The following is a 72,089-nucleotide window of genomic DNA, read 5'->3' as shown; positions in this document are numbered from 1 at the left end:
CACAATATTTCAATATTGATGCAATTCGGTATAATGTTGAATTATATTCACTGAGAATCTTAAAATCTAAAAATCTTAGATTCTTCCACTCATGGCTAGCTTGTGGAAGAAGCACCCTTTTGTGGTGATCAAACCTTTCAACAAGAGAGTCCCACAATGTTTTGGGATCTTTTATGAATAAATATTTAGATTTAAGGCTATCATGATATGATGCCTCAAGAGGACTAAGGCTTTGGCCTTTTTTTGATTTATAGCTACCTTTATTTTGGTAGCTTGAGTTCCATCTATTTGATCCTTTTCTTTTACTTCCAATACAGTATGTTCAAGTCCTTGAGCTTCTAAGTTCATGATGGCATCTTCTTTCCATTCTAAGAATTTTTGTCCAGTTAAGTCTAATATGTTGAATAGCCTTTTGGTAATTTCTGTCATACTTGCTACATAATATATAATTGTTTTGTAAGTATATGACAATGCAATAATTCTTATATTTTCATAATAATAAACCATTAGAAAAATTATGATGTTTTAATTTCATAATCTTCTCCCCCTTGGTTTATTGTTATGAATTTGTTGTAGATAATAAATTTAGGAATAAATCAAGAACAAGAGGAATGATAATAATAATAATAACAAGGAGAAGAACGAAAAAAAAATTAAAGACAATAAATTCTAAAGAGGGCAAAAAAATAGCATTTACATAATATATTAGTATAATTTATCATACAAAATGCACTAACAAACAAAAGAAAATATGACAAAGAAAATCATGTGCATTTTGTTTCTTCTTCTTCAAAATAAATTATTTCTTCATAATTACTATAATTCCTAATGCTACCAGAAGGACCACCAAACCCATAATTAAGGAGATGTATAATTTGAGTTTGGCAAAATTTTCTTCAAATCTAAAAGTATGGGAAGAGAAAGAAGATGGATTATTTTTGTAATGGTGGTACATTGTCGGTGGAAGTAAGAAGGAGAAGGAGCGTTTTTGATGTAAAGAGTAAAGTTGAAAGGATAAGGGGTATGTGGTAAAAAATTGGGGTAATCCTATTTTATAGAGGGTTATCCCAAATTGTACAATATACCGTATTGTTATGTATACTTAAAAGAAATACTTAAAGTAAAAGATAAAACATGCACATGGATATAAATGCAAATACTGCAAATAAAAAAATGCACATATAAATGTACGAGAATAAAAAAATAATACTAACCGTCCATTTAGGCGGTAAAAGAAAAACAATTAACCAGCCATATAGGCGGTAAAAGAAAAACAACTAACCAGCCATATAGGCGGTTTAATCCATTTAGGCGGTAAAAAAGTTAACCAGCCATATAGGCGGTATAAAATAAAACAATAACAAAAGCAATAAAGTGTCCTTGTCATCCGTATTGTCAAATAAATTATTTTATGGGTCATTTAAATTTATCTTGCAACGTTTAGTACTTGTTTCTCCCTCATCATCTTTGGTTCTTTTATTACTTGGTGGGGGTTTGATTTCAGTAGTTATTGTTGGGGCATTATTAGTTGGTTGTTTTGATGAATTATTTGTTGGTCGTACCGGTGAAATATTAATCGGTGGAACTGGTGGATTATTAGTTGGTCGTACATGTGAATTACGAGTTTGCGGTACTGGTGGACCATTAGTATTATTGGGATTATTATGTCGGAGCTGATTTAAATCAGTCCTTGCTGGGTTTGTAGTGAAGGGTATGGAATTATACTCAATTATAAAATATAAAAATGTGTTAGAAACACCTTGGATGATGATGTTGACGCCATTTGATTGTTGGTCCATTTGTGGGTACCGATGAAGAAAAAATGCTTAATTAGGTTTTAAAAACATTACCTTTTTGATGATTAAGGGTAGAGCTAGTGCTGATAACGTGTTAAAACTTAGAGAGATAAGGAGGAAGTAGAATGAGTAAAAGTTAGAAGATAGAGATGTTTTTACTCATTGATGTAGTATTTACAATGGTGAACTTCTATATTTATAAGCAAGTTCATCCACAATTACATTGAATGTATTCACATTAAGGTAAATTCATTAATTACCTTTCACACTATATTCATTAATTACCTTTCACACTATATCTCAACATAGCCTTTATTTTGCCTTAAAAGAGGTAAGTTATTCATCAGACTTTTCATATACTAAAAAAAAAACCACACGTGCATTAATAGAAGAGACATCAGTGTTTTTTATGAAAAGTATTAACTAAATATAAAATGTAGGCTGGGTTCTTGAGAGCCGTTTTTACAAAAGACGGTCTCTCAAGAGAGACCATATATATATATATATATATATATATAAAGTTCAAAAGGCAGTTAATTTTCAAATTTTTTTATTAAATTTAGTCAATTTAATTGATAACTTAATAGAAGTATAAGAGTAGGCTATTCACCAACTTTTATGCCAACTTGTTTTCATCGGACACAACTTCAAACCTATATGACCAGCAGAAACCAAGTGAGTTTCAAAAGGTCATTTACTCTTTTTAGTTAATGAGTACATAAAGACACAAAATCAACACATGTAGCACACAAAAGCAGACAGTAAATCTGCTTTTCATATAGGTTCGTTGTACCCCTGACCCTCAGATTAAACTTAAAAAACATACCTTCTCTACATCCAACATATCTACACAGACAACACAGGATCATATTCAAATGATCATTAATTTATACGCACTTCTTTCTGCTGCCGATGAAACTTATCAAATTCTCCTCAACCCCGCCTTCGGTTATTAGCTTTATACAGGCTCACGCTGCAGCAAACGGAAGTGCCATCTTCTTACTACTAACCTTCTTCTTCCTCTTTAAAAGCTTTTTAAAGAGTCCACCTGATGTAGTTTGTGCTGACTTGCTTGGTACGATGGCCATAGAATACAAAGCAATTTCGTTGTTAGTTGTTGTAGCATTGTTACCTGTACGTTGTGAACCGGAATCTTTGGCGTAGATCATTTCTTTGGTCTTTGGTGATTCGAGGTCATCGGTTTCCTCATGATCCTCTGCTTGCATTTGGTCCATAAGAGATGACCTTTGGCATGTTAGCTTCTTTTCAGTTTCCATGGTTTCGGTAATGGCAGCAGGGGCAATTGTCTTACTAGGTGTGGACATAAATTTGTCGGACAACACAGCATCTCGTGATGATGTTAATGCCTGCAGTTGCTTTCCCAAATTTAAGATCGATTCTTGGCACTCTGCCAACTTCTCTGAAGCTGCCGATATCTCCCATTCCTACAAACTTAGTTTTAGTTCGTGATTAATTAATTAATTAACTAATATTTTGTGCTGGCGTCGAACAGTTTTTTGGATCAGCTTTGATCTTGGTCCTATTCGGGCTATGAACCATTTAGGTCAAGTCATTTTTAAATGTCATCAACTTTTTGAGATAATGATTAAATATTTAATATATCTTGAAACTCCAACTAAAAGACTAAGCTGATGGTTGAAAACCTAAAATATGTTATACTAATATACCTTGTGATCCGTGTTAATAGACCAACTAAACCAAGCACTAATGCTGTATTAAATATTCTATTTCAGATTATTAAGAAAATTTGGGTTGGATCAACATTACTTCGGCTCATTTATTTTTGGTTACAATTCAAGTTTGTAGTCAATATTCTGGGATGAAAATGATAGTTATTAACTTACAGTTCGGAGATGCTTTTCGTCCTCACTTGGATGTTCAACGATATTCACCTTTCGCGACCTGATATCATCAGATTTACTCATTTAGACAGCAGCATTATACAACATATCTATTATCACAATTTCATTAAGGTATAGAAAAGATCATGATACTTGCTATTGTATGAAGTACGAACTTCCGCCTTACGTAAAAGTTCAACATAGATAGAAAGTGTACCTCTCAAGTTCAGCCTGCAAATTAAGGCAGTTCGTCTCCAACGCATCACAATCTTTCACCTTACAATCCACCTCTGCTTGCAACGATGCCATCTTTTTGTGAGCCTCATCCATACTAGAATTAACTACTAAAAGCTGTGTATTTAGATCTTCGTTCATCATCATAAGAACTTCGAACAGTTCCTCCACGTTTTCCTTCGAGTGCTTCAAGGCCTCCATTTCTACTTGCAAACTTGCCATTGCATTTTCTAATTCCTGAAGTCTATTTTTCAAGAATTCACACTCTGAAATTTCACTATCACATCCATCTGTTAGTAATGATTGTCTCTTTATCATATTTTTCATGCTCGAGACATCTTGTAAAGGAAAACAGCGGTTCAATAGCCATTCCAAAACACATGTCAATTCTCGAGTAAATGTGTCAATGTCGGACTTTTCATTCAGCAAATCATCACAAATATGAAGGAAATTCTGTAGAATAGAAGTTAGTTCAGAAGTTTTCCATTGGAAAACACGAGTAGCATCATGATCCTCAGATGGAATATTAATCCCACGAACAATCTCGATCAACTTTGAAATTGAGTTGCTCCATTTCGATGCCATGTTCACATCAGCCTGTGAAGCTATTGGAACCAACTCTTTTCCAATATTTTCATTATTTGTGATAGAAGAATTTTCAACGGGTTTATCGATGCAAACAAGAGCCAACTTTTCCATCTCCGCAAAATCATCCATGAGATGATTCATGTCCGACATGCCAACACATTTAGATGCCCTTGAACTCGTACAGCTAACTTTATCATCACTCCCAACATCTGATATTGAAGCCAATGACAGATCATGTGACACCAAGCTACTTTTTGCATTACATGTATTCAGTTCGGTTTTATGTGATTCTTCGAGTTGTGCCTCTAACTGCGACAATTTTGCTGCCGTCTGGATATACATGTTGCTCAGAATTTGAAGCTCACTCGTCTTCTTCTCGAGATTTTCTTGCATATAACTTTTTTCTTCCTCTAATGTATAAATTTTCTCAGTCAAGATATTTAGCTTCTTGTCGGGGGAATCAGGATAGCCATCTACTCCATAGTCCAACCGCATGCTACTGACGGTGCTTAAGTTGGACTTTTTCCTACGAATGTCCAAAGAATCTCTTCCTAACATGTCTACTTCACTTTTCATCTTTGCCAGAGCTGCAGGACCCGGCAATCTCTTTCTTACCAGGACACGAAGTCTTTGACACTCGGACTCTAGCTTTGCGATTTTCTTGACATTTTCCAAATGCTGTTTATGATTGGCATCGGATGTTCGACGATTAAACTCTTTCTCCTCGTTTCGAATATCGACTTCCTTCTCAAGAACTCTGACTTCATACCTCAATGAATTATTTTCTTTCTCCGACTGTTCCAGTCTAGCCAAAAGAGCACTTACATCAGCTTCTACCTTGGCTTTTTCTTGATTTAGTTCCTCGATTAGCTGATCTTTGAGCAGAATCGCCTTGCAAAGCTGAGAATTTTCTGCCGTCATCTTGGCTATCATTTTGTCCGATTGTTCTAGCTTCTCTTCCAAGAACATCTTAGTCTCCTCAAGTTCCTCCGATGCCTTACGCAGAACATCATTGATCCTCTGCTCTTTTTCTTCTCGAACAAAACGTAGCTGCTGCATACACTCCTTTAGTGCTGAATCCAAATGTCTTGTCCGTTCTTCGCTGATGTCTCTCTCTTTCACAGCTTCATCGAGTTCTTCCTTTAGTGAAACTGCTTTCGCTTCTGCTTTCTCCCATCCTATAAATAAATGGAAATAAAATCACATTAAATAAAACTCAAAAATTGCACCACATGTGAGGAAGTGGATGAAGCATCAAAATAATGTCAAACAAACTTAACTGTCATATGATTCCAACCTTCTATTATCAAATCAAAAATGACAAAATTTTACAAAGATACACTTTACCTTGGTCGCAGTCAAATTGCTACATTCCCCTTTCCCAAGCGAGAGGATTTTAGTAGAAACGTAGCAATCTGAACAGGATACCGCGAAATAAAGGAACATCACAAAATGAATAGTACTTTAAGGAAGGCAACACACATTTTCCACATATCCCAAGAGTATGCGACACATACAGAGAGTACATAAATAATGGAGAAAGATAACAGAAGCAAAGAACCTGCAAGGTTGTCTTTTGCTGTTTTAGAGTGTTTCTGCACAAGATTGTCTTTCGCACGACACTCAGCAAGGGCAGAAGAAAGTTTTCCCTCCAAGTCTTTAAAACCTCTCTCCAGTTCCGCTTTTTCAGCTAGAAGTACATGTATCTATGCAAGAGATTGTCAGAAATCCATAGATATAACTTTTAATGGAAAAATTCTACCAGAAGTCTAAATTTACAACTCTTACGTTCCATCACAAGGCTTATGATGATAAAACTTGAGCATGATTAAGCTTAATGGGGAAAACATAGTATATTGCAATGTGGGCTGAAATGCCCTTTCTTAACTCAAAAACATGCAGGTCTTGTACCCAAAAAAAACATTGTGTTATGTATTATCTCTATCCTTATGGGTCTGCTACTGATAGTGACATTCTCAACTATTGTTATGAAACCCACAGATGTAACCACGGGGGGTCTAGGTCTGGGTCATTGGATCATAGGCACGGGTCATATGATTAAAATTCTATTAATATAAAAATGGTAGTGAAGTTGGTTTAGGACACATGCAAAAGTGAGTGTTCCGCCCACCCTACAATTGTCCTGGATAATGTAACAGTCCGAATACTGGAAATCTAGGGAGTAGAGACATTCTAGAACAAAATTATTAAAATACCTCATTCTCTCTTGAAGCAAGTTCCAATTTCTCAGCCTCACTGATGGTTTTCTCAGAGGATTTTTTCCTCCATAGCCATGATTTGTGATCTGTCATCTGGCTAGCTCTTCTGCTCTCTAATGATCACTTACTGTTCAAAACTGCTTCACTGGAGGGATACAAAAGGAAAAGATACCAACTGAGTTAAATTGTTTTAAGAAAACATATTTACACTAAATATGCACATTAAAAATAAAAAATGAAAAAGCTACTCACGATCATGGAATACATGTTGGATGATTATGGTCTAGTAATAATTTTAGTTACAATTATAATTATAATTATTATTAATTGTTATTATTGTTGTTATTGTTATTCTTATTATGATTATTATTAGTAGTAGTATTAGTATTATTATTAATTTACTATATATTCCATATATAAACAAAGTTCATAAAAAAATCCACATCGCAACGTAAAAACCCTAATCAAATCAAATGTGGTTAAAAATATTCGGAGAAAACCAAAAAATACTCAAATCATATACCCCTTCGTCCCATTAATTTTGTTATATTTTCTTATTTCTTTGTTTAACCCTATTAGGTGCGTGTCCTCTTTTGGAAACAATTCAAACCCCCTCATCAAGTCGCATTCAAATAGTTAATCTCTTTATTCATCACATTCATACATTTTAAATATTTCGTCAAATCCTCTCCAAAATCAACACACAATATATAAAGCACAATTTTAAACTTGTATGAGTGTTCAACGGGAAGGAGTAACATCACAAAGATAAGACAGTCTAGTAGTTTACTTCTAAGAATATTAGATAGAGACATTATTGAAGAAATGTTGAAGTTGGTAGAGTAAAGCATACAAAGGAGCAAAGTTTATTGTCAATGAAACTCATTGAATATATTAATGGGCATGACTAATTGCTAGAGCATGATGTTGACACTCAACACCCACACCCACTTGCTTTTTTATTTTGTTTCTTTCCCTACGTTTATTGACAAGCATTGGATACCTACTGTTCCACTTATCTTCATCTATATATTGGTATTCCCTTTTTCTAGTCAAGGACTTTTACTTTTCTTCAATCTTTTCTAATTTTGGTGGGGTGAAGCATGAAGGGTATTTAAGTAAATAAAACTCTCCCTTTGGGAGTAAAATAGAAATGATTTAGCTTAAACCCTAATACATCTATAGAATCCGGGGCTGGCTCCACTAATCCATTGCCTAATACTAAAGGGTAAATTAATATGAACTTAGTCTTTTATATTTTTATTGTGTACTTTTCCTCTATCTTTCATTCTCAAATCCATACTCTATTTCACTCGGTCATATTCCTTTAACTTGTCTTTATTCCTTAACTTAAATTTAATGCACACTATATTTTTAGACTAAGTTGATACAAGTCCTACTCATATTGAACAAACCACTAAACAAAAAATTATAGCAAGTTCATTTACTTAGGAAGATAAAAAAAATTTATATTTTAAAATTTTCACCTTTAAGTGTTTGGCTTCTAACCACCTTTAATTTATCCTATAAAAATTTGACATCAGCATTATTTTTCTTCCTAAAAATCATACAAAAGTATGAGTCACAATGTTTTCTATTATAAAAATAATAATAAAAAGTCAAAAAATTAGCATAAATAAAAGATGAAATTTACTCCTTTAAAAATAAATTTGCCAAGAAAATATATATTTCTTGTCCCTTTTTAAATAATAGCATCATTTGACTAAAAAATAAATATAAGAAATATTACATTGTAACCCTTTTGCCCTCACTATCTCCAATGCACATAAATTTAACTCCAAAATCAAAATTGCCCGGCTGATCTTCAAGATCAATCTATCATTCGTTACTATACATAGAATAATCGAAGCCGAACAATATAGGAAATTAGATACTCCGCTCCTACTTAAGAACAAGTAACAAAAACAGACAAAATATCCCTAAAAATAGGCTGATCCATCGGCCCAACCTCCCATCATTGTTGACATTACCATTGATTCTTGCAAAGAAAAACAAAGGTATTCCATCATTGTTCTTTTAACCAAATCCTCTAAACGTGTCAACTTTTTCAATTATACTTTATCAATTTTTTCTTAGTGGACCAAAATTATAACTTCCTATTCTATTAGTTTTACTACATAAATAAAATTTACTTTTATTAAATCAAATAGACAACTTATATTAACTATTATTGTCTTCACTATTATTGTCTTTCACTATTATTGTCTTATTTGATTTTGACACAATTATTAATGCACTACTTTAATTATAAAATATCTCTAATTATATTAGTAAAAGTTACAAAAATTAGTATTAATAAAACTCCATCTTATGAATTAAGAATGAACCACATATTGAGATTGAATACAAAATAGTGTTCAGGGAGGCCTTAATATTAAATTACAAATTACATGTTAAATATTTAAAGATACAAACTTATTAGAAAAATATTATAAATTTTAAAATTACATAGGGCCTTTCAATTTTTGCTCCTTTGATAATGCTTTAACAACCAAATGATATCGAAAGAAGATATTAAAAAGTATTGTTAAATCAAAGAAAATATAGGGTAATGCTCTATTCTAATTAAAATGCTAAAACTTTTCTTTCTTATGGGAGCTTTATAAAAAAAATGTAGACTCATAAAATAAAGGGAAATTCCATGGTAGCATAAAACGTTAGTGCCAACACTTTAAGATTTTCGATATGTAACATCCAATTTATGCCTTATCTAACCGTCGTAGTATTTTCCGTTATATTATTATCAATTTCCGTTTAATTCACCATTTTGACATTTCTGCCCTTATAAAGTGGTTATTTTCTTTGTAATTTGCCTTAAATATTTAAGAGCATTGATGCATTAAACAGCCAATCAAACGTCAAAATGATGAATAATTAAACATTTGAGAGCTTAAAATGGTTTTATGGCAAATTATAAAGACCTAACCACCAACAACACTTAATAAGGGCAGAAACGTAAAAATGGTGAATTAAATAAAAATTGACAAAAAAATTAACGGAAAATACTAAGGCATAAACTGAACGTCACCATGTGGAAAAATCTACAAAAGTGTCGCTACTGGCATTTTATAAAAGTTCGATTGTACCACCTGGAATTTCCCGAAAATAAAAAATATAAAAAATTTGCTCGTCGTTTCATTCATCGATTCTAATTCCTCCACTTTACCGAGGCTCTTAGTAATTCACAAAAAAAAGTACTTTAACTGAATCTTTTTAGCCTTAAAGAAACACTCAGATTTCCTAAAATTCATGCAAATCATAGCTCAAAATGCGAATTATGAGAAAAACATTTCATAGCTCATAACTCCTACTAGATCTTCTTACCCTTAAAGAAATGCATAAAGTGTCTAGTCAACGACATTTCACCACTTAAATATTGTAATGTGCAAAAAAAACAGAAATTCACATAATGTGTGATCAAAATCCAAGCAAAAGACATAAAATTAAAATTAATCAAACAAAAAGAGAGAAGAATATATAAAAAAAAAAAAGAATTATAAGATTTTTATAAAATCAAACACATAATTTCGACTTTCAAGCATGCATAATACTTCAAGAAATCTAAAACTTAATCAAAATCAACATTTCTGCAATTGCATGCCTAAAAAAAATTTTTTAAAAAGTGTTTTTCATACCTCGTAGATTTCAGGTTTCTGACAATCGGTGATCGCGAAGAAAAACACGCAACAGAGAGAAAACAGAGAAAGAAAAAAGCTGAGAATTGTGAATAGAAATTAATGGAAAATGAAGAGCATAAAGAGAGAGAGCATTTAGGGGTTTATGTAAAAGAGAGTAGCGCCGACACAATTAAAAAAGGGAAAAACAGGCATGGGAAGAGCAGTAAAAAAAGGTAAGAAAATTCTTCTATTACTCAAAATGTATTAATGGAAATTATGAGAGGAAATGGAAAAAAGGTGGGTAATGTTTTTTTCTTATTAAGCAATTACTCCGAAATCCAATTGACCTGTGCAAAATGTTGGAAAGGTTTGCCGGTTGTAGAGTAGAGAGTGCAAAATGGAAAGCACATAGTCTTACTTGAGAAAAGCTTTGGGTAAAGAAAAAGGAGACAAGGATTGGTAGGTGTAAGCCAGCTACTACTAGGGATTAGAGATTAATGTTATTATATATTTTTCTACACAATATGTCACATTCAGTAACAACTATTATAGAATGGAGAAAGTATGTATACTTATTTTCTTTATCTTCTACATATTCCGATAGTCAAATAGTATCTTATTTGAATCGTCTAATCACATATTTTTACAATATTAACTTTTTATAATGTTTATTTTTGTATAGCTCAATATATAAATAATCAAAATAACATATTGGATTGCGTAAATGGTCAAACGTAGTAAGTATAATGAACGTAGGAAATACTAAATTTCCATCAAAGAGAATGGGGTAATTTTTAAGAAAGTTATATATTAAATGAAAGAGAGAATAAATTGTGTGGATGAAATTAAAAGAAAATTAAAATATACTATGAATCAGATTAAAAGAAAGTGGCGATTCATTGTTTAAAAATAAAAATGATGCAAATTAAGTGGGACGAACCAAAATGAAAGATGTTGCACATTCAATAGGATGGAGGGAGTATTTTTTTTTTTTTTTTACTTTAGAGTAGTGTTGCAGTCTCAACAATTCAATAGAATAGGAGAAATTTAGTAGAAAATAAATTGGGTTGGAAAATAAGACTAAAAATAAGTAGATGATAGAAATGAGGAGTTAAGATGAAGAGAGATAATAAGTTTTTTAATGAGATTAAAAGAAAAAGAGTAAAACCATTATCAAAAAGTGATAGGGTAAAAAATAAGTAAGACTAGGGATGGTCATGGGTCCAGGACCCTGTAGGACCCGCCCCGGTTATAAGGGTCTGGGTCTTAATTTTTGAGACCCGTCGGATCCGGGTCCGGGTCTGGATCCAAAAAAAATTTGACGGGTCCGGGTCCGGGTCCTAAGGTGAAGACCCGGACCCTGACCCTAAACTTTTAAAATTTAAATTTTATATTTGTCACTGGATGGGCGTGGAACTGGGAGTGCGGCCTTCTCATTCTCAAATATCACAAAATCCTTGAAAACCCTAATTTTTTTCTCTTCTCCAATCTCGACTTCTCCAATCTCGGCTGTGCTTCTCCTCTAAATCCCTAATCCTCCGCCTTCTCGACTTCTCCTCTAAATCCCTAATCCTCCGCCTTCTCGACTTCTCGACATCTTTCTAGTTTCTCTGGCTCTAGTCCTCCGCGGCTCCACCTCTGCGACATCACCATCGCCATCGCCATAGCCATCGCCTCGAAAACTCCAGGTATTCCATTTTTTTGATTTTGTTTAATTTTTCTTTAATTTTTCTTTGTATTGTGTATTAATTTTCTCCATTTTTGGTTCTAAAATCATCTGACTTGTAATATATATGTTGTGGGATCTCAAGAAACTGACTTGTAAATTGTAATATCTGAAAATTTGGGTCTTTTGAAACTGACTTCTCTTTCATTATTAGGGATTTCGTTATACTGTAAGTTTTTGAATACTTATGATTGTTAATTTTTTTGATTTATATGTAAGTTTTTTAGCTTTCTGTTTTGGAATGTATGCCCTCAGCCCCTCACTGTATCATCTGTATGCTGTGTGTCTATATGCCCTCAGCCCCTCTTAAATCTATTGTTATGATTTGAAAACGAATTTAGATTTATTGTTATGGTTTTGATATGAAATATATTGATTGAATAGGTGTTTAAATTTAGATTTATAGTCGTATTCGTATAGATAATGGATGAAAATTTAGATTTATAGTCGTATTCGTATAGATAATGGTTCAATTTTGACAAATCAAAGATGCTTTGTATAAGACCCATTAAGGACCCATTAAGGACCCTAGACCCTGTCAGACCCGTAGGGTCCGGGTCCGGATCTGAAAATTTTGGACCCTTAGGGTCCGGATCCGGGTCTGGATCCCAAAAAAAATAGGGTCCGGATCCGGGTCTGGCCAGACCCGCTCCAAACCCGCCCCATGACCATCCCTAAGTAAGACAAATTAAGATAGAAAGTGATATAAATTGAGAGGGATAGAGGGAGTATATTCTAATCATTATCATATTTGCTAATTTTAAGTTTTCTCGTACAATAGTAATTTATGTAGTTAAATATTATCAGTTATAATTGTACAATTATACTTATTCACAACTAGCTAGCTATACTACTTCCTTTGTTATTGAATATTTGTCACATCACTGTTATTGGTATTGTTGATCATTTAAACTTATTTTATATACTGTTGCAATGCCTAAAAATATATAGTTACGTAAGATTTTGTTTGAATCGTCTAATCACTTAATTTATAATATTAACTTTTTATGTAATTTGTAAATATGTAAAGTTTAAATATAAATAATCAAAATGCTGAACATTTTAATGTTTGAATTAGTCCACAACTTATTAAAGAAGAAAAATTCAATTTCATTTTTAAACAAGGTTCTTGTGCAAACCAATTATTAGGATTAAAAAAACTTTGTTCATCTTGCAAAATTTTCAAACTTAAAAGGGTTATTACAGAAAATTTCCCTTAGAATTTTGTTCATCATGATTTAGCATTTATTAATACGATATATGAAAATTCGAACCGAAGACCTCAAGTGTTATTTCTTCTACTTATAATCTTTGACTTTTACTTGATTTCGTACTATTTACTACCCTTTTATTATACCCCCTCCAATTCTAGGGGAAATTTATTTTTGACATTATTCATATATTACTCTTAATTTGTATTTTATTCTAAATTTATAAATTAAAACATAGTCAAATGAGATCTTATTTGAATCGTTTCAATACAAATATGATTAATATCCACTTTTTATAATATTTCGTTGTGTATAATAAAAAATATTAAGCATTGAATATGTGTATTGGATAGTTTAAAAAATAAATGTACCATTTTCATCATGTAATGTTACGTAATACTTGTATACCTTATATTTACAAACATCGTTACCATAGTGTGCACATACTCGAACATGTACACGTATAGTGGAGAAACATTATTGTTATTGTAGATTAGTGATAATGTAATGCTTTAATAACTAAAAGGTCTAGTCTTTAACTTTTGTATTCTTCAATCTCTTATATAAATATAACATTTAAATTTTATCTTATAGTTTTTTTCATTTTTTACAATAGCGCATACCTAATAATAAAAATTTGAAATAGATATGATTTTTTATCAAAAAAAAGCACATGATAAAGACACGGATGAACTTATTTCCATTTATAAGCGCCTCCACCCCCAGAGCTCAGGTTCGGTTCAGTTCACAGTTAGTAACCGCAAATTAAGAGAGACTAGTCAAAAAAATCAAAAGCTTTGTTCCCACTTACTAACTGCGAATAGAAGAGACCTGGTCAAACAGGGTCAACCATTTGTTCGCAGTTAGTAACTGTGAACAGAGGGTTTACCCTGTTTGACCAGATCTTCTCTATCCCCAGTTAGTAAGGGGGAACAAGACTTTTAATTAAAAAAGTCAACAGTCTGTTCGCACTTAATAACTGCGAAGAACCCCTTTGGTTTTTTGAATCACTAACACTTGTTCGTAGTTATAAGTGCGAACAACTCCCTACCCTTAGGTTTGAGAATTAGGCGCTTATAAATAAAAATAAATTCATATGTGTCTTATTATATATTTTTTTAATTTGTAATCTTATCTATTTCAAATTTTCACATAATATACAGGATTGTATCTTGCACGAGAGTGTAGCCATATTTACTCTTGCCCACAAACACACCAACAAAAATTAACAGCTATGACTACTCCTCGCTTTGGACCACAGTACTATTTGTTTCAGAATGGTGTATTTATTTGCCCATTTGAAACTTTGGATTAATCGAGGACATGAATTGCATTTTTTTTCTATATTATAAATTTGCTATTGATAGTACTCCAAGGTACATTGCGATAAAAAAAATAGTCTCAATTCTATAATTAAAAATATGCAATTGATAGTATAATTAAAAATTTAATCAACTAGATTTGACTGGTTATCAGTATCTAAAAAATTTAAAACGCCAAAAAATCATAAAAATCTAACCAAAATCTTCACATTTTACGTTTCTCTCCCTCACAGCAGTCACTGTCGATTTTCTTGGCTTTTCTCTCAATTTTACCCTAATTTGTACTTCCTCTAATTCACATCAATTGTCATATTTGATTTTTTGACACTATTCATCAATTTCTATTAATTTGCAGTTTATTCTTAATCTATATGTCAACATATAGTCAAGCTAGATGCTATTTTCATTCGTCTCAATGTAAATTTTATTAATATTGATTTTTATAATTTTTAATTATGCACAATTAGAGATATTTAGGATTAAACTAGTGCATTAGATAGAGTGTATACAAATCAAATGGAATGATTGGTGTGAATTGAAGGGAGTATAAGTTTTCCAATTCTATATCTTAATTTTTGCATTTAATCCTTAGAAATCTTGTTTCAGCAACTCTCCTGAGAGACCGTCTTTATAAGAGATGACTCTCCAGGTCCAGCCCAACAATTAAAAAAAGAGAAAAACCTAAAAACTGATGCACGCGTTTGAACGTATTTAAAGTTGCTGTTATAACCTATTGAACTTGGTGTAATAACCTATTGAATTTGGTGTTATAACCTATTGAAGTTGGCATTTGGAGTTGATTAAAAAACGAGAAAAACCTAAAAACTGACACACACATTTGGACATATTTAAAGTAGTGTTATAACCTATTGAAGTTGATGTTATAACCTATTGAAATTGGTGTTATAACCTATTGAAGTTGGTATTTGTAGCTGGCGTTTTAACTTATTAAATTGTTGTTTTAACCTTAAGTTGTTAACCTATTGAAATTAGTGTTATAACCTATTGAAGTTGGTGTCGTAACCTATTGAAGTTCGTATTTGGAGTTGGCGTTTTAACCTATTAAATTCTTGTTTTAACCTTACATTGTTAACTTATTGAAGTTGGTATTATAACCTTTTACATTTGGTATTTTAACCTATTGAAGTTGGTGTTTTAACCAGCTGTAGTTAGTTAATACAACAACTTTAAAAATCAACTTCAACAGGTTAAAACACCAACTTTATTAAGTTAAAATGCTAACTTTAATAAACTATAATATCAACTTCAATAGTTTATAATTACTTAAGGTTAAAGCAACAATTTAATTGATTAAAATGCGAACTCCAAATACCAACTTTAATAGGTTATAATACCAACTCTAATGGGCTATAATACCAGCTTCAATAAGCTATAACAACAACTCTAAATAGGTTATAATACAACTCCAAATACCAAGTTTAATAGGTTATAACACCAATTCCAAATGAAGATTGATAGAAGATCAAATACTCTCTAAGGGAGGGGAGGATGAATAGAGAGTGTACCCGTTTAAAATTTTTCTCTAGAATATAAGCTCAAGAAGCTTGGAAGACCTTTCAAAACAGTTTTCTGGAACTGGTTTAGGTCGAATAATAGATTTATGAAATATGTGCGAAAATAAACTTAAATAAGAACAAGGGATTTGTTAAAGAGGTTCAGCTATCAATAGTCTACTCCCCGCCTATGGGTTCTCTTCCAACTCGTAGGATTTTCAACGCCTTTTATTAATAAACTTAAGATGACTTAAAAGATCTCTTTTTCTTCTCTCATCATGTTCTTCCCCTTGAAGAACGTCTTACAAATTTCCTTAATAAAAGCACTAATCCCAATCTCACAAAAGAGAAAACAAATTGAATACTTTAAAAAGTATTACAGGCTTTAGGCGTAGATGAAAACAAGAATTCTAACTCTTTTAAACTCTGAATCCTATTACAAATTTAAGAGTTAGATGAACTAAATTTACAACACTTTTTGAATACTAGATCTCAAAGTAAATAAAAAGTTAATTTGTGAGTAGTGTTGCAATCCTTAATCCTTGAATGAAGCTTCTTATATATATACCACACCTCAACATAATCTTGCAAACCAAGGAAACTTCATTCTATTATCTTGACAATCTGATAAATCTAGACCAATCTTCAAAACCTTGAGCCGCAAATAAAACTGAAGCGCCACTTAAGACTTGTTCAAACACGTTTTTTGATACTATTTTTAGCTATTTTAATTCTTCGATGTGCTGCCACGTTAATACTCATATAAAGCATTTAAAATTCGATTGTTCAAATAATATTAACGGGAAAAGATAAGCCATATTAAGTTCCTAAATTTTAGCTTAATTTGAATTTTTTTTTTCCTATTTTTAGGTAAGGTTAAAAATAACTCCACACTTATAGGAAAACCTATAATTAGTAGAACTTGCTTGCGAAGCAAATTATTTATTCAAGTAATAAAACGTGTAATTATATGTAATTAGTTATTAAAATACACGTTTAAATTTAATCTAAAATTAACCTTATCTTATAAAGACAATTAACTTAAGTCTTTTTAATTCAAACTTAATTCAACATATATTGGACTTAAAATATTTATCAATTAACCACTTTATAATTAGAATTTGTTTGATACAATATGTGTTTTGAATTATATCACTTAAATGAGTTGAGTCTTCACCAAATACCAACTAATGGGTTATAATACCAAATCTAATAGGTTATAATATCAACATCAATAGGTTATAACACCTCAATGTAGTTGTAATCTAAGGTTAAGGAATCAAACCATAATTCAAACTATTATTTTTTAAGAAAAATTACATAGAATAATCTTACCTTTTTATGATTTTCCTACAATAATCCCACCTATTGATTAACCATGAATAATCCCATCATTGGAAGGTTTTTTCTTAGAGTGAACTTGGTAACTAGATGACTTGTTATAGCAATTTTTTTTTAAAAAAAAAGATAAATTAAAAAAATTGTCGAAAATATGTTAAAAAATATTTTTAAAAAATTTAATTTTTTTTAATTATTCATAACTTTATATGTAAATTTTCAAATTTTTTTTCTAATGTTATATTAGTTTTTAGTTTACTTTTTTTGTGAATTACCCACTATAGTAGGTCATCAGGTTACCCTAGCTTACTCTAGGATAATATCCCCTATAGTTGGAATTATTCATAATTGATCAATAGGTGAGATTAATGTAGGAAAATCATAAAAATGATGGATTATTCTAGGTAGTTTTTTCCAATTTTTTAAAGACTAATAAATTTATATTATAATGTCATTATTCTTTATCTTTCGTAATTTCACATTCATCCTTTTATCCTTTTTAGTGTATGTTTATATTTTTCCTATCTTGATTTTAGTTGCGTTTTTTTAGACTTACTACTTATATGAAGTCAAAAACACTTAATTTTTGTTAAAAGGGATAATTATAGGAATATTTCAACTCAATTTGCTAAATATAATTTTTTATGTTTGATTTAAGTTAATTTTCGTCTACATAATATAATTTTCATAGTTTTTCATAGTTTGATTAGTTTTTATATAGTAAATAAACTATTACTATATGACAATATGGCTCCCCTAATTCAAAATTCAAAATTCGTTTCAAATATACTTAGAATATAAATTATTTAAATTTATCAGTTTTTATTTGAATTTATTAATTTTTATATATTTAAGTACAAGACTTTATCTAATTCTTACTATAAGAAAGATATCATGACTCATGACTCATGACTCATGAGTAATCACTAAACCTCCTCTTGGCAAGTTATTTTCACTGTCAATTGTTATTTTTCTCAATTATTAAGGAAATTTTATTTTCAAGGGTAAGCTCAACAAAAAAAGCTACTGTTTTAGTGGATCAAGCTTCGATACAATACGATATAGCACCATTACCGACAGACGCGTGTCGTGACAAAGGTTTGGATTTGGCTTGACATGGTACAGGACGACACATAACTTGCCAGACCCGTTCAAATATGTCCCGCAACGATACGACCCATGTCGGCCCATTTTTACAATAAAAAAATTTACAATTAGCAAATCTCGTATACTTGCGATCATTCACAGATTCAATTTATGATTTTAAAGTTGTTATTTTAATGTTTGAATTGAACATTTTAGACTTTAAAATAGGCATTTTAAGTCTTGAATTTAACAAACTTTTAAACAATTGGAATAAACATTTTAAGTCTTAAAATAGATATTTTACCGTTGGAGTAGGTAAGTAAATATATAAAATTAAGGGTTAAATAGACGTTTTAAGAATTAGATTTGACATTTTAAGTGGTACAATGGGTCTCTTAAGGGTTGACGCAGACAACTAAAAAATTAAATTAAGCCTCTAAAAAAAGATTGGGGCTTGAAGTAGGATTTTAAGTGTTACATTTGGCTTTTTAAGTCTTAAAATGGGTGTTTTAAGGCTTAGATTGGGCAAATATAAATTTTTTTTGTCGCATGCGTGAGAGGGCCGCATATAAATTTTTGTGATTTACAATTATGTCGAAAATTTATAATTCACAAATAGTTGTTTAATTTACTTGCACCCAAATCAACTTTTTTTTGTCATTCTATAATATTTTATGAAGTACTTTTATATTGCTTCTATTAGGAGTATATGAAAAAAACAATAATTAATTATGTATGATCTTATTTTATTCTTCCCATCGTGTATTATCTTAATGTTAAATTTTTTTGACTTTTTGTTATTGTATATACATACTAGTATAAAACCCCGTGCAATGCACGAATTTCTTAGTATAAAGATGTATAATATAAATATAATTTTCAAAGATACGTAATAATAAACACATTATATATCAAATATGAAATAATAATTGCTAACATATATATATATATATATATATATATATATATATATATATATATATATATATATATATATATATATATATATATATATATATATATATATATATATATATATATATATATATATATATATGACATTGTTAATATCATTTGATGCAACAAAATTTTTTAACTGATTAGTTTTATAAAAATATTTACATAATTTATTTTTAAAAATGGTAAATTTAAAGTATCTGATAAAATTCAATCAATAATTTATTTTTATAGCTCTATATCAGGAAGAATAATTCAACATCAACCAATAAAATTTTTCCATCTAATGGGGCTTTTATAAGGATGATATGTGTAATTTTTCAATCTGTTTATTAAATTGTATGACTTTAATTAATGCAAGTGCTTATTAATTATGAATCAATTTGTGCAAATTCGTCTCAACAAGTAAATATCAGTTCAGGGAAAATTTGTCTCAACCAGTAAAAAAGAAAATACAAATGGCAATAATATTTTAAAAGTGAAAATTGATTTATTACGAAAATCATAAACAACCTTCCTTCTATGCGAAATTATATTAGGCAATAAATTACAAATAATGAAAAATCTTTACGAATAAACATTTAGTCAATAGAAAATTACACATGACAACATTATGTTAAACTGCTATTTGTTAATTTACATCAAAATTATTAAATTGTATGATTAGTATATAACTCTAAATACAAATAATCCTACGAATATATTCAATTGCAAAAAAAATATTTAAGGCAAATAAAAAAGAACAAATACTATAATTTTTAGCTTAGAAGGCAAAAATAATACTAAGATATAAATTTTTCATGACCAATTGGATGATTTTTGAATTTATCAATGACAAAATTATTAGTTTTGACAATGGAATGACTTGGACAAAAGTGTTGAGTACAAGGAGTAATATGAACAAATTATAGAGTTGTAGAATTAGTAGCTAGAAATAGTACAAAAACAGTGAAACTGGCATTCATGCCCTTTCAACTATAATTTGACTTGGGTCCTAATTTTAGCACTTGACAGAAAATTGTCAAACAAAGAAGCATTTACAATGACTTTTGAAAGCTATTGAAAATTGCATCTCCAGCTAGCTTGTTAGGTTTTGTATTTTTAATTAAGTAAAGAAAATATAAATAAATAAATTAATTAGCAAGCAAATGAGGAAGACAGGTTGAAAAAGAATCTCAATGGAGTATTAAATTGTAACTTAACATAAATAGGTTGCTTTACCCTACATATTATGTTCAAGTGCACAAATCACCCCACACAATTCGTCTTTTTTGAGATTGTGAAACATTGTTTATTTATTACAAAAGCGACTATCCAACTTATGCTTTTTCTTAATTTAATTTATCCATTTTCTTTAATTATTTTAATTACCTTCTATACGATAAAAACCCTAAAAAATAAAGATTTTAATAATTGAATATTTTTCAAGAAAAATCAAATGTTTATCTTATTATTTTTATGAAAAATTGTTCTACACCTCACTAAAACTTTGAATTAAAATATTGCGTGTAGATTAATTTTTGTATATTAAAGATTAAAGATTAGAGAAAAAAAATTGTCTCATATAATAATTCATTATTCTCACATTTACTTTAGTTGACTTGTTATACTATAATTGTTGTATTATTCATAATTGTGTAGAGTCACTTTGTTTAAAATAATTACGTTAAGTAAATTTTATAGAATTTTAAACAACAGTAAATATTTTTTTTGAATTTTCTATAAATATGACACAAAAGTAGTAAAAATGGCTAGCGAGCTAAGAGTACTATTTTATTTTATTTATGTATTATCATCAAAAAGACTAAACAATTGATTTATTGAAGCATCCTCATAATACCAATTATTGGAAAAAGTCTTGCAAGTATATAATTTCTCCACTTCTATTTGGTGGAATGTTCCATAATGAACAATGATTAGCGATATATTCCATTAGATTAAATAATTAATCACCAACACAATAATTTTGTTAGTTGAGGTTATCTTTTAACCATCCATTTAGTTATCGGTATTAAATGGTGATAAATAAAAAATTTGTAGATAAATTTTCATGATATGTATCATATTATTTCATGATAATAAACTTATTTTTGAAATGTCCCATGGTAATAACCTTGATCATAATAAAGTTTTTTTGTTTACAATTTTTCATTATTTCAGATAGTAAGGAGTATATTAAATGAATTTTATGAAAAAATGATATTATTGAAGGGAAGCAAGTATAACCATTAAACTTGTTAAGAGATATACCAACCAAAACTACAATAACTTACTATTATTATTTCCTCCATTTAATATCGCCAACCAAACGAATCGTAAGTTCTTATTAGAGGTCTTACTTTCTACTTTAATTAATTAGTAAATAATTTATTTGAGTATTAAATTTAGTGTTTTCAAAATTCTTTCTTAAGATCTACTCCTTGTTTATCTTTAAGAACATATCAAAGATATTATTATGCTTAATAACGATATAAGTAATCTTATGAATTATTATGATCAAGATATTTAAAGGACACATCGCTAGCGACAAAATTGGTTACGTTACCTTCCTCTAAAGTTGCTCAATATTATGCATTCGTCTTGCATAAAATAGCGACAAGAACTGTCATCATTTTAGTTGGCGTTTCTTTTCAAATTGATATTCTTCTCACAATCAACTTTATTAGATTTCGTTAGTTCATACTCTCAGCTATACAACTAGGAGTTCCATTTACTTTTTTCGTAATTACCGAAACAATATTTATCCAAAGACTATAAATTTTTGTTACTATTTTTTCACTTTTTTCTAATAATTATTTATGTGATACTATCTTTTCGGTATAAACATCCCAATATAATTATGCAAAAATTATATTTTATAGCACTTTTACTTAGCAAGTGCATTAAAATTGTTATTTAGTATCCATGCGTTTATTATGAATTTGAAGGAAGCCTTAATAAATAAGAAATGTAATTACAAGTTTACCTTACAGTTTTAGTGATAAATATGAGATATAAGTTAAGTCAGTTAAAATTTGAATGTAATAGCTATTTACCAAAAAAAAATTTTTTATATCCAACTCAAAAATGATATGACTTAAAAATAAACTAAACCCAAAACTTTTACTAGATTGATTGATCGACAAATATATATAGGAGTAATATTTTATAGCTAACATATATAAATAATACTTAGATATATAGTAATAATATTTGCTAACACCATTCATGATAAGGTTAAGTAATAATGGTTAGTGATATGACTGATATCTGATAAGAGCAATTAATAAGATCAAATCTGTTCTAATTTTATCTAATTTGAGCTGAATTGGTTTGATCTGATTTGGATAGATATAGTATGATCTGATTTGAATCTTTTTACTGATTTAATCTAATCTAATTTTCTTTGGTCTAATTTGATCTAATTACAATAAGAATAAGTTATAAGAAAAATTAATACGTTGAAGGGAACAAACTCCATATTTGTATCATCTTAGAATTTGTGTCATGTTTGATTGTTAGTTTAGACTAGTGTAGAAATCAATGCAATACACGTTTTTTTTACTCTACAAAAAAAGCACTAACACCGACTACCCAAAACAGTCAGACTTTAGTCAGTATAGCTCTATAACAATTAAATTCCGACTGTTTTAATCAGTCCGAAGAAATGGTAGGTAAATTAGTTCAATAAGATATTTAGTCGAAATTCCGACTAGCTTTTGGTTGGTAGGAATTCATTCGGAATTCCGACTGCATCGTCTAGTAGAAATTTAGTCGGAATATCCGACTACTTTCCGACTAAAATCAAATTTCCGATTAACTTTAAGTAGGAAATGAGTCGGAGCTGCAAAAACACAAATTCAACTATTTTTTTAAAAACCAACCATTTAAATATTAATATATTATTTTGACTAATTTTGATCTAGAAAACAGTAGGAAATCAGTCGAAAAAGTCAAATATTAAATTTGACCTATTTTCATCAAATAGGCGGTTAAAATTTTCCGACTGAATACCTACCACTTTTCAGTCGGTATTTAATCAGAAAAATTTAATATTAAATTTTGACCACATTTGACCAGATTTACCATTTTATAAAAAATACTTATATAATACAAAATATGAATAAAATAACCTATCGATCAAACAAAACAATAAAAATAAATATCAAATATAAACCAAATTAAACTATTATACAAATTCAATAATTCCGACTCGGTCTTTTTGGGGTGCCTATTGCAGCTGATGAGTGTACTGCTAAGCAGAGTAAGGTGAGTTATACTCGACTGTTGATTGAGATTGATGTCTCGAAGCCTTTACTTGATTCCATTTTTGTTGAGGATGAGGAAGGAAAGGTGCACACCTAAGCCTACTATGCTGAGTGGATACCTCTTTTTTGCCAAAAATGTCAGATTGTTGGACATGTATGTGATGATACAAAGTCTAGGAGGGCTAACACTGTTTTGAACAAAGTGAGTCAGGATGCTGTGAAGGCCCCTCTTCGGGCTTCTGTCGAGTCTAATGGTGCCATTATTCAGTCTTATTAGAATATTAGAATATCTTAGAATAATATCGCTTTGATTTCTTGCATATTTTTGTATATCTTTGTGATTATGTAGAATATTAGGAAAATATTTAGTTTCCTAAAGTATAGCGGCAATCTTGTATATATTGACATTAATCTTAATGAGAAACGTAACTCGAGTCATTCTTACATGGTATCAGAAGCTTCGGTTTTTGATCCCGACTCTCTCTTTCCCTCTCCTTGCATCCGGCCAGCCTTCTACCCAAAGCTGCCGCCACTCTCCTTCTTTTCTTTCTTAGTCTTTCTTCTCCATGGCCTCTCCCACCAAAATTCATCCAGCTACTTTGATTACTAACATTAAAACAAGTATTCCATTCAACTTAATGAAGATGGTTCCAATTTCCATACTTGGGTCACTTTATTCAAGCTTCATTGTCGTGCTCACCTTGTGGACTCTCATATTCTTCCCGATGACTCCTCTAAATCTTTAGTTCCTAAAGATTCCGATTGGCAACGTCTTGGTGACATTGTTCGCACATGGATTTATGGCTCTATTAGTCCTTCTCTCCTTCAATCTATAGTTCATCCCGATGATTGTGCTTTTGATGCTTGGACTCGTCTTGAGAACAATTTCCAAAATAATAAGACATCTCGAATCCTTCATCTCACTAGTGGAAAAAAACGTATTTGCTGCTTATTTGAGCTCAACTACCCTCCCTCACTCTTCTTCCCCCTCCCCTACTGGGCTGCCTCCCGTAGCCTAGTAACACTCCAATCCCCTCTTCTCTCTTCCTCCTCTACTGGGCCTACTCCTCTCAGTCCAGCCCCAACCCGTCCAGCTTTCCCAACCAGCCCAGTCCCAGCCCTGTCCTCTCCCTCTTCCCCACCCTCAACTGGGCCTACCTCACGCAGCCCAGTCCACACACCCCTTCCTTCCTCCCCCTTCCCTATTGGGCCTGCCTCACGCAGCCCAATCAACCCACCTCCTTCCTCACCAAACGGTATAACTACGCGGAGTAAACATGGTATTTTCAAACCCAATCCCAAATACTACTCTCAAGCTTTATCTGTTTCTTTTTCACCTTTACCTAAATCTCCCCTTCATGCCCTTCGTGACCCAAACTGGAAGTTAGCCATGAAAGAAGAATTTGATGCCTTAATTGAGAATCATACTTGGGATTTTGTGCCGTGTCCTCCTAATGCTAATATCATTCGGTCTTTGTGGATGTTTCATGTCAAGACCAGGTCCAATGGCTCTTTTGAGTGCTATAAAACGCGTCTTGTTGGTGATGGTAAATCTCAAAGGGAAGGTATTGATTATGATGAGACTTTTAGTCCGGTTGTGAAACCTGCTTCTAATCACATTGTTTTAAGTATTGTTCTTTCCAGGTCTTTGTCTATTCATCAGTTTGATGTTAAGAATGCTTTTTTACATGGTCATCTGACTGAGACTGTTTACATGCATCAGCCTATGGGTTTTCGTGATTCTACTCGTCCTGATCATGTTTGTCTTCTTCGTAAGTCTCTTTATGGTCTCAAACAGGCTCCTCGTGCTTGGTACCACCGGTTTGCCACTTTTGCGACTACTATTGGAGTTTCTAACAGCATTTCTGATAATTCCCTATTTGTTTATTGTCATGGCTCTGATATTGCCTATCTGCTATTATATGCGGACGATATTATTCTTACAGCTTCTTCTGATTCACTCCGTGAATCCCTTATGTCCAAACTTAGCTCTGAGTTTTCCATCAAGGATTTGGGTCCTTTTAATTATTTCTTGGGTATTGCTATTAATCGTACTTCTACGGGCCTCTTTCTCTCTCAACTACGGTATGCCTCTGAAATTCTTGAAAAAGCTGGCATGTCTCAATGTAATCCTGTTGCTACTCCTGTTGCTACCTCCGGCAAACTTTGTGCTAATGCTGGTTCTTTTTGTGAAGATCCTACCTTGTATCGTAGCCTAGCTGGAGCTTTGCAGTATCTTACTTTCACCCACCCCAATATTTCATATGCCGTTCAGCAAGTTTGCCTTTATATGCATGATCCTCGCATTGAACATATGGCTGCTATTCACCGCATTCTTTGCTATGTCAAGGGCACTCTTCACTATGGTCTGCAGTTATATTGTTCTAATATTTCGACTCTTTTGTCCTATACCGATGCTGATTGGGGTGGCTGTCCTGACACTCGCCGCTCCACTTCTGGTTACTGTATTTTTCTGGGTGATAATTTAATTTCGTGGTCACCTAAACGCCAACCTACTGTTTCCAAGTCTAGTGCTAAAGCTGAATATCATGGTGTTGCTAATGTTGTTTCTGAAACTTGCTGGATTCGCAATTTACTTCTTGAGCTGCACTTGTCCTATTACCACAGCTACTCTTGTCTATTGCGACTAAGCATATTGAGATCGACATTGACTTTGTTCGTGAAAAAGTCAAACGTGGTGATGTTCGGGTACTTCATGTTCCATCTCGTTATCAGATTGCTGACATTTTCACCAAAGGCCTTCCTCAAGTATTATTTGATGATTTTTGTTCCAGTCTCAGCGTCTCTAAACCTCCCGATTCGACTGCAGGGGTGTATTAGAATATTAGAATATCTTAGAATAATATCTCTTTGATTTCTTGCATATTTTTGTATATCTTTGTGATTATGTAGAATATTAGGAAAATATTTAGTTTCCTAAAGTATAGTGGCAATCTTGTATACATTGACATTAATTCTTAATGAGAAATGTAACCCGAGTCATTCTTACAAGTCTAAGTCAGTTGTTCAACCTTGTGATGTTGAGGAGGGAGAGTGGGTCCAGGTTACTGGAAAGAAAAATAAAGGGAAGGAAGTTTTGGTTCCTGCTGAGGATAATGGTGGTGTGGTTACTGCTGAGGGTGCTGGGATACCCTTAAGTCCCATATCTCATCCATGAGTTGCTGTACATGGAATGTAAGAGGGGTCAGTGTGCCCTCTAAGGCCAAGATTATTGGCCAGTGGATTCGTGATCATAAACTTTGCTTGGTTGGTTTGTTAGAAACTAGGGTGAAGAGTGCCAATATTGGGAAGATTGCTTCTGTTATTGATGCTTCGTGGACATGGGTGCATAATGGGCATTTGCATAATAAAGTGAGAATCCTTCCAGGTTGGGCCTCCGCTTATCTTGAAGTCCTGGTTATTCAATCTCATTTACAATTCCTTCATTGTAAAGTTACTGTCAAGCATAGTGGGGATTAGAAATGTTCAACGGGGCGGGTCAAACTCCGTTTAAATCCGACCCACTTTGACCCGTTATATAAAAGTTAATCAAATAAATTTTTTCGCAATTAATTCTTATAATTATCCGACCCGGCCCTTTACACCAAGACCTGTTAATGACCCGCCCCGTTATTGACCTAACACGCTAATGACCCGTTTAAATATGACCCGACCGTTGACCCGTTGGTTCGACCCACCCCGTTGAATACCTCTAGTGGGGATGTCTTTTGGTTTATTGTGGTGTATGGGCTGAATAGTATAGTTGGTAAAAAGGACCTTTGGAAGGAAGTGATTGCTCTTGGTAGGAATATGGTGGAGCCTTGGTGTATAATGGGAGACTTTAATGCGGTATTTTATATTACTCATCGCTCTAATGGCCAGTTGGTCTCATCTTATGAGATGAGTGATTTCCTTGATCTATAGTTGATGCTAAGCTCATCAGTCCACGCTCTACTAGGTATTGACATTCGTGGCATAATAAGGTACAAGGTGATGGTAGGATTGCATCTCGTATTGATCATGCCTTGATTAATGATTTTTGGTTAGATAAGAATGAGAACACAGTGATTCAATACTTGAATCACTATGTGTCTGATCAAACTCTTCTTGTTTGTCAATTAGGTAAGGTGGACAGAGGGAAAGGAAGGTCGTTTCGTTTTCTTAACTATATAGCTGATCACATGGGTTTTTTGAGTATTGTTGAGGCTGCTCGGAGGACAAATCTAGAGGGTAGTGCTATGGAGAAAGTATGGAGGAAGTTGAAATGTGTTAAGAAGGCGCTTAAGGATTTTCACGTGCATCAATTTCAGAATATACATGATAATATTCTGAAACGGAAAAGGACTTTGGAGGACATTTAGTCCCAACTTCAAGTCAGGCCCCTGGATTATGATCTTCATGCTCTTGAAAGTAATGATGTTGTTAAGCGTCGGAAGTGGTAGAATTTGGAGAAGAGTGCGTTGAGACAGAAGGCTAGGATTTACTTGCTGCATGAGGGTGATCTGAATACTTGTTTTTTCATTCTGTTGTGAAGGATAGAATTTGTCATAGTTGGATAGATTGCTTGAAGGAAAGCAAGGGTAATATTGTGGAGGACCATAGGGAGATTTATGAGATTATTACTGGTTTTTATAAATCTTTGTCGGGTTCTTGTGCTGATTCCTTTGAGGGTATTGATATCCAGGCCATGAGGGATGGTCCTTAAATGACTCAGGCTCAAGTCATTGACCTGATTAGACCTATTTCTTTCTCTAAATTGGAGGCTGGTCTTAATGGAATTGATGATAGCAAAAGCCCTAGGCTTGATTGTAACACCCCGTTAATATACCATCTAAATAAATAATTATTCAATATACTTTATTGATTAATATATAAAAACACGTACAATTTAATTCATCATCATTTAAGTTTTTATAGTACGCATGTTTCGTCGCGTAATAATTTATCACGTAACAATTTTTATCGTCTTACAAATTAATTGAACAATTTAATCAAATTATTATTATTAAATAAAAAAAATTTAATAAGGGGAAAGGGAGGGGTGGTTGGTTTCTAAATTCATGTAACTCTTCCCCTTAATGCCATTAGGGACATTTAAACTTATGAACTAATCCCTTTCTCAATCATGCCTTAACCTTTCATATGGATGCTTAGTATAGAACCAAAATCATTTCCTTCATTCCATTCATACAAAGTGAGAAAAAGAGAGAAAAAGAGAAAAATAAATTCAAGATTTGGTTTTGGTCATTCAAGTGTTCTGATTCAAGCATTTTGTTCTTTGATTGGTAAGTCTTCATGATTCATAAACCTCAAACAACGTTTTAATTTGTTTAAAGAATCATATTCATACTATTTATTTGAAATACATACAAAAAAAATAGTGATGAAAACATTTTATTATAAGTATGTTTATATTTTATTTCATGATTTTATATGATGATGAAATTATGTATATACGTGTATATATCACTAATTTATATATAAGTTATTCATGGGTAGAGATTTAAAAGAAACTATATGAGGGGTTGATTTATAAAATAAGCTTAATTGTGTTCAAGATATAAGATTGATAATCATCATTTAAGCAATTTAGATGCGTTTATTTTTAAGGATTTTGGATGATACGTAGATATATTGGTATAAAATATGAATTTTTAAATGAGAATATGAAAATAGAGTTAGATTTATATATTTTCTGTTGTTGTTGTGTTACGGTTTTTGTATCGTGGTCGAAATCTGTTGAATTGAGGAATGAGATTAAAAGAATTAACTAAAGAAAAAAACATAATAATTTTGAACAGAATATATTCTATCTCGGGAGGCGCGCCTTATGCCTTTATTGTTCAGGTGCATTTCGTTCGTTGTTTCACTGCCGATTGAATTACAACTAGCTTAAACGCTAAAATCAATTAAAAATTCGGTAGCCAAGGTAATTGATGCCTTCCAGACGCAGTGATGAAGTCGGATTTTAAACTGTCCACAAAGGGCTGTAAAGTTACTGGTTGTTTTTAAGATTAAGAAATATTGGGTTTTATGATTTAATCATTTAATAATATGAAGTATAGTGATGCCATGATGGCATAAAGTAAATTTGATGTGTGAACACATACTAATACGTGATTTTTCAATGTGTGTTTGTGTTTAGAACCTTGATACATACGAGGTTGAGATACCGTACGTGAGGTGATTGTGTTGGATTGTCGTTCTACTAAGGTACACGCTTAGACCATACTTTTGTAACTGGTTATGTAAAGTAATGTTGTATTCATTCTATGATGTGATGTTCTATATCACTTAAGGCTTAGACACCTGAAATAATTTGAAAAGAGTTTTAACTTGAAAATTAAGGATGATTGTGTTTAATACCTCTATGGGGTTGTTATATTGGATTTGGAATCATTATTATTTGTTCCCATGACTATTGTGGATCATTACGGTCACCATGGGGGTATGCATACTTTACCTTTGACGACCCGAACAGGACGGGTAACGTCTTAGGTCGGAGGTTGCCTTGGGATTAGCTCTCCTATGTGTATTCCTCTAAACTTTGGTAACACTCTGGCGACTCGAATAGGACGGGCAATGCCATGAGTTGGAGAATTGGAAAGTCGGTTGTGAACTAAAATTGTTAGAGCCTTTGCATGCTAGGATGAACTCATTGCTTGTATGTAACCTATATAATGTACTGCATGAAGTGTCTAACGTGTACTTGTTTATGCTCTTTGGAACGTGCCATGATGTTGTCATTCGACAACTAGCAGGTTGGTTGCAAGTGGGATTAGAAGAGTGAGAATTGGACATTATTACTATAGTCGAGAAATCCAATACACTTGATTATTGTTATTTGTTTAATGAACATTAATTTATTTTTCTCACAAGTACTTTTACCTTATACACATTAATTGGTTTGATGAGGCAAAAAAGGTTCTCGAGCTGTAAACTTATAAGATATTCGCTGACTTATTTATTATTGTTGTCGTTTATTTATTTCTTTATCATTAGAACATTGTCGGTCCTAGAATTCAGTTTAAATTGAAATGTTCGACGTGTAACCCGAAATTCATATTTACATGTGAATTTCCGGTTCATTTTAACTCGGACTATTACATTGATGGCTTTAACTCTTACTTCTTTAAGAAATCTTTGAGCATTGTTAAAGATGACATCTTTGAGGCGATGAATGATTTTTTTGTCCATAATTCTTTACATTTCCCTGTTAACATTACTGCTATTACTTTGATTCCTAAAGTTTCTAATGCTTGCTATTACTTTGATTCCTAAAGTTTCTAATGCTTTTGTGGTTTAAGATTTTAGACCCATCTCTTGTTCTTCGGTGGTGTATAAACTTATTGCGAAGATCTTAACGTCCAAGTTACAGAAGGTGGTGTGAGATATTGTGAATTTGGTTCAATCTGGTTTCATCCCAGGGCGATAAATAGTGGATAATGTGTGGTTGGCCACTGATCTTATCAAGGGGTATAGTTGGGCTAATTAGCCCTAGATGTATGCTTAAGATCGATATGGCTAAAACCTACGCGACTCTATTAAGTGGTCCTTTTTGGAAAGTGTGTTGAAAGAGTTGGATTTCCCCTTCCAGTTTATTAGGTGGATTATGACTTGCATCTCCTCTGATTTCTATTTTATTCTCATCAATGGTGCTCCTTCTAGGCCTTTCAAGGCCAAGAAAGGTCTTCAGCAAAGGGATCCTATGTCCCCCTTTCTTTTTGCCATTTGTAACATTTGGAAAATGAATATTTTAAGACAAGTAAGTTTAAGAGAATTATCAGTGCGAGAATGATCTTAAATACACATGACATAAAATATTTTCAATTTAATTTCTCGTCTTTTCCTTTTCTTTTAAAAATAAATAAATAAATAAATAAATAATAATAATAATAATAATAATAATAATAATAATAATAATAATAATAATAATAATAATAATAATAATAATTATTATTATTATTATTATTATTATTATTATTATTATTATTATTATATTATATTATATTATTACACAAATACCCAAACCCCTTTCTCCCTCTTTCACGTCAACAATCCAGACAAAACCAGCAAAAGCACTTTTCCTTCACAACATCCCTCTTTGAACCTTCAAACCCATATTTCTCTAAATTTCTTTGAAGAAAACGTCAATGGATGCGAGGGCATGACCCGTTCTTCTTCCCTCTGATCTTCGAAGGACCTGTGTGCGAAATCAATGAGTCCTTCTTCTTCCCTTCGTGATCATCACGGTAGATTATCAATACTTCTACATTCTTGATTGTTTTGTGTAAATTATGGCTAATTGATCTTTCTTGCTCATTTTCCTCTGAATTCGAACCACAAAGAGTATAGAATCATCCGAAAATTTCCCTTCCTAGACCTTGAATTCTGCCGATTTGGGGAAGGAATCAGTGAGTTTTGGTTCTGTTGATTAAACATCAATTCAAGCCAAAAAACAAGCATTGAATCTGTTCTTTCTCGTTTCCTGTTATTGCTAACAGAAGGTAATCCTTCTTGATCTCTTTCTTTTGCTTTTCCTTAATAATCATGCTCTTATTCATATAGAGGTCAGTTTCATTGACATACTTTTACTTACTTAATCCTTAACCATGTATTAAGCCCTAAATATTGATGAATCTTGGAATTTATATAAATTAATTAGATGAGTTCCTAATTGAGAAATTTATGTATAATTATGTGTGTGTGTTTACTTTAAATTAAATTAATCTAGTGATGATTGATATGTGATTATAATAGATTGCGATTGAGGAGTTTTGGGGAAGAATTCTAAAATCAAATGTAATTTGGGTTTTATGATGTATAAATGGTAGATTGTGGAATATTGAAGCAATTTGTTGGAATTATTAATTAGTATGAAATTTACGAAGATTAGAATATCGATAGAATGATTGGATGTAGAAAGATTATGGAAACTTGACGTTCTTGAATATTAGGAGATTCTTATGAAATTACTAATGGTGGATAAATCTTGTTGTTGTTATTAATCGAATAGTTGGTTAAATGTAAGTGTTGGATATAATCATTAATTATATACGATTGGTTGTTCTTGAGAATATCTAGGGTTTGTGTGGAAATTATTAGTTGAATGGATAAATTAGCTGTGTTCTTCTTTTTGAATAGTTCGTTTTTCTTGATTGGTTTCTTGGTTTTGAGTCTAGATGAACATAGAAGTGTTTGACTTGGAAATGCAAAGGGGATTGTGGAGACATACGATCTTTACAAGAATATAAGCTAGTTTTAAATAAGGTTATATAATTTCTTATGATTTTGGGGGTTAGATTTAGAACTTGCGCAATCTTTGAAATTAGAAAAATATTAGAATAGAAGATGGAACTAAGATGCGGTCTTAGGAGGAGATGCAATGAGCTATATGAACCTAGTTGTAGTATCGTATGCTTTGTTGTGATGTTATATTTGTTATGCTTCAGGAGGCGACATTATCGAGGGGCCCTTCTAGTGATCGCGGAGTACCAGACTTAGTTTCTTGAAGCATTTTTTTTTTGGTGAGTAGTAACAGTCCCTTAAAGGGTCTGGCCAGACCACTTTTTGGTGTAAAACAGTTTTATCAAAGTTCTTTTGAATTGGAAATTGTTGAGACAAATGTTGTTGTGAATGCTTATGCTGATATATTGATATGGTCAATGGATCGGGCTTGCGAGCTGGTCATTGACGGAGTTAAGTGTTTTTGAAGCGAATTGTCATTCAGATATTGACTAGCTTCACCCGAGAGCGACATAGCCTTAGAGCTATGGGGCTCCTCTCAAACTAGACTCCCTGTGCGCACATAGATCTAGGGAACTGATGTTGCCTTTAAACCTATGATTTGAATTACTGTGTTTTGTTGTTTTGTATTGTCACTTCTCATTCAGTTTAATCTGACCTTCTGTTGTTCCAACTTTTAGCTTGTCAACAGATCGGGACCAGTCGAGAATAATGGATTAGCGGAGGTGAATAGAGATTTGAAGGATGTAAAACTGAGCTGAGCACTTAGGAATTATAGATTTGTATTAGAAATTGTGGATAAATGTAAATTTGATTTGGCTGTGTTGGTTATTTCAGACTTGTAGAGAATTGTATGATCATCCTTTACTTTAGTTAGATGTTTGTTTTGAAATATAGCTGAGTTAGTTACGTTAAAGAGCTGGTGTCCCCTTTATTCAAATTTTAGAAGTGTGATTTTAGTTTTCTTGGGATATAAACCCCATGATGACCCTGTTTACTGAGTCAACGGTAAGTCGGGTTGTTACACCATTGACATAGAATACTTCTCCAGGGTTCTCAACAAGTTAAAGGGTGACACAATTGCTTTTCATCCCAAGCGTAGGAAGTCTGAGATCATGGAATTGATGTTTGTTGATGATCTTTTGATTTTCACTAAGCCTGATGCCTAGTCTTTGATCAAGGGTGTCCGGTCTTCATATCAACTGGAGTAAGAGTGCTATTTACATAGCAGGTCTTAGTGAAGATTCAAAAGCCTATGTTCTTGATGCAATTGGCGTTCCTAAGGGCCAGTTGCCTTTTAGATATTTGGGTTTTCCTTTATTGGCTAAAAGGCTTAGTATTCATGATTGTTTGCCTATTGTTGACAAAATCACTGCAAGCATCATGCATTGGACTTCGAGGAACTTATCTATGGCTCGTAGAGTTCAATTCGTGAGTAGCGTTGTTCATGCTATGCTTTCCTATTGGGCCCAGATCTTCCTCTTGCCTTGTAATATCAATTCCATGGTGGGGCATATTTGTGAAAAGTTCATTTGGCATATTGATGATTCATTGGGTGCTAAATCTAAAGTTGCTTGGAAGCAGGTGTATAATCCAAAAGCGTATGGTGAGCTTAGCATTTGCAATATTAAGGCTTGGAATGATGTTGTGCTTCTTAAAAGCCTTTGGGCTTTGGCTTCTAAGAAGGATAGGCTTTGAATCAAGTGGATGAATGATTATTACTTGAAGGGTACTGATATTATGCAGTTTCGTGTGCCTAGCACTGTTTCTTGGATGTTAAATAGGATTGTTAATAGTAGGGAGCTAATTGATAGTTGGAATGAGTTGGGAAACTTTGTGGTGAATGGGAAGTTCAATACTAAGTTAGCCTACCTGTCAAGAGTGCTACTGATCCTAAGCTTCCTTGGAGGTCCCTTTGGTGCAATAATCGAGCATCCCCTAGAAGTGTTATCTTCCTCTAGCAGCTCTTCAAAACAGGATTCCCACAAAGGATAGACTCGCCAAATGGGGTCTACAGTGTGATCCTTCTTGTGTTCTTTGTCAACATGGTGATGAAGATAGAGATCACCTATTTAGTACCTGTTCTTACATCCAGGGTATTTACCTCCATGTTAAGGTTTAAGTCCCGGACTTTTGTTGGCCAGCCTCCTTTCATGATGTTGTTCAGATTATGAGTCGGATGTCCAAGAGGAAAAAGTCCAAAAGCTATCTATTTCCCATGATTTGGAATGAGATATTATATCAGACATGGTTGTAGAGGAATGTGCGTGTTTTTGGTGATCAAGGCCTTCCACCTAAACTTGTTGTGCATAGTATTTTGTTCTTGGTTACTGCTAGATTAGATGATTCTTGTAAGTTGTAGTTCATTGTTTAGGTATCTTGTTGTTCTTTGTTAATTGTTTGTTCCTTGTTGCTTGGCTTAGTGTAACTTCCCTTCGTGTTTGGGAAGTGTTTCCTTTTATAGCTCATTAATTGCCAAAAAAAAAATGCAAACCCAAATTATTTCAAATACAATACAAATATTAGATAAATTAATAACAATGGTCTAGGAGGGTGGAGGTTGAGGAGGTTGTTGAGAGGCTGGGTTCTCCATGAACAGAGTGCGCACAAAATAAAGTAAGTGGTTCTTCTCTTACCTCGTTCGGGTTTGCTCCTCCACAAGGGTCATATGTTCTTTTAAGGAAATGGCATTGTTGAGGCAATTATCTATTTGATTCATAACTTGTTGCAGATGATCGAGTCTCTCATTCACCATTTGTGCCGGAGGATGAGCGTTTTGGTGTTGGGATTGCAGTAACAGAACGTCAGCATAATAATGATGTGTCGCATCAATCAGAACCAAAAAAAACCCTTAAAGGGCTTCTTCTTCTTGGGCGCCTATGATTCGATGTTTTTGACGGCCTTAAAATAGACATCATTCAAATCATCAACAGACGCATCTACGGGTAGAGGTGTAATGAGGCGCTTATATTTCTCTTACAAATCGTAATTATACAACATTAAAACAAAGTATTTTTAAAAATTTGGAAAAATTTCCTCTGTAAATTAACAAAACCAAAAACATAAGTAACCCCTGAAATAATACTAAAAGGATTTTTTAATTCCAAAACATGAATATTGTTGACCCGAGCAGCCAAATAGGTTGAAACCATCTGTACACAATCCTAATCTCACATTTCTTATCTCCCTAACAAAATTCGGAGGTGTCGCATTAAATGTCAACCATGCTTCACTGTCTGAGGGGTGATACATCTCTCCATCTTTTGAATGGTGCTCTGCATGCCACCTCATGTGATTGGTAGTAGTCGCAGAAGCATACAATCGTTGTAATTTAGGATCGAGGGGAAAGTAGTTAAACTGCTTTCTAGGGTGTCTTATTTTTTATCCATCTAGATATCCCAAAATTATCACATTGTGTCATACTCGCTGTATTAGGACAGAAATATATCATACTAAGACAACATTCAATCTTCTCCATCGACAATCCAAGTGCCGAAATCTGTTTCTTCGTATCATAAAATATGGATGTCATTCGATTATCTTTTGGCAACACTGCAATAATCAATTGATAGATTTGATCATAAAGTTTCTTAGAAATATATAAGTCCATCTTCAGACTCGCCATTCTTCCTATTATCGACATCTGAATATGAGTTTCACAACCAAGGTACAGAGGTAAGTTGGCAGCTTTCAACATATCAAAGAAATGTCTTGATTGAGGGTTCAGATCTTCATCAATATGTAAGGGCAATTGTGGTACATCGGCGACGACATCATTAGACTGAGGTAGAAAATGATGATGTGTATTAGGAAATTACTCGCAGCTGCATCGTACACCATTTGTGCATACAAATTTTGCACTGTGTTTTGTTGTTGCTTTTCCAAAACCACTAGATTACTTGGTGCACACGCCGTTTGCACGAGCATCTAACCTCCAGTGGATTTTTTTTTCTTTGCCAATTGTATAAATTTCTCAATCCCTTCTAAATACCTAGTATTATAAACGTCTTTACAACTACGCTTATACATTCAGCTTCGTTCAATACGTAAGTCCATCATTCTGCGAAATAACATTTTACAAAATCCGCAAAATATTTCAACAACAAAAAAACCGGAATTAAAAATTATTAGTTAAACAAAAAAAACTGAAAAGTGAATAGCTTTTTCAGTTTACCGACTGTTCACCGACTATTTTCTAGTTGCAAGTTAGTCGATAAACCGAAAAAGCTGATCCGAATAATGAAGACTGTAGTGCATCTTTGACTGGACTTTTGAATTTTGAATTTTTGACTAACTTTCGAATGTAATTCAGATGGAATTTAGTCAGTAATGCTGTAAAAAAAATTTAATGAACTTTTTGGTGCAACGATTTTTTGCGTGATAATTATAAGTACTTACTAGTAGAAGTAGTAGTTTTTTTTTCTATTTATACTTTCCTATGCACTATAAACAAGTAAAAATTTTAAATATATGTTCCTCAAATCTAGTGAAATCCAGCATTGTAAACTTTACTTATGCTAATAAATTGCAACAGTCAAATTCAATACTTTTAGTAGTTAATTTTTTTATCTCTATGAAAAATTTGATTGTTGTAACTAGCAGGGAGGTATTACTATTAAAATAGTCTAAAAATGGTCTTATTATGAGACTGTCTCATTTGAGAATCAAAGTCATACCACTTGTTGAGTTCTCCTTATACTGCGTCAATGATTACTTTGTTAGAAGGAGTGAAAGTGCAAGTGAATGTATAACTAGAGGACACATGTACACTTCCCATGCCATAATAATTATCACGCGCAACACGTAGAAGGCCAACTTCCATGAGATCGTTGCATTGAACAATAAACGAGGCCTTTTCCATGTTAAGACTAGGGAAGCAAATAGGGGATTGTCGAAGAGAGGTAAGATATAAACTATGGACTTGGGAAAGAAGAAATGCATATGTAACAAATTGAATATATACCTCTTACCTTGTTCTCATATTTTTGCCGTATGCATCAAAAGACACTTATCGTACGAGTGATTTATGGACCCTTGCTACACAACTGAGAGTTATACTAGTATTTATAGATCTTGTTTCTTGCCATTTATTGATGAAAGGGCATGATCTTAATACTGCGGTTTTGAATTATAGCACGATCCAAATCAAATTCATGGATTAAGAAGACCTAATTCTAAGAGAATTACCATTGAGGTAGATGAGGGAAAAGAAAATGTAATAATTGATGGCGAAGGTAATAAAACTAGAACTTGCACATCTAGTAAATAATAGGAAAAATTACCTAGAATAATCTAATATTTTCATGATTTTCCTACAATAATCCCACCTATTGATTAGCCATGTTTTCAAATAGTATTTATTTTATTGCAGTGGTAGAGATGGATTTGACAGCTCCAAGATTTCAGGACCTTAGTGTCTTGCACATGCAAGCTAATCACAGGAGTAGTTTACTGTGGGATGTCTAGGTAAGTATTTTTGAACCGTAAGTAGAAGAATGTTTTTCTAACTTTTATTTGCATTGCAAATCTCCGACACAAATTCATTATACACCACGCATCCCGATTCAGCTCCATGGAGATGACTTGAGGATCATTTCATACGTTCAGCGAGTGAGTTTGTATGACTTCCACCTCGTCACTTATTTTAGAGTTGATTGTACCATGATCACAACATCGGTTCAGAAATGGCTTCAAGAGACTTACACCTTTCATCTGCCCTCGGATAAGGCTACCATCACCTTACTTGATGTATTTATTCTAAATAAATCAAACAAACAATTGATTTAAAAATAAGAAAAGTGCTGCCAAAAAATGCGACATAATGTCATCAATAATGCGACCAACTCTAACAAATTTCATAGTTTATTCATGAAATAAAAACATCACTACCTAATATTGCTTTTTAAACTTGTCATTAGCCTCTCCCTCTCTTCCCTCCTATGTGCCTTATCATCTTCTTGCCTCCGACAAATTAAGTATCTTGTTTTTAAGCTCCTGCTTCACTTTATCGAGATTAATATTAATGTCTTTTTGCCATTGGGTGCCCTCTTGATCAGCCCACCTAAATTAAGTATACTCTAATCCTTCATCATTTTAAAATGGACAAGGAGCATATTGACGGTCTGGTTCAAAGTCACTTCAATCACGATCGTATTCAAATGAATGAATCTTTGACTCTACCAATAAAATAACATAATAAAATTAAGGAAAAATTAACATTAATAATTTAACCTTTTGTTCGTTGCTGTGAATAATCTCACCTTTAGATTATTTTCTAACCCATTTTTCTATTAATCTAACATTTACCCTTATTTTATTGTGAATAATCTAACCTTTGTCTTAATTTGTTGGTAGCATATCCTATTATTACCTATTATTACAAAGATTGAATTATTGGAAAATAATCCAAAGGTGAGATTATTCACATCAAATGAGTGAAATGTTAGATTATTTGTCACTTTTTCCTAAAATTAATTTATATTATTAACTTAATTAAATAATCATTAAAACTAATGAGTAATCAATCTTAGTTATAGAAATATACCTTATCTTTACTTTATGACCGTTTTGTTGCTTCTTTAGTTTATTTTCGATATAATGAAACAAGCCGGGTATGTATTTATAGAATACTTGTTCGCTGTTAATAACATCGAACAATAAAACACTTAGTATAAAAAGATACAACGACTAAATTTAAACCTAATTGAAAAACTCAAAATATGTCGGCTCTGTTTGTTCGCAACGAACAAAGGAAATCTGATGAAACACGGTTAGACCTTTGATCGCTCTTAGTAATACCGAACATGATCCAATTCATAGCTTCAGATTGAGGAGCTAATTTATTTTAAAATAAAGATAATTTTTTGTTCAAATTTTCACAAGATAACCTTCAAACTCGAGCCCGAGTTGTAACGAAAATTGGGCTTTGCTAGTCCGACTGCAAAAGTGAAAGATTGAAAAAAATAAGATAAATAAACAATTTAATTCCGAATATAAGATTCGGGAAAACTTATGTCCCAAAATAAGCTTCCGTACATCCAAGCCTAGCCTCGGGTAAGTCGCTGTTAGTAACAGCGAATGAGGAGAAAAAAAAAAATAAATAAAAGGCCCTAAGTCGCTGTTAGTAACAGCGACTTAAGGAGTTGACCCCCTTAAGTCGCTGTTACTAACAGCGACTTAAAAAAAAAAAAAATTTTTTTTTTTTTTAATTTTATTAGTACTGAACTTGAAGTCAATGTATTTTTTTGTTTTTGGAGCAGCTCGTTTTTTAACCTTCAAACAGTTATTTAATAGCAGATGAACTAACTATATAAACTTGTTATTGTTTGATTAATCTTCCGATGTGGGACTGTGTTCTGGAACACATCAAAATAAATGAAACCAAAAATTAGCTCACGAATAGAGCACCGATGTAGGATTGAGGTACTGAAGAGCACCAGCAGTTAGCATCAACAACAGAATACTCCAACAGGAGATAATCCAACCACATCTTGAGAATCAACAACAGAATTGTCACCCAGTAAATTTATAATAAGTTGAGGGAGTCCACTTGCACAAAATTGCTGGACAGCCAAAGGTCCTCCCCACTTTAGCCTATACACAAGCAAGCCAATATATCCATCCCTGAATCCATGCCAATGAGAAAGCATGCTTGTACCATTGCCGTTGCTTTGGTGCTTAACTTTGTAATTCATTTTGAGAAGGTCACACAATGTAGCAGTGCGAGGAACAAGAGGCATTGCTATATCAGATAATGAAGATTCAACAGAAGCTCCAGTCTCAAGGAATAAAATGGATGCATAGGCCAGCATTGCTGCTGAGTAATGAGGTTGAAATGAGGTAGAAACTCCATCATCACAGGAAAAAAGTTGAGCGAGCAATGAAAGCCTTGCATGTTGTCTTTTCGAGGATGAGGTTAAAATTGATGATGCATATTTTCTCCCCGTTGACTTGAAAGATTGAGCAATTGTTGCAAGAAGCAAGCATGAATGCAGAGCAAGCCCACGAGGATTAGCAAATTTGCACTTTGAGCCATTAGCTTCACTGGCTAGTGAATTTTTGCTCAATGCTGATCCACATAAAGATAATATGGAGAACATCTCAGAGACAAGTGTATGATCACCTCCACCACTTACCTCAGTTGTAACAGGCAAGGAACTGGGAAGGCCACAAAGAGCACTTGCCACCATTCCACTATGCATACAGCACCTCAGTATGAGCTGAAACACAATAAAATGTCATTGGATTGTGCAATAGATATCAACTAAGAATGGCTGACTTTGTGAGACATCTGAAAAAGAATCCTAGTTTATTGACTTGTAGTTATGCATTTTATTTTTTGACTGGTACAAACATGGCAGTTACATTAGCATGAAAGCTATCGATAAATTTAACAACCTGCTCTTGTATGGTATGATAGGATAGCCTATGACACGCATATATAAGAAATTAAGTAGCCAAAAAATAAAATACTCCTGGTGCTCTTCAGTACCTCAGTCCCACATCGGTGCTCTATTCGTGAGCTAATTTTTGGTTTCATTTATTTTGATGTGTTCCAGAACACAGTCCTACATCGGAAGATTAATCAAACAATAACAAGTTTATATAGTTAGTTCATCTGCTATTAAATAACTGTTTGAAGGTTAAAAAACGAGTTGCTCCAAAAACAAAAGAATACAGTGACTTCAAGTTCAGTACTAATAAAATTAAAAAAAAAAAAAAATTTTTTTTTTTAAGTCGCTGTTAGTAACAGCGACTTAAGGGGTTGACTGGTCAACTCCTTAAGTCGCTGTTACTAACAGCGACTTAGGGCCTTTTATTTATTTATTTATTTTTTCTCCTCATTCGCTGTTACTAACAGCGACTTACCCGAGGCTAGGCTTGGATGTACGGAAGCTTATTTTGGACATAAATTTTCCCGAATCTTATATTCAAAATTAAATTGTTTATTTATCTTATTTTTTTTCAATCTTTCCTGCAAAAATCCTATCCTACATTCCTAATTTTCGTACAAACCCAAACATGTTTGAAATAAATTCATTGTTTCTTGATCCTCTTTCTTTGTCTCTCTGCTCTTACTTTTAAATTCTCGCCTCCATTACTATCAACTCAAAAAAGCACCGCGAAAATTGCACGATTCTAAGCAGAACTAAATCGTTTAAAGATGGTGCAAACTAGACATCAAAAATCTAAGCCTAAAAAACTATCACAAGTAATTGCCTTTTATTTTTACTTTTTGTATACTTGCTGTAATTTTATGTTCTGCAAATTTAGTTCTTTTGACCTTATTTTGATTGAATTGTGTTCTCTTTGCTTCCAAATTTTCCATTATGATGTTTTGACTAAATTGAAATAGTTTGCTTTATGATTTCTTTTAGAATTATAATTTCTCAAGTGTAAGTAATAAGAAAAGCAATAGAGCGGCAGGAGGAATTAGAAACAGAATCAGTCACCTGATCCTTTCATCAAGCGGTCTTATTTGATTTGTTGTTGGTTCTTTCTTAATTCTTTGTAATTTCTTGATAATTTGGTCGAACAATGTTTCTGGATTCCTAGTGAAAAGACTTCAACCGAACATTGTGTGATGTTCACACAAAGAAAAATTGTCATGTGATAGCTTGTTAGATATATTTCTTGATATTAAGAAGTTTGATTAGAATGTTCATTTTGGATTGTGGAAACTAAAGATGAATATTGTGGTAGCTCAAAATTACTTCAAGAAGGCAATATGGGGGATTGAAAGAGGCCATCGATTATGTCAAAGGAAGAGGTCGATGAGATAAAACTAAAACCTCTTACTGCGGTACAATTGAATCTCTCTAATGTGGTTCTTAAAGAGGTGAATGGCGGGGCGGGGTTATGGTTGATTCTTGAGTCTATTTACAAGACGTAATCGGTTACAAACTGTTGTTGATAATTTTGATGTTAAACTTGATGATGGGGATTTAGTTGTTAATTTGTCGTGTTCATTGCTTAAGGATTATACATATTTTGGAAATCGTTTTGTATGGGAAAGATGCGATTACTATCGAGAAAGTTAAGGGCTCTTTGCTACAAAGTGAATTGATAGAAAATCAATTGATTAAAAGTGATGACCTTTCTTAAGGTGAAGGTCTTGTCGCTAGGGTTATACCTATGGAGAAACATGGTGGAAATATATATGGAACAATAAAGTTCAGCTTAAAGTCTAGACATAAGAATATCATTTGTTACAATTGTCAAAAGAAGGGTCACATTAGGAAGAATAGTCATTTCTTGTAATTCTTCTCGTGGATTCGGTGACAGTAGTTCATAGAGATGAAAGTACAAATACTTGCGGGTTAGGTTCGATACGAGTCAATGTTTCACGGTATTATGTGTACTTTGTCTATTGTTGAACATGTTTCCCATATGAAGAAGAACTTGATCTCTTTGGGCATTTTATATGTAATGATTGTATATGCACTATTGAAAGGAATAAAATTAGAGTTTCTTTGGTTGAAATAGTGATGAAGGGCAAGAAGATTGGGTTCCATATGAACTAAGTGGTTTCACTAACAACGGTTTTGCATCAAAGTTATTTTCTTAATGTCCAAATTCGATCATACTAAATTGTGAGTGGTTACTTCTGATACTAGGACATACGAGTGAAAGAGGTTTAATTATCAAAGAGGGATCTTGCTAATCATGGTACGATTTCTATGGAGTTTTGTAACCATTGTGTGCTTAGGAACAAATAAGGGTTAGATTCAAGGAGGCGATACATAGAACAAAAGCGACTCATGATTAGATTCACTCTGATTTGTAAGGTCCTTCACGATATCCTTCCATATCAGTTCTATAATTCTGCTCAATGATTACTCAAGGAAAGTGTGGGTGTTCTTCTTAAAGTATAAGGGGAGTATTCGGTTGATAAATGACGGGATCTGTTATGATAAAATTCTGCCTAATCCAATCGTTTAGCCGAATGGTGCTACTGCCCATTTATAAATCGTCTTAAGTAAGATTCACTATCTTAGATTCTCCAACAAATTTTAGGTCGTGATACATAACAATATTGTTCCTTGAAGATGAAATATCTCCTTCTAAATTGTGCTCACGATAACCTTGTCCTGATTAGAAACTATAGATGAGGGTAAGCCATGTAAACATATGATTTCCTTTGACAAATAATGCAACAACATAAAAGCATTAAAGGGATGCCTAAGTTTTATGATAATAAGCATACTTGATTAGTTGGTCAACTATCACCTAGATTGTATCGAACCCTCCAGATTTGGGTAGTGCTTCTAAAAATTACATGGTGAACTCCCAGATTTGACCCGAAATCGGAAGTGTTTGTAGGGCAGCGACGTGGTGTTGATGTGAGGCCTTTTGTCGTTGATGAATGGAGCAAGAGTGAACTTATTCAGTTACTTGGCTTTTCATTCCTACCCAACACCAATAGGTCGCGAATAGTGTCACATGAATAATGGTCGATTTTGGGCTATTCTTTGGCAAACCTGAGTGAATCATGAATTCAAAAAGAAAATTAACTAGCTCGCCAACCTAAATTAAGTCTTAAGCTCACCATTGTGTTCTCCCATAGCAAACTCATGTTAGTCTAAGAGATGTGGGCTATAAGGGGGGAATACTTAGAAAACACCATGCACCCTTCTGTCATTGACTGACTTAGCCATGAGATGAGTTTACTAATGGAAAAACAGAAATGTATGAGATTAACAATTTGTATGAAAAATGTAAATGTATAGTGAAAGATTGAATGTAATAAAAGAACAATTACAAAAGATAATATACAAGCATTCGAGAGGCTTGTTCTTTCCCAATGAGTATAATACTCCTCTTAAATGTATTACTTGAATGAATGCCTAATTCCCTTCCCTTCCTCTCTATTTATATTAGATATTTCTACATTTTATTCTCCCAGCTTAACTAATTGCTAAGTATTATTTATTGCTAATTCCTATATTACCCCTCCTAGCCCTTCTTGACACCTTCATACAACTATTGACCTATTTTCACGGAATAGCCTGAATATTGACTACCACCTTCTAAGATATCCTTATTGATTTTGTCAGAAATGAATGATTCTCAAATCCATTGCCATGTCACCCAACTGTGAAAGTAAAGCTCCTAACTTCATTTTGCCTATTAATTCTCTTGTTAAAGCTTGACGACTTGTTTGACGCTCTAGATTTGTAATTGATTTCAAAGTCAAAACTCAATAATTTGCCCATCGATTTCTAATCTACCTCAACCTTCTCGCCCCATCATGATGAACTTCAAACTACGCTGTTCTGTCCATATGAAAAATCATCATCCCAATAGATAGTGCCTCCGTTTTGAATCATGATGACTATGGCCATTAATTTCTTCACATAAATTTATTCCCAGCCCACAAGGTCCTAAAACATTATTGAACAAAGCAATCGGTTAATTATTTTACATAAGCACAACACCAAATCCTTTCTCGAAACCTCAACCTCAATTATGAATAGTATACAAAATTCTGGTATCTTCAGTCGTTTATCCCATTGTTACCAAGATCGAGGACCCATTTGGGTTGCAGAACAAGATCGGGAATGTAATTCGGTAATCTTCAAAATTTGAGGTTGGATCGAAGATGTTTAGGATCGAGATTTTTGGGGCCGTGAAATGATTTATATCAGATCGTAAAACGAATTGGGATCGATTACTTTATAAAGTGTGTATATATGCATAAAGATATTAAATTTTAGAATAGAATAACTAATGAGAAAAGAAAAAGAAGGAAAAAGAATTGAATGTGCAGCTAAAGTTTAAAAGGAAAAAGAAGTGAAAACATAAGTAAGAAAAGGATAATGAAAGGTACGAAGGTTAAATATAGTAAGTCTAGAAAAGTGAGAAAAGAAAAAAAAGAGAAAAGAATAGAAAAAAAGGGGTGTCGCATGCCTATTGTAAAAGTAATGTAACTTTTGACTTTTTGAAAACTTTTTCCTCAAGAAAGCAAAAAAGGTGAAGAAATACGAAATTAGAAAGAAAGAAGCAACAAAAAACATCATGTTCGTTTCGCTCTCCTTCTCCTTATATATTTCTCTTTCGTCTTTGTTCTTCAACCCTTGGTTTGAGTGAATAATTTTTTCTCCTTTCTACTATCAAATGGGTGGAAAAATATGGGTCGACTGAATAGCCGTTCCAGATCATGTATCCCGTCGACCTAGATCATCACTGACCATTGATTCGAGTCGATCGACCTGGATCGTGGTTCGCCGGCCTTAGAGTATTATAGTGTAGAGATTGTATTTTCCTAACTTGGTCCTTAATAAGAGAATTTTGGGATGATGACAAAGTAATAAACAAACAAACAAACATTAAGCAATGTGCAAAGTTTATTATAGGATTATATCAATGATAAGAAGATTTCTTGAATCCAATTGGTTTCACTTTCACCTTCAATACTTGTGATTGTCTTTTGTGAAGTGAAAGTTATTTTTTTTTTTACAATAATAACTTAACAATATGATTGATCTTCGTCATAATTTTTAGACGTTCTTCGTCTTCGTGGGTCTTGAGGGTTTTTAGGCAAAATCCCCAAAAGCTAAAAAACTAAGGCTGCCCAATGTCCCTCTCCATGACCAATGACTGCATGTCCATCAACTGATGGTCCAAGTATAACTGTTGTGTCCTGTAAAGTAATAGTCGCCTCGCCAACAGTAAGGTTGAATGTATGAGTCTCCTGTCTCCACCTCTCAACTAACTTAGTGATGAGAGCTCGATCGAGCTCCAAACTTCTTCCTAACTACCTATGGATGTAAATAAAACCTGCTAACTCAACACACTCTAAAACTCTATCATCCACCTGCCAATCTAACATACTCGCCTATACAAAATATAGGCCAAAACAATCCTAGATTTTTTTCCATGGGTCTGGTGCCACAAGTGGCTCTTAACAAGATTCGTTATTGAGTGTATCCGTGGACCAATAAATATGTTCAATTCAGTTATAAGTTCTACGTAAGGCATTTCCCTCAAATTTTCAACACTCAACAAATTCAGTTTGGTTTGTTAGTTGGGAGGATAGGTGCTAAGAGTAGGGGTGATGTATACATTTTTATAACATTCATAAGCGAACCTATATTGTAACTCTCGTAGTAAACAAATTGAAATTTCAGGTTTTGTCTATCTATAACCATAAATTTAGCTCCATATGAAAATCTAACCATTCAAATCATAGGTTGTGTTCCCACAAGCTTAGCACGATTCAATGTGAAACTTTATGACACATTTGTGAACCATTTTCTGAGTAAATTTGTCGAACGTCACTCTTTTTGTTCTTCTTTGCCTCTTTTTTTCATTTTCTATCTCCAACTTACTTGTGCTTGATTCTTCTAATTAAGACAACAAAAGCCAAAGTAAACGAAGTCCATAAGTTTTCCAAGCTTCTACATTACCCATTTATGCGCCACAACAATGAGATGATGGTTGAGCTTCCACTCAAACTAAACATAAGCACAAATATAATATTACTATTTTTGCGCATAAGCAAGATCGAACCACCCCAAAATTTAGAAAAATAATTTCGTTCAAAGATTGAAATTGTTAGAGAGAAAAGGGTAAAAAAAAAAAAAATTAAAAGATGGGTGAAAATTGACTATTTGAGTAAGCTGTTGGTCTTGTGTGACTTGTGTTTGGTTCAAGTGATATTTGTGACAATGCCTTTTGCATTTTTCGCTTCAATGATATCATCATGTGTTTTCATTGATGATCTCTCTATCGTTATTGTAAGAAACATTTTGTTTCTTTGTCGTTTATGCTTGTATTCTTTAGTTCTAAGTGAAATTTATTTGTGACAATTTTGAAAGTAAAAAGTGATCTTTTGAGGGGGAAAAGGGAAAAACTTTATATTTTCCTTTTTTGTAACTTTATAGTAAATAATTAGCTTTTCTATGAAGTAATATCTCTATAAAAATTCTCTAGGAATCTGAAATGTTATAATAACTTATCAACTATAACTAATTATTATATACACTAACAAAGTACTACAAGCTTGTAGTAGAGAAAGTTGAGGTGTACGTGTATTATTTGTTTGAACTTGTTGTGTATATGTGTTAACAATATGACTTGTTGACTTGGAGCCTTTATTTTGATTAGCTGACATCATATGCTTTAATAGAGTTAATCATACTTCAGGTTTTCCAAGTTTTTGTTTACAACTCTATTTTCTAAGGTTTAGTGTATTTTAGCTATAGTTTACGATGATATGATAACGAGGTGATACAATTGTTGAACCATATAATATCTGTTAGGAACATTGAATATATAGATAAAAGGCTGCTTTATATTAAATTTTAAGCTTACCAATTCAAAAAACCCTGTTACGTAACCTGTGATTCAAAATCATGGATTAATCGCCGATATAAGTTGCTATTCTAATATATTAGTTATAATCATTATAAAAATATATACTGGGTTCTAAAAGGTTTATTTATATGTTTTAATTTGAATATATATTCTAGGTTTATTTATATGTTTTAGTTATAATCATTTTAAAAATATATATTGGGTTCGAAAAGGTTTATTTATATGTTTTAATTTGAATATATATTCTAGAAAACTTGAATTGCTATGATAAATTAATTTTTTTTTTCAAGTTGACAATTCCTGTATGATGTCCAGGATACGAATTTGTAACACCGCGAGCTAGCGTCTGTGGCATCAGACTAGTACTGGGATTAGACTTTATTCATGACTTTTTCTATAGCTGAGGCCAGAGAATGATGTTTTTGAATCTTGCTGTCTATGATAACACTGTGCTACCTCCACCCAAATTTTCCTTATATGGGCTTATTTTTTTTGACGTGTATCGTAAGTCCTAAACTTATTGGTCCATAGCTAAATATGTTCCACAAGAGCATTTTTATCTTTTTTTGAAGTGTAAAAACGAGGTCTATTTGGTTTATGATTCTCTTTTCGGCGTAATAAAATGTTAAGTATAATGTACTTAAGTGTTAGGATCACTTGAAAGGGTGGCCAAATGTGATATTGAACTAAAATTTTTGATTTTCATTGGGATGTCAATTTTTTCTAATGGTGATATGATAGCATGATTGATTTATTCATGATTTTTATGACTCTTATCTGTTTATGGTTTTTGTAAGTCATATATTTGTGATGTGGCTAGGGGAAAAAGCATGAAAAGCTGGGGGACATCTCTAACTTCCGTGCTCAACTTGATTTGTTGGGTTTGAAGATTATTCAAGTGACAGCTGATGGTAACTGCTTCTTCAGGTCAGTATTTACTATTTAGCAACAAATCCCCAATTATATTTGCAGTATAGTTGGGTAGTGGGAGCCTGAGAGGCAGTACTTGCTTGTTGTTATTAGGATACAACTACCTGGTTTTACTAAGAATCATATAATGCATTGCATGATGGGCGAATAGCTCCCACTTATCATGAGCTATGTCTGGCTAGGATTTTTCATTGGTATGCCCCTTTGTATCAAGTGTTAATAGATATTTGAATTCTGAGTTGATGATTTCTTTAGCTTTCAGGGCCTTGGCTGATCAGTTGGAGGGCAATGAGGAGGAACATGATAAATACCGCCGTATGGTTGTGCAATATATCATGGTATGAGAATATGGTGGTCTCACTTAAGTTGTATTTATAATGTCTTGAAAGTGAATACAATTGACTTCTAGAAGTTAGAGCCACAAGTTACTTTTTGAGTAAAAGTTCTTTGAGAAACATTATGGAAGATGAAAGCTTATAGTTGCACTTCTTTAGCTTGAATGCACAAGTCATTCAATTAGTGATATTGTATTGGAACTTTTTCATTGACTGAAATGAGTTTTTAATTAGCAATAATCTGTATGTATTGAGTGTTGGATTACTCATTTTGCGAATGTAAAACAGAAAAATCGTGAAATGTTTGAGCCTTTTATTGAAGATGAAGTCCCATTTGACGAATACTGTCGATCCATGGAAAAGGATGGTACATGGGCTGGACATATGGAACTGCAAGCGACTTCTTTGGTCACTCAAAATAACATCTGCATTCATCTTGTAAGCTTTTTCCTTTTGTTAGTGTAATTTAATGTACTTTTTAATTGTTTTGATGACAATCCGCATCTGTTAGTTTTGAATGGTTTTGTTTTATACTTTCTTAGTAGAATTTTTTCAGAGCTTTCCTAAGGGGAACCTTTTTCCACTCTCATCTATTGAATATTCTGTATTTTGTTCATTGCAGCACATGTCACCTCGTTGGTACATACGGAATTTTGATAACCCGAGGGTACGCATGATTCATTTGTAAGTTATTTTTAAGATCAATTATGTTTTCTCTATGATATTATGTTGATGTGCATGTAAACCATCGAGTCTAAAGGAAACTATATTTAGGCCTAAAGGATAAAACTGCTTTATGTTTTCACTTTTGGAAAAGTGTGCTATAGAAGATCAAGAAAGAGAATGGTTCCTTCTTTCGTTATAGGTTCTTCTGATACATTTTTTGTACATGCAAGTAGTCTGGAATTTTTTGCTGTTTTCCATTAGAAAGAAAGAAAATTCTCACTGTTTCTGTTATTGATGCTTAAAGTAGCTAGTGGTTTGTCACTAGTTTGAATTCCGTGACAATCACAGCTAATATTTTCATTTTCAATAAGTTAATATTCTGTAATGTAGTTATTGCTAGGTGTCTCAAATATTTAGGATTAATAGTTTACTTGTTTTAAATATTGTGATTAGTAGACCTACCAAATTTAGAGTTAAAGAATACTCATGTAATCTTTTCGACTATTAATCTCCGTTTCTATCTTGTATTTAGGTAAGAAAACAATTGTCGTAATTGTGACATGTGCCACATAAAAGTACCGCCTTAGTATATTAGTATTGGTTGATAATTGAATTTTCCTAATTAACTCTACATAGTTGAGTGTTTTTACTAATACAATTTGTGCAACAAATTAACTAAGAGCATGTTATATGATTATTTTTTAAACTAGGAATTATATTTACAACTAACTATAAGAAAAAGATTTAAAATAACTAAGGGTTGAATATAGTACAATCTTTGTTACGGATGATAGTTCACGTTAATTTTTTTTATTCATGTAGCCAAAACAATAAGTTTGGGATTAAGACTTTGACATTGTTGTTTGATTAGACTTTAGTTACCGATAGATAGTACTATCGTGGAAAGCTTTTATAGTCAAAATTATATATCCATATGTTGGACGCATTAGTTAATTCGTAAATGAATCTCAAGATTTTGAAGTTCGAACCAAATTGAAGTGTCCAAGTGTGTCAACATGTCCGAGTGTCAAGCAATAAATGTGGAAAGGAAGTGATCAGATCATACAATTGTTTAAACTGGGAAGTTTTCATCCATTTTATACATGAATACTATTATCAATTGAAGCCTATAGCTGAATACATGAAAGAATGATCTGACGTCTTTAGCATCTTTGTCACGCCTGCAATGAAGAGAATCCAGCTCATTATCTATAAAAGACGTGGCAGGAGTAGAAATGATCCGGAGGGAAATGGACAGCTGTTGGGGCCTTAAAACAGAAATAACTAAATTCAGTTAGAGTTTATTTTTAGTTTTAAAACAATTATAAGTAAAGATTATTATCGTTAGAATATTAAGTATAAATATCCAAGATGTAATAGTTCTAGTGGGTTATGTTGTTGAGAACATAAAAACCCATTGGAGTTTAGCAGCACTCGAAGCCTTCCTTACTCCTATTTTGTTCTTTGTTGCATATAATTCCTATCGTCAGAATAGTCAGAGGCAGCTAATCACAACTGGTATCTGAGCTTTTTGATCTAATGGTGAATCCCCCTAACCAGCAACGCCTGATCAGATTGAATGAGAACTAGAGATGATGAAGGACCTGTTTTCTGGGCAAGTGCGTATTGAGGTAGTGACTTTGAAGGAATGGTTCAATAGGAAATATGCTAGTGCCGAACAATCTTTGGTGAATATGAAAAACGCACTCTCCAGTTTGTTAGAAGGACACGCGAAACTAACTCCGATTACTCCACCACCTCCTACCCTACCCCTGCGGCCAACATTGGCACAAGCATATTCCAAGAAAAACTGGAATATAGAAACCCTAATGATTTTGTCTTGATTTTGGAATTTGTCAAATTGTTGAAATGTGAGTGAGCGACATTGTTAGATGATGATTATTTGTTTTTCTATTTCCAAATAAGTATGATATCTTTCTTTACCATGTTCTGAAAGTGTAATAGCGATTATCAAATATGCTTCAATGTTTTTAGAATGGATTTATGGCAAGAAAAAACTTAATCTAACTTGATTGGTCTTCTTTCCCTTTTCTTGTGGGAGTTTCTGCAGGGAATAATGGCAACAATTGTTGTTAAGGAAGCTTTCATATTTTCTTTTATAAAAGAAAATTAATTCCATCAAACACAAAAATAGTAAAATATAAAAAATATCAAAGTTAACGGAATTGGATGGTTTTTAACGGCATTTTCTACGGAATTTGTAAAATTAAAACCTTCTTATTGTCATGTGGAAAAACGTAAAAAAGTGCTATCACTCGCATTTCGTCCAACCACAATGCTACCATATAGAATTTCCCCTCTTTTTTTTCTCTCCTCTTCACTGTACATCATGTGAGTTTCTCAATCTATTTCCTTCTTTCCTTTTTTTTCTTTCTTTTGTATTTCCTTTTCATTTTATTTGCTACTAATTTATCATGAAAAACTTCAGTTTTATTGACTACATTATTATTTGCATTTTGGTTAATTTCAAGTATTTTTATTCATTTGAAAATTTAGTATTTTAGAAGTGTTCCTGTATACCGAATCAGGGTCCAATACTTGGACAATATCCCCGTTTCCTAAAATTCAAAAAAAGTTGTACCGAATACTAGGATCCGCACCTGTATCCGATACTCGTATTGGATTCCAAGTAACATAGTCTTAAACATATCAATTTAGCCCCCAAAACAAAGAATAAATGGGGCCAAATGGAAATTGAGATGGCAAATTTAAGGGTATAGAACATGTCCAAACTTAGTTAGCAGGGTTTTTGTTACTACATAGGCTGCTCCCGAGAAAAGAAAATAGGAAAAAGAAACAGTGGGAAATGTGTTTTTTGAAATTACTGTTTTTTATCTGTATCATGTTTGTCAACATAAGGTACTATGATCTTTTGGATTTTGGTTGTATTCACCAGCATTACTTGTAATGAACTTTCCAGGTCTTATCATGATGGAGAACATTACAACAGTGTGAGATCTAAGGATGATCCTTGTAATGGACCAGCTAGACCTATCATTATAAAGGTTCTTTCCTCCCATCATATATTTGCATTATGTTGACACTTCGTTGAGGAGAAAGCCTGATTTTCTTTACTTATATAGGCTGATGTTGATCTTACAGCAAGTTCACAACTAGCAAAATCTACAAATGGTCATTCGAAAGCAAAATCTTCGAATATTGGTGTCCATGGAGGAGCCATCAAAATGGTCATGAGTGGCAGTGGTTGCACTGATGTTGAAAAAATTGAGCAGGTAATTACCTGCTGAACTTGTGATTTCCTTAGTAACTAGGAGTGAAATCATATTATCTATTTAATTCTCATGTAAATTTCAGCAGTAATTGCATTTAGAGGCAAAAATTAGAGGGCAGTCATTCTTTCTTTATTCTTTATTTTTTTGCCTTTTGTTACTTTTAATAATAGCTTATTCCTATTTCCTACAATGCGTATAGTTCTCTGAATTTGTGATCCTTTTATTTTCTATTAGTGAGCATGGAACATGAATTCTCAATGGGTTCAGTAAGTTCTAAGCAGCACTTGTTGACTTCATGTTTTCCAGGTGTTACTGCAAGTGGATGGTGATGTTGATGCTGCAACCGAGTTCCTGATAGCAGAACAAGAGGCGGAAGAAACAATAGATTTCAGCAATTGTTCATTAAAACTATTAAATGGTTGATTGTTGTCTTGCTAAACATATGAAAATTAAATAGGTCACCTGCTTGTTAAGCGTCTGCAGAGCTTTAATTTAATCTAGGATAAAGGAATACTAGGATAAAGGGCATGACCCATAATACGATTTTAAGGAATTAGAACTGCACAACTGATATCTGTATCTTAGGAACGCCACTTAAAATTCCTATCAACATTATACCTGTTTTCCTGTCCCTAATAAGATTTGCCTCAGCTAGAGTAAAGGAGCTCCTCTGTTTTCCGATTTGCTCTCTGTTTTTATCGCATCACTGTGTCTGATACCGCAATTGCGACTGTACAACATTTTTGCACTATGATTTGCATGGAACAATTCAGTGCCTGCTTGAACAGTGTTTTCCATAAATGCCTACCCAATGTCACAACTTATGTGGCTTATATTGAATCTATCCTCTTGTTAATAACATCGCTAGTGTTACCACTCTAATATTCTAGTTCTTACTGAAACTAAACTGTATTTGCTCAGGATACATTTTTTTAATGTTCATTATTTGTGCTACTTAGAGTATGCTTTATGATGTATGATTCTAAGTAGTTTTATCTTACTGGATTAGATTTCGATGAATCTATGCATCTTTTTTGCCTTTTACATTCCGAATCTCTGATTTGATTTTCTGTCTTCTATGTTATTATTAGTCAATGACGAAGACCCAAGATCTGATAACCGCGAGGAAACCAGAGCTTCTTCAAAGGTAAATGATCATGGGACCGACACTGGAGCTGTTGATTGTGGTGGGGTTAATAAGGTACTTAATCTCTTCTTCCATTCTTTACTTTAACCCTATCCCTCAAACTGCTACACCCCCTCCCTTGTCTGCCCACTTTTTGTTGTGTTGGTAAAGTGCATTTTACTAATTCTGCATCATACATGCATCACTCTGTTTGTTGACAATTTATCTTTTCCAGCTACAAAAAATCTCTAGAAATAAGGTCTGCCCATGCAAATCAAAGAAGAAATATAAGGCGTGTTGTGGAGCGGCTTCTGGGAAGGCCAGTTCGAAAGTTGTAGCGTATGTTGTTGAACTTCCTTCTGAATTCTGTGCATTGTGTTCTCTTAAAATAATTAGCTACTTCAAGCCTATAGTAACAAATTTTAAGTTAGTTGCTTTATATTGTTAAAGAGGCATTTATAAATCTTTTACTATTGGCACCAGGACTTGACGTATCTAATCCTTTCTAGGTTAGTGGTATCACATGAACTTACAATCACTTACACTTTGTTTGGATGGAGGGTAATAGAGGGAAAGTTAGAGAGTTACAAGTTAGTTACAAGTTAATTAACTTTATGTTTCTTTATATCGTTAGCTTGGATTGTTGCTGACGTGTTTGTGCACACGGATTGCTGGCTGTTGTTGCTGCAATGCTCTTGATTTCCGACATTTATATTTATGAAGAACTTTCGTCCTGCTTATATCTCATATTCCCAGTCCTAATATTAGTTCTATTGGTTTGATCAGTGTAAATGATGCTCAATCTCGTAGGGGAAAAAAAGGAAAGCAAGTGAAGAAGGTTACACCAATTACCAAAGCCACATCCTGTGTATCAGCTGATAAGTTGCCTGATATGGGTGCATTGTGCATCTGATTTACAGGTGTTACAAATTCAGTTGTTTTGGTAACATGTACTTATATTTTGTTGCTCATCCTCTTAAGAGAAGAAAATATGCTTTGCCTGTTGACTTAACATCTACTTCTGAAAACCATTCTTCTCGATCACAAATCACTTTTGACACAATGCATGAGTTTCGCTCTCTTAAATTTGCATTATTACTTGCTCGAAACATAAATAAACAGTTTCGTAAATCATATCTAGTCACTTTATCCCTTTGAACCTTTGCTCTTGGTACAATGTCTAATGCCGGTACTGATCGAAAAAATTATAAGACTCCTCTTTGTTTCTACAGCGTGATGTACTGTTCTACCAATGTTTTTGCTGTCTTAAGGAGGGCACAGAACTTGATTCTTTTAGAATTGTGGCGATGTTTGCGATGAATAGATTAAGATGGGATGATGCCGGTGAAGTTTTGTGATGCCTCATTCAGATCATATGTTCTTTATTTTTCCCTCTTGTTTTTTCTCTTCTTCTGGTTTTTCACTGCAATATGTCCAATGTTTTTATACATCATTGGATATCAGAATATTTGTCTGAATCGTTTGATTTGAAGCAGGCTTAGGACACATGTGGCTCAACAGAAATTGTTCGTTAAAGTTTTCTTTGTTTCTCTCAATGAAAAACTGTCGAGCTAAGAAGGGGAAAAATTAGATTGTTTAATTTTAATTTTTAAATTTTAATTTATTTTTGTAAGGGAAATTGAAATGTTGAAGATGAAAGCGTGAAAGAAAATAATGTTGAAGATGAAAGAGTGAAAGAAAATTCATTTTTCAATTTTAGAGGAAAATATTTACACAGAGCTAGAAATTCCTTTTTCGCCATAGTTTTCGATTTCATAACAATTTTTTATTAATAATAAAGTAAGAAAAATAATTTTAATGATCTAAATCAAGAATTTTGAATGTAATCTCAATGAGCTACATTTTTTTTATTTCAGTCATCTAATTGATTTTATCCAATATTTATATTGAGACATGTTAGAATTCAAAAATAAGTTTGGGTAACACAAACAAAGAGAAAAGGTTATTCACTTATTATGACGTTAAAAGAGGTTTGGTCTTATCTTTTATTGATATGGTAGAACTTACATGTGGATAATAAATAGATAATTTAACACTTTATATTACATGTGTGTTAAAAACTCGACTATAAAATCATGCTTTGATACCATGTTTAAATTTATAAAATGAACCTAGGCAACCCAAACGAGAAAGAGAAGAAGTTACCCACTTATAAGCCTCCATTTTATAAAGTGGTTTATATTCGTTGTGAGACAACTCACATGTAAGTAACAAATACACACTTTAATCGAACATAATTTTATCATTTTTATATTCTTTCTCTTATTTTTAAATTATTTTATTATTTTGATCTACTATATTTAACTTTGTAATCTTCATGTTATCATGCTTTGATACCTAATGAGTAGTATTATTTTTTTTTCTTCTTATCTTGTGGTTCTTAAAGTATAAATTAATTATGTGCGTTGTGTATCAAATTCGGAATTTTTTTATAATTTTGGTGATCAGTCAACCATTATTTTGTGCAATAAAATAAGAAAACTCCTATTCTTGTGTACTTCTTGCACACAAAGGAGACATTTTGGAAGTGTTATGAACACTTAACCATTTGATGGGTAATTTAATAATTATAAACAGGTGGTCTCTAACTTTAAACTTTAGTGAAAATATCTTTTTTAACAAAAAATACTTAAGAATTAATATTTTTGTTTTTTATTTTATTAAATACAGGTTTCATACTCAAATTTTTTTTATCTTTTTTCTTGTAAAATTAAAATCAATTACATCTTATTTTTTATTTTAATGTTTAATTGATATATTAGTTACATATTTTACGTATAATACTATTTTATTTTTATTTATTTATACAAAAAATATAACAAAAGTATATGACAATTTTTTTCTCTTTAAAATGTTGTGTATTTAAATGTTCTTAACAACTAACAAGTGAAATATGAACAAGTATTTGAAATAAATTTTCGGGAATAAGTATTTCGAATAAGTTTGATTATTTTATATTGCTAAGAGTACATTGAACATCATTTGCAATATCAACTAAAATGCATAAAATAATAAGGTTTTTATTATACCTTAATAACAATAACAAAATTATCATTAATAAATTAACAATAGTAATTTTTTAAAAAAATTGTAGATTAACAAAAAATATTTTTATATTTCTAAATAATTAAATTTGTTATGTATTCTTTTCTAAATAAGTAAAATTAAAAAAAGTTATGATATGCCAAAAGTATAATAGATATTTCAAATGAAAATATAATAAAAAATAACATGTAATGATTTTAATTCTCCAAGAAAAAAGGTTAACAGAATTTATGGAAACTTAATCAAAAACTTTGAGAAGGAAACCCATTTAAAATATTTTTTTCTAAAAATAAATTTTCAATTAAGTTTAGAGTTATAGACCAACTCTTTGTAATTATGAAAACTCCAAGCCACTTAAGTAAAATTTAGCTAAATCTCAGGCCGTCTAAGTAAAATTTATCTAAACCTCAGATTACTTATGTAAAACTTACTCTATTTATTACTTTTGCTATTACTTTGAGCAATAATACATAATATATGGGGATAAAATATTTATTTGGACTATTATATGGATTTTATATAAGGTGTTTTAGATTGAGTTATAATTTTATCTAGGGACCGCATTAATTTTTACATTATAGTAAACATATTTTTAAAATTACATTAAAATTAAATTTAATTTTTTAAGATTAAATAAACATCATTTCAAATCTATTTTAAACAGTTCGTTATTGGTATGGCTTTAGCATGATTGAATTGTGTGTGAGTAATTTTCTAGTTATTATATCTTCACTTAACGGACGGTTGGAATTTTGTTAGGATGGGGTCCGTCTCTCGAATGTTTTATGATGGGATGTCCTACATTATTTTTGACCTTTTAAGATGGTTGATCATTTGTTTATGTTTATATTCAAGCAGAAATGGAATGGACCCTTTACCTGCCTTCCTATTTTCTCCCATCAATCATCTCTATGTTTCATCTACCTCATCTCCTCGGATACAAGCAATTCTATGCTTTATTTGGTATTTTTAACTTAATTTCAAACATCCTATTCCTACGATTATTGAGCTTAGCTTATTACATAAATAATTATATATCACCGTCTTATCGAGAGACGCACTTTATACTTGTGTTAAATCATCATCATTTTCTACAACCTAATATCCCACTCGAAAACAGGGTTTTGGTGAAAGAAGGTGACAGACAATCCATACCCTTACCCCTTTGGAAGAATGCCAAAGGAATGCGGTCAATTTTACCCCTAAAGTGAGAGCCTTGCATAAAGAGGAAAATGAGTGATATGTAGATTCAAAAGAAAAACTACCTACAAATAAACAATATTAACCAAAACTAGGGTTGAAACAATATAACAAATCCGTTAAATAAATGGACAAAAACGGGCGGGTAAGAAGCAGTTAGACACTATGGCACACTTGTGGAAAAAACCTCATTTGCTGCGGTTTTTTGCCACCATATGCTGCGGTTTTAACCCCAAGCATAAGTGATAGCAGCAGATGACTTTTTTTAAATGCTGCGGTTCAAAATTGCAGCACAAAAATACATTATATGCTGCGGTTCTCCATGAACGGCAGCATATAGTGATTATTATTTTGTTTTTCTTTCGTTTTATTAACAAACCAAAGCATAATATTCATTTATAAGATACACGATTGAAATCACCAAATAATTCCCATAAATTCAGCGATTTATATACACTCGAAGAATTATATATATCATAAATATAATATACATTACAAAATGGCGAAAGTGTAAATATATTAAAATCTAACAATAATTTATAGCGAGGTGGACTTTGAGGTTTATGTAAAGAATTGAAGACGTGCATGGTATCAGTCAAAGGACATATAACCATGAGCATCCAATGAAAAAATGCAAATTTAAAATCAAAAAATTAGAGAACATGTGAACTTAGATAAATATAAGAGCAATTTGAAAAATAAAACCTACTCTTCAACATATGGAGCCAAAATGAACATGTGTTTGGCTGCAAGCGAATGTTTCAAAGCACCCTCAATATATGTTTTGACGTCATCTGGATTTTGGTCGCATCTAACACCCGCAATCGATTCAAGACAAAACCATCCAATTTTTATAAGAGGTTCACAACAATTCAGTTCATGAAAAGCCACACTAAACTCACGAATAAAAAATTTTATTAGTCGTTCGGTTATTAAAACAGTTAAACAATAAAGCCCAAAACGTAAGATAATAAACATCACCTCATGTAAACATGGATAAGAGCGATGTTCAACATATCTCCTCTCCAAAATTCCCCGATATCACTCCGACCAATAACTACAAAGGGGGCCTTATCAAAATTGAATTGGTCCTTATTAAGGTGGAGTATTATGGGGTCCTCCTCAGCCATACGTGATGCGCATGTGTGCAACAGCCACTTGCAATTTGGAGAGCAGACCCCTCAGTCAAAATTGGATTCGCTCATCCTCCTCAATCAAAATTGGATTCGCTCCCATCGACTTTAAGCTTTTTGTATCAGCAGACCCCTTCAATGAGGAAACGATCCCTCTCTTAGAGCCCTTTTGACTCTTAGGCTATTAATTTAAATTTATAAAATTTAATTAGTGTAAGCATGCAATTAAAATAATAAAAATAAATAAGCTACAAAATGATTATTACCTTGGTAGTGAATCGGACCCAAGCATATGGCTATGTGACGAAACTACGTTGGGCGTCTAATAGTTTCTCAAGGGTCCATTTTGGCATGGAATGCACTGTTTGGCCCTCTTTGGTTGGCTGTGACACGCCATATGCAACCTCAGTTAAGTCGCCACCACTGGCAACACCTAACTGAGACAACAAAAGATAACAAGGAGTCACCTCTTGAAAATTGTGTCGTTTAGTATAATTAGCATCATAATAAAATATTAAAACACGTTGTAATTTAAATTAATAGGTTCTTATATATTTAAAAACTATGTACCTTTACCACTGGCTCGGGTGTTGGCTCTGAATTTTGAGCAACGGAGTTATTGGTCTCCGGTGTAGGATTTTGAGCTACGGGGGTAATGGGTTGGGGTGTTGGATTTTGAGCTACGAGGGTAATAGGCTCGGGTGTTGGCTCGACCGAAGCCTTAGGATCCCTATGTTGACGTTGCTGATCCTCGACAAACATATTTTCCAAGTCTACAGCGGGTGCTCCCATCTTCTGCAAAATGAATGCAACTTTGTTGAGAACGTCCTTAGTAATTTCCCTTCTGAGGGTTGCTACTTCTTCAGGTGGCATCGTTCTGGATTGAGTAGCTACACACTCTTTGCCGAAGGCCTTCTTTAACCCTACGCGGACGCCTCCTTTTCCGACTACCCGCCCTTCATGGTCTTTCCCTAAGACCATATGCAATGCATCAGCATTGCCTCTAGTAGGGGTGAACTACCCCATTGCTTCTTTTTCCTTCCAGCCCATCTGTTCAAATCAAAAGTGACATATATAACAATTAGTTTAAGTAAATCAAAGCCAAAAAATACAAAACAAATCATGCATATAATTAGTTTAATGATTGAATCAAAAGAACGAAGTAAAATTAAATCAAAAACTATAATACAATGGAATACTTACAACTTCGGTGGGAGTTGTTTTTTTGGTAAAAATGCTTCCCATTCATTCTTCGATATACGACCCCATATTTCATACGGCATCTTTGCAGGCGCTTGGTCTCCACCTTCGTTTCCCATTGTGACCTTCTTGGTCTTACGGGCACGTTTCTTGGTGATCCAGCCAGTTACAAGCTTGGATTTGAATTCTCTGAATCTTTCAGCAACAGGTGAAAGAAAAATATTCTTCTTCTCTTCATCGTTCTCAATGTGAAAAAGATTTTACAAAAGAAAATTTAATATTTCTTAGTGTCAATTAAATTTATTTTGAAATGAAACTAAATGAATAAAAATAGTAAAGTGGCTTACCAAAATATCATCCTATAGAGAGTCCTTCAAACCCTCTAGAACCTCGTTCCATGCGTACAATATGGAAATCTTACGGATACATATGCCGATTTGTTTCCCATATTGCCTACACCATTTGCCACATGGTTGACCCAATGCATTGTATTCCAAGTGCATGGGTTTTGTGACATTGATGCTTTTCGTAGGACCTCGTCCTTTTCTCATCTTAGAACCAACACTAGTAATGGTAATGGGAGCATCCGTTGGTACTATTTTGATCTCCAAGGGATATGGTGGGGCGTCTTCAGCCATAGTCTCGTGTCTAACATATGGGTCGTCATAGTCGTTATCTGACTCACTATGATGCTCATTATCAAATGTCTTAATCTCGAGAACAATTTCATCTCTAAAAGGTGCATTGTAGATGAGTACCTGAATGAATATGAATAAAAATATATTAGGAATGTAATTTCAAATCTAACCATTTCAACAAAATAATATATACCAAATAGTGTTGTGTGCCAAGTTTCATGCAAAACAAACCATGTTTGAACTACTTTATGCGAGAAAGTGTCAAAAACCTTTTAAAAACCGTAAAAACGCAACTTAGCAAGTAATTTCAAGCATATGACTATGATTTTCAATTCTAACCATTTCAACAAAATAATATGTACCAAATAGTGTTGTGTGCCAAGTTTCATGCAAAACAAACCAAGTTTGAGCTACTTTATGCGAGCAAGTGGCAAAAATGATTAAAAAACCTTAAAAATGCAACTTAGCACGTAATTTCAAGCATATGATTGTGATTTTCAATTCTAACCATTTCAACACAATAATGTATACCAAAAGTGTAGTGTGCCAAATTTCATGCAAAAAAAACCATATTTGAATTATTTTATGCGATAAAGTGCCAAAAAAGCGTAAATACTTCATATCTTGTTAATCACCTAATTCTAATATATTCCTTCTGTTGATCTACACGCATATAAACAACATTTACATCATATTCATCCACGGATTTTGCATTGAGTTTTCAAAAGCATCATATTCTTACACATCCTCAACATCATCTATACCAAGGATACTTCTTTTTCCCGGTACAACAATAGACCATTTTTTATCAGACGGGTCTACAATATTGAATACTTTCTTAGCTTATATGGCTAGTATAAATGGCTCCTCACCATCACGCAAATAGTTAAGTCTACAAGAGTGAATCCATAAGGGTCATCATTTTTTACGCATCATCGATTACTATCTACCCACTTGCATTTGAAAAGACTAATAGTGAAACTAGAGTAGTCAAGCTCCCATATTTCATGTACCCGCCCGTAGTATACCAATTGAGCATCAACCGACGATTGATCCTTGGCACTCGCGTAAAATGTAGATGACGCCAAAGTAGAAACCCCACTATTTTGCTGATAAGATGACTTCTTATCTTGACACTCAGTCCAAAATGTGAACCCTTTATGACATTGTAACCCTCATGTTTTTTGACATCATCACGAGGACCAAAAGCTAACAACTTAACAGTTTCAGATACACCCTTGAGTTCTTCACATATTACTCGATTATGAAACCAATCAATAAACGTCTTATTATGCAACTGCATCAATGTCCTATCCACTTTAGAAGGATACTTGGCGAGCAATATATCAAAATGCTCATTCAAAAAAGGATGGACTTTTGGAATTTGATGCATCATATACAAGTGTGCTTGTAGAAGACTGTCTCGAGGAGATCTGATCGATTTGGAACCAATTGTTCCTTTTCCCTCAAGCCTTCCTTCATATCGAGAGGTGGGAAGTCCAATAGGCTTTGCCATGGCTAATACTCGGCTATGAAGTTAACAATCTCATCGCTTATAGTGCCTTGAATTATACTCCCCTCGGGTTGTGCTGGATTCCTCACTTTGTTTTGTAAAACTCCCATGTGTCTTTCAAAAGGATAAAAACACCTTAAAAAAACTGGACCCAAAAGCTTAATTTTATGAATGAGATGGACAATAAGATGAATCATTATGTCAAAAAAAGAAGGTGGAAAATACATCTCAAACTTGCATTAAGTTACAATCACGTCGACTTGAAGAGCATCAAGTTTAAAGGGATCAAGAACTTTACTACAAATTGTGTTGAAGATTAAATATAACCGGTAATAGCATATCTCACATGTTTTAGCAATATTCCACGTATTGCAATTGGTAAGAACACTTGCATCATTACATGAAAATCGTAAGATTTCCTGCTTTCAAACCTCAACTCACCATTTAGGGTCACAAATCTCTTCATGTTGGATGAGTACCCAAATGGAACCTTAATGCCATACAAAGACTCACAGAATGCCTGCTTCTCTACCTTGGACAATGTGTAGCAAGCTGGAGGTAAATAATTTTTTTCATTACTCATCTTCTACTTACTGCCCTTTCCCTTGTTACTGCCACCAACTTCATCAGCTCTATTTCATTTCTTACTCACCTTAACCTGTGGCCACAACTCCGGAAGAATAGCCTTACATTCAAAGTAATCTCGCATGGCCTTAACTTCCTTTGTCTTACCTGGAATGTTCATGTGCGTCCCAAGTATGGCATCGTATACATTTTTCTCTATATGCCTAACGTCAAGACAATGTCTAACCGGTAGATCTTTCCAATACGGAAGCTTCCAAAAGATTGATTCTTTTTTCCATAGTCGGTCTTCACCCCCTTGAACTTGCCCTATTTTACCAATTACATTCTCAACTCCCTTAACTTGTTCGTAAACCTCATAACCTGTCAACGGTCGATGAGCTACACGGTCTTCAACCTCCCCGTTGAACATCTTTTTCTTCTTATGATATTGGTGATCTCGTGGGAGGAACTTTCGATGGTGAATGATTACATGTTTGCACTTAGGAATCCACTTGGATTCCATGTCATCGATACATATTGGGCATGCTTTCTTCCCTTTGTTCTTATACCCTGATAAGTTTCCATATGTTAGAAAATCATTAATGGTACATAAAAGCATTGCACGCAAGGTGAACTCCTCATTAGCATGTGCATCAAACATGGAAACGCCTTCATCCCATCTCTTTCTCAAATCCTCATTGAGAGGTGCAAGATATACATCTATGTCATTGCCATGTTGTTTAGGACCCGAGATAAGAAGCGAAAGCATAATGTACTGACGCTTCATACACAACCAAGGCAGCAAATTATAGATCACTAACAGTACCGGCCAAGTACTTTGTTGAGAACTAAGATTGCCGAATTGGTTCATTCCATCCTTCCACAGTCCGAGCCTTAAATTACGAGCTTAATCCTCACACTAGTGGAAAAAACCTCATTTGCTGCGGTTTTTTTTGCCATTATTTGCTGCGATTTTGGCCCCAAGCAATAGTGATAGCAGCAAATGACCTAATTTAAATGATGCGGTTAAAAACCGTAGCAAAAAGGGCTTTATTTGCTGCGGTCATCCCCCAAAACCGCAGCAAATAATGGCACTTATTTGTTGCAGTTCTGGGGGCTGACCGCAGCAAATAACTATTTTTTTTCTTTTTTCGTTTTATTCTAATAATAATCCAATAATAATGTAGAATGTAATAACAATGATTAATCCAATATTAATCCAATGATAATCACCAATAATCTCTTTGTAATAAAAAACTCTCGATAATATAATATGATATGTACGTACATATATATACAATAATATACATTAAAGTCCTAAAAAACCTATACTAATTACAATTTATCAAGGACAAAAATTAGCAAGATACGCGGCAATCTTGTCTTTTAATTCGCGCATCTCTCCATTTCTCAGAGGGCGTGTTTCCCTCGGAATGTCGTATAAAACCTATAATATAATATAAAATTAAAAGATTAATAAACATTAGATTTTACCAATAGTAATAATTTAAGAACGTAACAAATACTTACGGCATCTATGTTTTTGACTCCAACCTCCTTCACGGATTTTAAGATAACGTCCATGTATTTGAGAGTGTAATAGCCGCAATCAACGGAATTAGAAGGTTGTCGAAAACACTAAGAGAAAATAGATGTTAGTGCTAAAGAATCATAAAAACGCATAAAATCACAACTTAATACGTAATTTCTAGCATACGAATATGATTTTCAATTCTAACCACTTCAACGCAATAATATAGACCAACTAGTGTTGTGTGACACGTTTCACGCAAATTAAACCAAGTTTGAGCTACTTTATGCGCAAAAGTGCCAAAAACGCTTAAAAACGCATAAAATCGCAACTTAACACGTAATTTCTAGCATACGATAATGATTTTCAATTCTAACCACTTCAACACAATAATATATACCAAATAGTGTTGTGTGCCAACTTTCGTGCAAAACATACCAAGTTTGAGATACTTTATGCGCAAAAGTGCAAAAAACGGTTTAAAACCCTTAAAATCGCAACTTAACACCTAATTTCTACCATATGACATTGATTTTCAATTCTAACCACTTCAACACAATAATATGTACCAAATAATGTTGTATGCCAAGTTTCGTGCAAATCAAACCAAGTTGGAGCTACTTTATGCGCAAAAGTGCCAAAAACGCTTTAAAACTCATAAAATCGCAACTTAACACGTAATTTCTAGCATACGACAATGATTTTCAATTCTAACCACTTCAACACAATAATATATACCAAATAGTGTTGTGTGCCAAGTTTCGTGCAAAACATACCAAGTTTGAGCTACTTTATGCGCAAAAGTGCCAAAAACGGTTAAAAACCCTTAAAATCGCAACTTAACACCTAATTTCTACCATATGACAATGATTTTGAATTATAACCACTTCAAAACAATAATATATACCAAATAGTGTTGTGTGCCAATTTTCGTGCAAAACAAACCAAGTTTGAGCTACTTTATGCGCAAACGTGCCAAAAACGCTTAAAAACCCTGAAAATCGCAACTTAACACGTAATTTCTAGCATATGACAATGATTTTCAATTCTACCCACTTCAAAACAATAATATATACCAAATAGTGTTGTGTGCCAAGTTTCGTGCAAAACAAACCAAGTTTGAGCTACTTTATGCACAAACGTGCCAAACACGATTAAAAACCCTTAAAATCGCAACTATGATTTTCTGTTTCTGTTTTAAGTGCCCTTGTAATAGCACGTGCGTTTTAATTACGCGTGTGCCAATATAGCCATTATGTTAGTTGAGAGCTCTATAAAAGGAGAGCCGCACTTGTGTACTAAACAAGAACAGAAGACAGCAGCTGCAGAGGAACAGAACACAACAGTAGCAACAACAGCCCAGCCCGCTGAGCAGCCCACATTTCAGCATGACCCAAGCCTTGACCATGGAGATCTGGGCCTAACCAATCATGGGGACGTCATCTCTATACATAGGCCTAGCCATAAAGGTCCAAGAGCCATGCTGGTAGTGCATACAATCGCCTAGAACACAAGCACAAGGGAACCCAGTTGCTGATCCTAATCAGAACAGCACAGCAGCAACACTTGCGACCAGGCCACCTTGCACGACACGTGGAGACCAAACCTGTGCACCCAGGACCTGAGCTACAGTAGAAATGGAATTTACATACAATGACCTTTCCATCAAGACTCTAAGTGTCCATTTCCAAGCATGGGAAGTCATTCAAAAAGTGAGCCCAAGGTCACCCAGTCGCCAGTTTTAGTTTGAAGGCATTGTAGAGTATTTTAGTTGTCTGTTATGTTTTGAAGTGTGCAAATGTTTTGCACGTGGTTGTTTTTAGCCGTTAGAGTATAGAAATCTATAAATAAGACTCTGATCTAGGCCTCGTGTAAATGTATCCAACATTGATTAATTTAGTTTCATTTCTCAAATTTACGCGCGAAAGTGCCAAAAACGGTTAAAAACCCTTAAAATCGCAACTTCACACGTAATTTTTATCATATGACTATGATTTTCAATTATAACTACTTTAACTCAATGATATATACCAAATAGTGTTGTGTGCCAAGTTTTGTGCAACAAAAAAACAAGTTTGAGCTACAATATGCGCAAACGTGCCAAAAACGGTTAAAAACCCATAAAATCGCAACTTAACACGTAATTTCTAGCATACGAATATGATTTTCAATTCTAACCACTTCAACACAATAATATATACCAAATAGTGTTGTGTTCCAAGTTTCGTGCAAAACAAACCAAGTTTGCGCTACTTTATGCGCAAACGTGCCAAAAACGCTTAAAAACCCTTAAAATCGCAACTTAACACCTAATTTCTACCATATGACAATGATTTTCAATTCTAACCACTTCAACACAATAATATATACCAAATAGTGTTGTGTGCCAAGTTTCGTGCAAAACAAACCAAGTTTGAGCTACTTTATGCGCAAACGTGCCAAAAACGATTAAAAACCCTTAAAATCGCAACTTAACACGTAATTTCTAGCATACGACAATGATTTTCAATTCTAACCACTTAAACACAATAATATATACCAAATAGTGTTGTGTGCCAAGTTTTGTGCAAAAACAACCAAGTTTGAGCTACTTTATGCGCAAAAGTACCAAAAACGTTTAAAAACGCATAAAATCGAATTTGTGTACCTTTATTGCTATCCATTTTGGAAATGTGGCTCTGGATTTAGATCCCATTTGTCCACGCACTTTTTTCATTGTGCTGAAACGCATGGGAAAAGTAATACTCCCTCCTATTCATCTTAAGTGTCCCATTTACTTTATGCACTCTATCCAATGCATTTATTCAATCCTTAATATATCGAGTTATGTATAATTAAAAATTATAAAAAGTTGATATTAATAATCTTTACATCAAAACGAATCAGATAAGATCGTACATGACTATGTTTTAACTTATAGATTAATAATAAGATTCAATTTAAGAGTGATAAATGAATAGTGTCTCAAAAGTAAATGGGACACATAAGATGAATAGGAGGGAGTATTATATATATATATATATATATATATATATATATATATATATATATATATATATATATATATATATATATATATATATATATATATATATATATATATATATATATATATATATATATATAACACTTAATTAAATCAAATTGGTAAAATAATTAATATTACGTACGCATTCAACAACGCTTTGAATTTTGTGTTGCGAGGCGGGCTTTGAGGTTTTTTTAATGAGTCGAAGACGTGCACAGTGTTTTTTAAAGGACATATGACCAAAAGTATCCAATGCAAACTACAAACGCAAATTTAAAATCAACAAATTAGAGATTAGGTGACTTTATAAATCAAAAGATAAGTTCAATTTCTAAAATAAAACTTACTCTTCCACATATGGAGCCAGAATGAATGTTTGTTTAGATGCAAAGAAATTGGTCAAAGCAGTCTCAATGTATGCTCTGACGTCATCTGGAGCATTTACACATTTACTAACCGAAATCGACTCTGGACAAAACCATCCAATTTTTATTGGAGATTCGCAAGAATTTAGCTCCTCGTAAGCCGCACTAAACTCACAAATAAGAAAATTTTGTTAGTAATTCGGTTATTAAAACAATTAAACAACAATGCCTAACTTGTAAGATAATGAACATCACCTTATGTAGACATGGAAAAGAGCTACGTTCAGCATCTCTCCTCTCAAAAATTGTCCGATGTCACTAGAACCAATAATTGCAAACGGGCTCTCTAAAAAGCAGTATTGCTCCTTCAGCAGGTTCAGAATGAGTGGGTCCTCCTCACTTATGCGAGATGCACAAGTATGCAGCCATTTGCAATCTTGAGAGAGATCTTTTAGCTCCTCATCAGTCAAAATTTAAGTGCTTGGCATCGACTTTGAAATATAAGTATTCTAATTCTAATAATTAAAGACAAATATAACAACAAACCACATTTCTAATAAAATATGCAAATAATTAACAAACCACACAAACCACATTCACAAATAATTACTAAATATGCAAATAATTAATTAACAAACCACATTTTTAACTAAATTACTAAATTACAAGTGAAACAATAAAAATATAAACTTGCAAATTTACAAAACAAATAGAAATTACCTTGATTTCGTGTGTTATGTAATAATCTACAAAGAAAAAAAAAATTAGCACTAATTTTCAAATGTATTATATTGAACTTGCAAACCACATTAAAAAGAGAAATATAATAATACCCTATAATTCTTATGCAGTAATTTAACAAACCATATTTTAAAGGTTTTTCGTATGTATTGAAATTAAAAAGAGAAATAATACCTTCATTCGTGAGTTTTGAAGATGAACAAGACCAAAAATGCCTTTGGTTTCAAACGGTACGGTTTTGAAGAATGATGATGAACAAGAACAGTAGAAGAAAACCGATGTACTGTATGTGTTCGAAGTTTATGAAAATTCAAAGTTTGAAGTTTAATTTGATAATGAACAAGAACGGTTTTGAAGAATGATGATGAACATGAACAGTAGAAGAAAACCGATGTACTGTATGTGTTCGAAGTTTATGAAAATTCGAAGTTTGAAGTTTGATAATGAACAAGAGAAGTTTGAAGTCTGGAATGGAAGGAATTAAAGAGAAAGAAGGAAAACAGTATGTGTGTTTGTTTTGTGCGTGTGGTATAAGGAAACCGAAGGGTTTCTCATGAAAATATAAACGTTAAAATATAAAAGGCGCCATTTTAATAAACTTAATTGCTCTGGTCATAGTCCACAACCGCAGCAATTAAAATTCTTCATGGCCTATTTGCTGCGGGCACAACATCAACCACAGCATTAGAGTGTGCTATTGAGTATTTGCTGCGGTCGAGGCCTAGAACCGCAGCAATTAATGTTTTTTTTTTCTTATTCTTTTTCCTATTTATTACTGCGTATATGTAAAAACCGCAGCAAATGATAAGCAACAAATACGTTTTTATCCACTAGTGCCAAATGTCTTATGCAACCTATTAATACTCTTCCACTCCGGAGAATCAGATGGATGTGTGAGCAAGTGACCTTTTTCACCCTATTTGTACGCCACCTCAAATTTAATGCATCTTTCTTTATAGAAAACAAGCGCTTGAATCTAGGTATTATTGGAAGATACCACAATACCTTAGCCGGGGGCCCTTTAGCATCCCCAGCCCCTTTACGCTTGTAATGCGATAACCCACACCTAGGACACTCTTCTAAGTTCTCATTTTCATTCCGATACAATACACAATCATTCGGACACACATGAATCTTTTTGGTACTCTAAGCCGAAAGGACACATGAGCTTTTTGGCATAATATGTCGACTTTGGAAGTTCATTTCCCTCATGAAGCATCTCACCTAACGCTTCTAATAACATTGTGAAACTAGTGTCACTTCAATTGAACTTTGACTTAATGTTGAAAATTGTCAACCCGACTGTTAGTTTGGTGAACTTTGTACATCCAAGGTACAAAGGCTTTTGAGAAACCTCTGTCAACAAGTCAAAAACATGAGGACGTTTTCCTAACTCATCCTTGACTCCCTCCATCATCTCATCAACACGATCTACATCCTCATCGAAACTCTCTTCATCTGTCTCATACCCATCAACACGATCTTCTACATCCTCATTTACATCCTCAACAACACTTTTTTCTTTGTAAACTCCTTCCTCACCATGCCAAACCCAAACATGATATTGAGGCCTAAACCCACATCGAAGTATAAGGACATCAACACTATCTACCTTTGATACATTGCCACACACATGGGCAATAAAAACCAACTCCCCCCCGTCCTAACTTGATGTTCAACGACAATACTGCAAAATTCAATACCCCATCAATAAATTCTGACGATTCAATGCTTCCATACATCGAAGAACGAACTTTTGTCATCCTAACTGTGATTAATTAATTCAAAACAAAATTAATACACATTACATACATAAGTATATATATACTTAACCCTAGTTAACTCAGATTTACCTTATTTAACCCTATTTAACCTTCATATTATTTAAATTATTTAAATTATGTATATTTTAATTAATTAACAAACTACATACATAATTAAACTATTGTGATTATTCATACATAAGTAAACTACATACATAATTAATTAGACTACATACATACATACATACATAAGTAAACTACATACATAATTAATTAACAAACTACATACATAAGTAAACAAAACACACATATCAAAATAATTAACAACTAATTATAACAACAACTTGAAAAAATGTAAAAAGTTAAAAATTAAACAAATTAAAGAACTTAAATTAAGAACTTGAAGAACTTAAAAAAATGTAAAACTTAAAAAATAATCAACAAACTAATTATAACTTCAAATATATAAACACATAAAAATATCAAACAAAATCAAAATGAAAATTATACCTTGAATATTCGTGGATTTTAGGTTGTGTAAACTATACAATGAAAAAAAATCAAAATTAGTATAAAAAAAACTAAGCCCTAAAACACGATGAAGCTTGAACAACTTAAAATAAGCTTTAAAAAGATATACCTTGAAGAAGAACAAGAACTAAGCCCAAATTTCGTGGGTTTGAGAACTTGAAGAAGACAACAATGGGAGACTTTTCGTGGGTTGAACAAGAACA

The 72,089-nt window shown here is 32.9% G+C and overlaps 2 protein-coding genes across 7 annotated transcripts; one reads left to right on the top strand and one right to left on the bottom strand.

Annotated features, from left to right (window-relative positions):
- Nucleotides 1-2,341: 2,341 nt before the first annotated feature.
- LOC130823955 (filament-like plant protein 7) lies at nt 2,342-10,803 on the bottom strand. Of its 3 annotated transcripts, XM_057688792.1 has the most exons (7): nt 10,356-10,803; nt 8,187-8,257; nt 6,697-6,844; nt 6,042-6,186; nt 3,876-5,658; nt 3,662-3,719; nt 2,342-3,241 (listed from the first exon to the last, which is right to left on the bottom strand). In XM_057688792.1, the coding sequence occupies exons 3-7, from the start codon at nt 6,790-6,792 to the stop codon at nt 2,765-2,767; spliced, it is 2,559 nt and encodes an 852-aa protein (XP_057544775.1). In that variant the 5' UTR covers nt 6,793-6,844; nt 8,187-8,257; nt 10,356-10,803; the 3' UTR covers nt 2,342-2,764. The 3 variants fall into 3 exon arrangements, with proteins under 3 accessions (XP_057544775.1, XP_057544774.1, XP_057544776.1); XM_057688791.1 differs by lacking the exon at nt 8,187-8,257; XM_057688793.1 differs by lacking the exon at nt 8,187-8,257 and having other exon boundaries at nt 2,342-3,248; nt 10,356-10,781.
- A 31,172-nt stretch (nt 10,804-41,975) lies between these two features.
- LOC130823954 (OVARIAN TUMOR DOMAIN-containing deubiquitinating enzyme 7) lies at nt 41,976-57,223 on the top strand. Of its 4 annotated transcripts, XM_057688787.1 has the most exons (12): nt 41,978-42,195; nt 49,123-49,229; nt 49,495-49,570; nt 49,856-50,005; nt 50,190-50,251; nt 53,175-53,259; nt 53,338-53,487; nt 53,794-53,905; nt 54,579-54,688; nt 54,849-54,952; nt 55,400-55,533; nt 55,846-57,212. In XM_057688787.1, the coding sequence occupies exons 1-11, from the start codon at nt 42,148-42,150 to the stop codon at nt 55,524-55,526; spliced, it is 1,131 nt and encodes a 376-aa protein (XP_057544770.1). In that variant the 5' UTR covers nt 41,978-42,147; the 3' UTR covers nt 55,527-55,533; nt 55,846-57,212. The 4 variants fall into 4 exon arrangements, with proteins under 4 accessions (XP_057544771.1, XP_057544770.1, XP_057544769.1 ...); XM_057688786.1 differs by having other exon boundaries at nt 55,400-57,209; XM_057688790.1 differs by having other exon boundaries at nt 41,979-42,195; nt 49,488-49,570; nt 55,400-57,218.
- The last annotated feature ends 14,866 nt before the right edge of the window (nt 57,224-72,089 follow it).

The sequence above is a fragment of the Amaranthus tricolor genome, chromosome 9, assembly GCF_026212465.1.
Source record: "Amaranthus tricolor cultivar Red isolate AtriRed21 chromosome 9, ASM2621246v1, whole genome shotgun sequence".
Classification (NCBI taxonomy): Eukaryota; Viridiplantae; Streptophyta; class Magnoliopsida; order Caryophyllales; family Amaranthaceae; genus Amaranthus; species Amaranthus tricolor.
Note: the sequence above shows the minus strand (reverse complement) of the source record. Positions and strands in the feature narration are given on the sequence as shown.

Coding starts and splice junctions, on each gene's coding strand:
- LOC130823955 (XM_057688792.1), bottom strand. CDS start 6,792: ATGACAGATCACAAATCATGGCTATGGAGGAAAAAATCCTCTGAGAAA. Junction 6,187..6,696: donor TTGCTTCAAGAGAGAATGAG/GTATTTTAATAA, acceptor TCTCTTGCATAG/ATACATGTACTTCTAGCTGA. Junction 3,242..3,661: donor ACGAAAAGCATCTCCGAACT/GTAAGTTAATAA, acceptor CTAAGTTTGTAG/GAATGGGAGATATCGGCAGC.
- LOC130823954 (XM_057688787.1), top strand. CDS start 42,148: ATGGTGCAAACTAGACATCAAAAATCTAAGCCTAAAAAACTATCACAA. Junction 49,571..49,855: donor TGGTTGTGCAATATATCATG/GTATGAGAATAT, acceptor AATGTAAAACAG/AAAAATCGTGAAATGTTTGA. Junction 54,953..55,399: donor GCCAGTTCGAAAGTTGTAGC/GTATGTTGTTGA, acceptor TGGTTTGATCAG/TGTAAATGATGCTCAATCTC.